Raw genomic sequence first — 72089 nt, 5'->3', positions numbered from 1 at the left:
TGCAAACAGTAATCTAAGTGATACATCGTTGGATTCAGGATCTCATTGCCTGCATCATCCTGGTCTCAGATGAGGCAGCAAAAACCTGCTGACAGATTCCCTTTAAATTTACAATGAAGGGATCACAACATGTTTGGGAAAATACAGAAGTGAGCATCTTCAGTGTTTCTTGGTTTGTAATTAGTCAAACTATTAATGTCTGCAGTGGAATATGAAGGCGCTATATGAGTAAAATAAATTCAGTTCAAAGATTTTCAATAGCTGCAAATTACATTGCAACCACTGGGTGGTGACACAGACACATGCAGCATAAACCTCTAATGATAAAGTATGGTAAAAATCATGGTGGGGGTTTTTTTTAGCTGGGATCATTGAGCTACAACACTAGTGGTCATCTGCAGTCTCGTCTATCAATTCCTGGCAGCAGATTTTGGGATCACAACATGTTTGGGTAAATACAGAAGTGTCCATCTTCAGTGTTTCTTGGTTTGGTCAAACATCTGGAGTCTAGTCTATCGATTCCTCGCAGCAGATTTTCTAAAGCAGTTGAGATAAACAATGGTTGTAAAAGTTTACATATCTTTTATTTAATCAATTACTGTAGCTTGCAGTTATCTTTGAGTTGGGGCAAGGTCTAGAATCAAAACTTAAAGGGAATCGGTCACCAGGTTTTTGACACCTAATCTGAATAAAACATTTTTGTTATTTCTTTTTTAAATTTGCCTTTCTGTTGTGGAGATATTAGCATTTAGAGTATTTAGCATCTAACAAGTTAACATCCACTTGGCTGAAAAATGTTATCAGATAGTTTTCACTGGGGGCGTGTACCTCTTCTCCCTGTAGGGTGCTGACCAATCGTAAGTAGGCAGCAACATACTGGATAAAGAACACGCCTCCACCATAGCTAACAGCAGTAATCCCAAACGTTATTCCTGGAGAGCCACATTCTGCTCCGGATGAGGGTCGCGAGCTACATCCAGACGACCCTCCCCGCAATCCCGCCACCCTCCCAGAATAGTGACATCCTGCTTTCACTCCCCTAAAAGTAATTACAGCCAAAGACCCATTACCACTATGATGACAGCCAAAGCTTTCCAACAGAAATCCTATTTACATCTACGGGTCCCCACCTTACCTTGATTCAGTATTTTCACATCAACCACTCCAATCACACTATCCGATCCAGCTTTAAGCACCTCCTCTGACTAGCAGTAACATCCTACCTCTAGATCACTATACTCATATTATCTCTAAACTCCCAAGGCCAGTATATGCACATCTAGATCTGCTCTTCCATGCGGAGCTACTTAAAAAAGTCACCATCTCTAGACCTGCTCTTCTTAGTTGTTTGATAGATCTTGTGCTAATGCAACAAGTTGACAGACAGCCATAAACCACACATCATATGCCTGCAAGCAACAGGTTGGGGAGCCCTAGCTAAAACCATGAAGTGTAGGGGTCAACGACATTCCCTCTCCCCAATGCTCCTGGTGAATCTACTGTCAGCTACTTGGTCTGCCCCAAAAAAGGGGGGTGGGGGGTTAGAGCACCTGCACCATACTCCTGGGTCAGGGGCAACTATATCTTACAGGGCACAGGACCATTAAATGTAGATGAATGTAGATGAGTGTAAATGTAGATGAATGGATCAAAATTGTATCATTGGTGGATATGAAATTCTATGAGCGAACAGTGACATCACTTTGTAGTAGATGTCTGGTTACAAGATGAGATTCTGCAATAGCCAAGATGTTTACTATGAGGTTCTGCAGCAGCTAAGGTGTAATATGAGGTTCTGCAGCAGCTGACATGTACTATCATGTTCTGCAGCAACTGCAGTGTGTGTTATGAGGTTTGTACACAGATCTAGACAGCTTAGAAGTATTTACTGGTATCTAAAGGAAGACAGAGACAACAGGCTATAGGAAAGGAGGAAAGCATATATGAAAAGGAATTATGTACAAGATAGAAGCTGTGCTGACATATGATTGAAGTCATGTGCAGACATCACATCCAGCCTATATTACAGGCAGAGGCACTCCCACATAAGTTGGAAACCTGGATCAGTCTGCAAGCTGAATATCAAGTGGCTTCAAAATAGAGGATGAAAGATTGCAGACTGAAAATTGGTGCAATTTTATTAACTAAAGGCTGCTTTTCCCGTTACGATATCACATACGATATCGTACACGATGTGACACGCCCCCATCGTATGTGCGGCACGTTCAATTTGTTGACCGTGTCGCACAAACAATTATTTGCTGTCACACGTACTTATCTTCCATACGACCTCGCTGTGGGCGGCGAACATCCACTTCCTGAAGGGGGAGGGACGTACGGCGTCACAGCGACGTCACGCGGCAGCCGGCCAATAGAAGCGGAGGGGCGGAGATGAGCGGGACGTAAACATCCCGCCCACCTCCTTCCTTCCGCATTGCCGGCAGGAGCCGCGGGACGCAGGTAAGATGTGTTCATCGTTCCTGGGGTGTCACACACTGCGATGTGTGATGCCTCACGAACATTGAACAACCCGACGTGCAATTTTAAGGAAATGAACGGCGTGCGTGCGATAAACGGTTTTACGTTCAATCGCAATTGCACGTAGTTGTCACACACTGCAACAACACTAACGATGCCGGATGTGCGTCACTTAGGACGTGACCCCGCCGACACATCGTTAGATTTGTTGTAGCGTGTAAAGCCCGCTTAATAGTAACCAATATTTAAAAATTATATTTTTTCCCATATCAAAGATATCAATAGTTTTTATGTCACACAGTTCTTTAGTCTGTGAATGGTTGTATCAGAGAAGGGCTTTTCAGATGTTTTCTTCCTCCGACATTGACGAGCAAAAGGGTAACAATGTTTTGAACTTTTGACTGTCAAGCCCCATATCTCACCATCCACTATAACATCAAGAGTGAGATTACCTTCATTTTATAGACAATCATTTTGGCTATCTCATACATTAATTTGATTTACAGCTATTTAGCATATGATTAGTTATAAATTATTGTCATGTCACTGCATTGTTACGGTTTTGCTCCTGGTGGTGGAAAAATCTTTTTCTTCCTCTACACTAGAAATTACAACCCGTTTGATAGCTTTCTCTCAACCACGAAATTGCTAAACTGCATCATGTGAGTGCCATGACAATTGGAAGAATACAAACTGAAGTCCATAGATCCATTCTAAAGACAAGTGGACGATGTCCAGGCAAAATATTGGAGTCACCAAGTCGGCTCATCACAAGGTTTATCAATTCTGGAACGACAAACACGGCAGTGAAGTTGGCTCGTAATACTGAGAACACAGACATCCTTGGAAGCACCATGCGATGCACGTGACACAAGTCTGGAATGGTGGCCCGAAAAAAGATGAAGATGCCTCAACTGCAATATTGTGATAAGAAGAGTTGGCTCAAGTTTGCAAAAAAGTATGAAAAGTGGATAGTAGAAGATTGGAAATGGGTGATTTGGAGCGTTGAGACAAAATTCATTAGACTAGGCTCTCATGGGTCCAAATGGGTCTGGAAAAAACAAAGGAAAAAGGGGCTAATGGATTGAGAAATTGAAGGAACTGTTAAGTTCGGTGCAGGAAACCTGATAATATGGGGTTCTTTTACAGCCAAAGGCGTTGCATACTTGACCATAATTGATGGTGGTCTCAATGCTCAGGCATATGAGAGTATCCTTCAAGATGAGTTACTTCGTACACTCGAGTACTATTGGTATGAAAAGTACGAGAGTGTTCCAGAAGGAAGACCCAAAGCATACATAGAGATTGGTGAGGAAATGATTCAATGACAATGTAGTAGAGGTGCTGGATTGTCCCCACAGTCCCCAGACCACAACCCAATTGAACACTTATGGGTAGGGTTGAGGAAAAAGCTGTATACATACCCAGGTGAGTCGACCAGTATGCACCAACATTAGGAATGTGTAGAAGAGACCTGGGATCAGATTTCAGTTGAGACATAATTGAATCAGATCAAGAGCATGCTCAGAAGGATTCAGGCAGAGTTGAAAGCCAAAAGATGGAATTACAAAATACTAACAATAATAAAAATGTAAACTGAAATTTTTAGGAGCAAAACAGTAACAATGTAGTGACATGACAAGAATCTGCATAATTAATCATATGCTACATAGTTCTAAGTCAAATTTATGTATGAGATAGCCAAGATGATTGTCTATAAAATGAAGGTAGTCGCACACTCAAAGCTGTAGTGTATGGGGATATATGGAGCCTGAAAGTCAGCAGTTCAAAACATTGTTACCTTTTTGCTTGTCTGTGTATGTTAGCAATGTGTTGCACTTCCCGGTGGCCAAAAGGGCAAAGGTGAGTTTTGTTAATAGAGAGGTACACAAAAAATTTAAAGGAAAGAATAGCAATTACTTATAACAACCAATTTTTCATTGACCGTCTCCCGTTTGATAAAAGGGTATGATCAGATAGTGATGTTGTAGCTCTGTATTGGCCCTACAGCTTTTCTAATCACATTATGTGTCACCAGTATGGATGGTGCCAGGAACAAATGGGAGAACTGCAGATTAAGTGACCAGAACAGGAGCTTCTTTCTATTTATTGGAACAAATGTATCTAGATTTAGTTTTACATAATGAGACAGAGAATATATGACCGGGGAACGTGCACTTTTAGGGCCAATTAATATTTTGTAAAAAAAGGCTACCAATTACCTATAATGGCACTACCACCTGAAAAACAAACGCATATCTTATCAGACACTGATACATTGTAACTGCCCCAATGATCACAATGTATAATACTGTGCATAACGGCGAGCCGTCCTGTATATGACCATGAGCATCAGCCCAGTTCTGGTGTGTTATGTACTTTAAGCCATAGCAGCCGATTACAATAAAACCTTCTTTCATAATCATGTGGTCTTTGTTTTATCACCGACAGTCGAAAGAAACGGCGAAGAAAAAAGACTTTTCTTTATTAAATACATATTAGAACGAGAAGGAAAACTCGGCATGCGGCAGAAATAAATCTCCGCAGGGCGCCTCTTTTATGAGACATTAAGACTATGAAGTGCGGAGAGTCCGATTTACACGGGAAACAACGTTACTACATTTTATTTAACCCTTAAGTTGCTGAGCCAGTGTCGTATCTTGCAAAGAAGTATATACTAAACCACCAATAATTAAGACTGAAGGAATAGGCTGTAGAGGCCAAAAATCAAACAGCTGCCTCAATAAAACAACAACCGCACGTGTCCTCGAGTGATATAGGATATTGCAGCCCGGATTTATTGAAAATAACGGGGATAGAGTTGAATACCACAACCTGTAGCCTGTTTTTGGATGGCACAAAGCTTTTGTAATCCGCTACAACCGGACAGTTTAACATACGAAAGCTGGCTGTTCTCTCGGCCTCCTTCATTCACAAATATTAAGAAAGCTAAGATCTATATGAACAGTCCGCACACTGTAAAGATGGGACTGTACTGTGTGTACTGTGCCAGTGTAATAGCCATTGTTCTAATAAAAATATAGTGTCTCTATCCATTCTTTTGTATGAAAGGGGTGGCTATTTGTACAAATATTTTCTCTTCTATGCAGGTACTGAATACGCTCAATATTGCACTTATACAGGAGATTTGCTGCGGATTTGTGCATGCGCAAAAAACTATGCAGCCTGGCTGAGGAGAGAAAGCTGTCAAGTTGATAAATCAAGTGGTTGCAGCAACCTTGTGTCTAATGGATGTGGAGACTCCAGCTTCACAACGCTTATAAACATGGTCAACTGGAGGTCTTATACTGAGGAGCCAGGGGACCTTCGACTGAGGAGCCGGGGGACCTTCGACTGAGGAGCCGGGGGACCTTCGACTGAGGAGCCAGGGGAATTCTGAGCAGCTTGAAACCTTCTACTGAGGAGCCATGCACCTTCAACTGAGTAGGCAGAAGTCTTCCAATGAGGAGTTGGGGGCCTTCCACTGAGCAGATGGGGACCCTTCTGCGCTGTCATGACAACCCATTGGTGCCCCGTGAGCGTGTTACATGGCCACCAATGGCGGCAGGGAACAGAACAATCCCCACCGGCGCACAGTACAGTTTGACAGCGTCATCTTAGGGGTTAAAAGCTTCACACAGCTACTAGTCAGATCAGCAGACATGTGCGGGGATTACTGCAGGCTCTCCACAGAAGCCCACGGTGACAGGAGAAAAACGACCTAGGACGTACCAGTCTGTCCTTGATTGTGAAGGGGTTAACACAGGTCATCGAGGGTAAAAATATTTGAATAGAGGTGATATTTATATCCTTTAGATCGCTGAACTCAGTAAAAATATAAAAAAAAATTCCATCAAGTACAGTTTTTTTTCACAAATGCTGACTCCATAAGCTTTTTCTTGCAACATACTTTGACCCCCTTTGTGTTACCTTTGGTGGAGAATCTTGGTATCAATAGACTAGTTAGAAATTAATGGAAAAATTCAACATTGAGTGCAATGTGAGCAAGTGGAAACTCTATATTGATTCATCCAAAAAAAAAGAAGGATTTTTGTGTACTCACCGTAAAATCTCTTTCTCTGAGTCTTCATTGGGGGACATAGGACCATGGGTTATGCTGCTGTCACTAGGAGGCTGACACTAAGTAAACAGAAAAAGTTAGCTCCTCCCCAGCAGTATAACCCCTGAGCCGGACTCAATCAGTTTAGTGCACAAGCAGTAGGAGGAGAACCAAACAATCCTGGATAAAACAAGGTAAGAAACTATGACGAACAGCCGTGTGACCAGTGACCTGGAAATATGGGCACTGGGGTAACAGGCATGTCATATATAACAAAAAACACAAGCAGGGTGGGTGCTGTGTCCCCCAATGAAGACTCAGAGAAAGAGATTTTACGGTGAGTACACAAAAATCCTTCTTTCTCTATCGTTTCATTGGGGGACACAGGACCATGGGACGTCCAAAAGCAGTCCCTGGGTGGGAAGAAACCCATCACCGGAGATAGGAAGGAAGCCGCTTCCCCTTGCCGGGCTTGACCCAGGCCTACAAGCGCCTACGTTGTTACAGGTGTGCCAATGCCACCTGCAAACCTTACGCCCAGACTGGCCTGTGCCGAAGCTTGGGCGTGAACCTGGTAGAAAATAGTCAAGGTATGCCGACTAGAGCGGGTGGCGGACCAGGAGACCTGGTCGATCGACGACTGGAGTCCAATCGTTCAAGGGTGCCCCTTGCTCGATAGACCGCGGCGTAAGTCCGTCCTTCATGCTATGGTCTTCACAGATGGAGGAAAGGCTCCATGTGATATTCTGGCCCTTGGCGCCGGCATACGCTTCTTGGCAAGGGTGGAAGGATGGACTGGCGGTCGGTGTAACCGAAAAATGTTGTCCTGCAGACACGAAAGACTGTGGGCTCGTACCAGCCCTGGAACGAACTATGCCCCTTCTAGGCTGAGAGAGGAGCCTAGAACCGAAAAAACCGAAACCTAAAGTCCTCTGCTGGAAGGAACAGCGAGGTGTCTTGGACAGAAACGCAAGGATCTGGCTGGAGCCCCCCCCTTGTCCTGCTGGCGGAGCCAGAAAAAGGGGGGAAAAACGACAAGAGGGCTGTCCGCCCTGATGTCGTCTGTAACAACCAGATGGCCATGAGGAGCCCACCTATCAAAACAAATGGGAGCAGGAAAAAAAAAAAGGGGTACCTTGAGCGAACCCATCACTGGATGAAGGTCCCACCTTTCTAGTGAACGATGAAATAAATGTTCGGGGAAACTGGATTCCCGGTCCTCTTCAATGTCTGCCATCATTTTGACCACAGACCTGACCGAGCCAGCATCCGGGATCCACTGGTGAGGCCATGTAACTTGGGACTTCTGAGTCCTGGTAGAATAGAGGGGCCCCGACACTGAAGAATTCTGCGGTCTGGAAAGGAGCCACGGGACCTTTGCGAGGAGATGAGTAAATTATGTGAACTATGCTCGCCTGGGCCACTCCCGAGCTATCGCTTGCCATGGTCCATCTTGAGAACCCTCGAGACCATAGGAAGCCGCGGGAAGATGCACGAGAGCCTGAACAGGCTACACGACCTGTCTAGGGCGTCGTCATCTAGTCCAGAGCAGGTGCATACTCGAAGCATCATTGACTGAGATTTGGATCGGCAGGCCAAAAAGGTCCACGACCGGAGGTCTTCCATCGCCAGAGATCTGGCTGGTGATTTCCGTGTGGAGCCCTTTACCTACGCGAGGTCTATCCTACAGCGGAAATCGGCCGTCCAAACGTCCACGCTAGGGATGTGCTGCCGAGATTAGCGAGTGAAGGGACTCGTCCCAGAGCAAGATCTTCTTAGCCTCTCCCTTGCCATGACACTCTCTCTGCGTCTTCCTGGTGGATGATGCACATCACCGCTGTGACATGGTCCGACTGGAACCTGGCTGGATAACCACGACCTTGAGAAAAAATTGTAACTGGCTCTGAAGTCCGGAATGTTGAAGGAGAGACGACGCTGCAGGGGTGTCCCTCGGGACCGTGCCGAGGAATGGTGGGATAGCGTATCCTAGCACGGGAGGCTGGTGACGGTTGATAATAAGCTCCAGAGGAGGAAAGAGAAACTTCCCAGGGATGGTAGCGAAGACTGGTCCGCTAGGAGGAGATTGGCGGGTCACCCGCGAAGACGGAACCATCCTGTCACCGTTCTTCAGTGTGTTCCGTTGGGGAGACCGGGATGAAATCTGGTATGTGCACCGTCGCTATCACCGCCACAGGCTGTCGAGGACTCACATAGCCAAAAACTGAAGGGAAGAAACGGGAGCGAGAGGCAAAGAGCACGCGGGGCTCTGTGGCAGGAGGAAAACTACTCCTGCGTGAGGAGTAGCCACCTGCCTGAGGGATGATGGACCGGACCGGGTCTGGAAGGACTCCTTCCGGTAGCTCAGCTACCCTAGTAGCAAGGAAGGGGAAGCTCCCTAGAGGGTGATGATAGTCTAAACCTCAAGGCGATGGTCCTTGAAGGGATACTCTGGGCCTCCCGGTCGTTTCTGGGCGGAGAAAACCTAGCAGCTCTGCAGAGTAGGATGCGTAGGGACAGTGATCCCTGCAAGCGTTCTTAGAAGGTTGGAAAGGTCCGCAGCCATGCAAGGCGGAGATGGCTGTTGTAGGGATAAAGGCTTCCAGACGGGTCTGCGTGAGGGAACGATCCTGGTGCATCAGGGCCGATGCCGGGAAAGGGATATACCCTTCTCTTACGTAGCCCAGGGGGGAGAGTAGTCTACTCTGACGTAGCCTAGGGATAAACTAGACTCTCCTATCTCCGACCGGGCGTTCCCGAACGTCGGAAAAAAAGTCAGCGACTTTCTAGATGTCGAATCTGCGTTCCTGATCCCGAGTCCGAGGTCTCGATGGTAGGCACACTGATGCTAGAGGTTCAGGCCGAGTAGCGGGCAGACATCAGGTTTGTGAAAAGAGGGTACTCACTCAAGAGGATACCCAGCCCTGGGTCGGCATAGGTGGGACGTGGACCGCTGCGTATGGTGTCCGCGAAGTCCCTGCGGAGCGGCACGATAGTGACGAGAAGCCCGGAGGAACCCAGGCGGGTCGCATAAAGGGTAGCGTGCCGCTTCCTTTCGGAGCCCCCTTCGAGAAGGGGCAAGACAGATAAACGGACTTACCACTGGGAAAAATCACGCCCGGGGATTATCCATGATCACGCAGTCACCGTGCGAACTTGATGTCCACTGAAAAAACCGCAGTGGCCCTCACCTTGTTCCCTGCAAAGAGGCATGCCCCCTCTCTCCAGAGCCCTTTGGGGGGACGAAAATGACAATAACACGACTTACCGCTGGTAAACTCCGTGTCTGGATTGCCGACTGTGATCATCAGCGACTCCAGTTTAGTGTGCCCCTTCTCTCCGAAATTGCCTTGGAGAAGGGAAAAAAGGACAATGACAAGACTTACTGCTGGTCAACTCCGTCTGGTAGTTGTCTGTGAGCCCGTGGTAACTCGGCGAGCTCTGGATGTCCTCTAAGCACATAAGGGTCTGCTTCAAATGTCTTCAGGTAGACCTGCGTGCACGGAGAGAAGAGGGCTGTCCGTAGCCTTACGGCTTGACTCACCATTTGTAGCAGACTATTCGTCATGCGCCAAGACATCTAGGTCCTGCTCGGAAACCAGGAGAGGTGGATGCCTGGGCCATCACCCGAGAGGTCGGAAGACTGCCGGAGGAAGGACAGTCTGGACCTGGGGGATAAGTGGAAACTGGGGAACCACAAGGACGAGACCTGGCGGGTCCGCTTCCAGCATAGGAGAAAAGGTCCCTGGTAGGGTACTCACCTCCCCGAGGGGGTTGCGCCAGTCCTATGGATGGTATGACCGAGCATCGGCCGGAGACGCGGCGCATGCGCACGAACCCGAGGGACGTAGCGAGGGGAGTTATGGCCTGAGATAGGGCGTTACCAGCCGGCAGGGGTGACATCTTCTTGAAAATGACTCACAAAAGAGGGGACCGAGTCTTGGGCTTACCGGCCCAAAATCACTAAAAAGTCGAGCTGGAAACGCTATGTACTAAAAACGTGATAGAAAAAACGAGTGCCCGCATAAGCAATGTAGGAGTCATGTATGAAAAATCATGCACGTATTTCGAATAAAAAATTGACCCAATATAAAAAATATACACTACAAAAAAAGAGTGTGTTCTGATTTTTCCCCGAAAAAGTTGCTGCAGCCTCAGCCATCCGCAGACCGGGAGTCTGCCATAATCTTTGTTTTCTTTTTTTTAAATAAAACGAACACTGAGGGAGCGGGAAAAAAATATCCCCCACCTCCCTGATGATGCCTGGGGCAGAGCGGAGGGCGGAGAAGGAAAAGGCCGGCGGCCAATAGCGCTGCGCAGGAGGCGGGCCTGGGACGCCGAGGACCAGGCCGAAGCCGGGGGCTAAATTTTTACGCTGCCGCGACAGAGGCAGCGCCGGCGGACCCGGCCGCGAGGCGGCGGCGTCGCGGCCTGGGACGCCGAGGACCAGGCCGAAGCCAGGGGCTAAATTTTAACGCTGCCGCGAGGGCAGAGGCAGCGGCGGCGGACCCGGCCGCAAGGCGGCGGCGTCGCAGCCTGGGACGCCGAGGACCAGGCCCTCAATTTTTACGGTGCCGCGCGAGGCAGAAGCAGCGCCGGCGGACACGGTCGCAAGGCGGCGCCGGCGGATCCGGCCGCAAGGCAGCGGCGCCGCAGCCTGTGACGCCGAGGACCAGGCCGAAGCCGGGGGCTAAATTTTAACGCTGTCGCGTGGGCAGAGGCAGCGGCGGCGGACCCGGCCGCAAGGCGGCGTCGTCGCAGCCTGGGATGCAGAGGACCAGGCCGAAAACCGGGGCCTAAACTTTTTACGGTGCCGCGCGGGCAGAAGCTGCGCCGGCGGACCCGGTCGCAAGGCGGCGGCGTCGCAGCCGCGAATCGAATCCGCCCGACCTAGTCGTCTGCAGGGAGCTCCGCGGACGTAGCGGGGATGGCCGGCGACTAGGCCCAGACCGGGGCCTAAATTACTGCAGCCGCCCGAGGGGAAAAGGTAGGTGTCCTACCTGATCCGCGGCGCGCTCCGGAGTGCAGGCTGGGACTCTGCACATGCTCCTGTGTGCTCCGCTCGCAGAAGGGATGGCTGTGGGCACCAGGGAGCCGGCTGAAGAAGGCAGGGAGGTGGACGCTGGTGGGGGGGAAGCCCCTAAATGTAGCAGCGCTGCGGGCCCCATCCTCGAGACGCGCTGTGGTCCAGTCCCTATTTGCCGAGCCCCTTGCGCCCTTTGGGGTGATACCGCAGAGCGGATAGGGGGTGCCCAGGAAGACTCTGCCCCACACGAACACACCAGGGATTGGTACCGCGGGAATGGACGGGGGCGAGGGCCCGAAGACTCAAACCTCTGCGACCCTAGGGAGTGGTACCCACCGGGCTGCGAGAGCTGAGGAAGAGAAGTACGATACCTGAAGAAACAGAGAAGTACCACAGATGAGAGCGACGAGCGTCGCCGAGAAAAAATGAAAAAAAAAAAATACGCAAAAAATCAAGTGGCTGAAGGGGGCCCAGTCGGCCCACATCAGCCTCCTACGACACTAAGCAAAAAACTGATTGAGCCCGCCTCCGGTTCAGGGGTTATACTGCTGGGGAGGAGCTAACTTTTTCTGTTTACTTAGTGTCAGCCTCCTAGTGACAGCAGCATAACCCATGGTCCTGTGTCCCCCAATGAAACGATAGAGAAAGTCTGAAAGCTGCTACCGCCCAGTAACAGCAAGTATGCTTCAGTGCCTGTAGTACATTCAGTGCACTTAAGGGAAAGCTATAGGAATTTAGGCTCCATCACACACAGAGATGAATCTTTGGCAGATCTGTGGTTGGAATGAAATCATGGACATATTGTTCCATTTGTACACAGCCACAAACCTGGCACTGATTGTCCACAATTTCACTGCAACCACAGATCTGCCGCACATTTATCTGTTTGACAGGGCCTTTAGTCGCAAGAAACTTATCGCATTTTTCACTTTATAAGACGCACTTTTGTTCCCCCAAATTTTGGGGGAAAGTTGGGGGTGCATCTTATAATCCGAATATACGGGGGGGGGGGGGTGTATATACACACACACACACACACACACACACACACACACACACACACACACACACACACACACACACACACACACACACACACACAGAGTCCAGTGGAGGTGGGGGCAGCTCTGGAGCGGTGCTGGGGGCTGGTGGGGGCAGGTGAAGCTGGCGGCGGCAGCGTTAGATCTCCTGCTCCCGCTCATATAATATGCACAGCCACTGTCCATCAGCAGCGTGGTGCTGAAACTGCATCGCGCTGATTGGCTGGGGCAGCGGGGCATATTATATGTGCCTGTGCTCCCCTTTGATCGCACATGGCCATTCCCCCTGTATTAGATATGGCCCCGTGCTGCTGCCCATAGTAAAATAATAAACTCTTTACTCACCTCCTCCTGCATGTCTCCCCGGTCTCGCTCCTGCCGCTGTGATCAGGCACGCAGAGATATCTCTCTGCTGTCCCGATCACATGACCGGCACTAGATCCAGGAAGTAGGGGAGGGAGACATGAGACAGGACAGTGCTGCAGAAGGTAAAGAGTTTATTTTACTAAAAGCAGCAACATGGGGGCGATATCTAACAGAGGGTGATGTGTGCCTGCCACAGTGGGCCTGTGTGCCAGCCACAGTGGGCCTGTGTGCCAGCCACAAGGGGCCGTGTGCAGCAATAGGGGGCCTGTGTGCCAGCCAGAGTGGGCCTGTGTGCCAGCCATAGAGGATGTGTGCCAGCCATAGAGGATGTGTGCCAGCCATAGGGGAAATGTGGCATCACTGGGGGACGTGTTCAATATAAGGTGGCCATATCCAGATTAAGGGGGCTAATTTTAGGATGAGTTGGCTATGAGACATATACCCTATATTATTTGTTAGACGGACACTGACATTATAAGACGGACCCCATTTATTAAAAAATTCTCTATTCCTTCACCAAATTTGGGGGTGCATCTTATAATCAGTTGCGTCTCATAAAGCGAAAAATACGATAACTATGAGGATCAATTATAGACAATATGTGGTTATCTGAAAGTTCTCTCTTTGCCGCAAGGAGGATACTTGAATTATCCATGCTATTTGTGTGATTGGGATAGTCGGGAAAGGACTCATCACTGGAGCCAAAAAACGTTGGACAATGAGAACATCTTTGCAACCTGGACTCAAGAACATACAGTATTTATGTAAAGTTTAGATGATCCCACTAAAGTTCTCCTGCCACCACTCCACATTAAGTTTGGACTGATTAAGCAGTTTGTAAAAGCCCTACCGAATGAAGGAGAGACGTTTAAGTATCTGTGTAACACGTTTCCATTACTATCTGAAGCAAAACTGAAGGAAGTCATTTTTGTGGATCTGGATAATCAGAAACCCATGAAGGACGAAGTGTTCGGGTCAAAAATAAAAGCTGTTGAGAAAAGGGCTTGGAATTATTTTGAAAGAAGTTGTGAAGACATTTGTAGGAAACAAAAATGATCCAAAATTTAAAACCATCATGGGGAACATGCGGAAACGTTTCAAACTCTTGGGTTGTTGAAGGAATCTGAAGTTACGTTTTTTAGACTACTTTCCTGAAAACCTTGGTGCTGTTACCAAAGAGCAAGAATACAGATTTCATCAGGATGTCAAGGAGATGGAAAGATGATAACAAGGGAGATAGAACGTGAACATGATGACAGATGACTGCTGGATGCGTCACAGAGAAGATCTCCAGCCTTCTACAGTATAAGAGAAGTGGTATCAAGAGAAAAGAAATAGGCACAAGAATTTATAATACAGTTGCAGAATGAATGTTCAATATACCTTATTTTACAGCGATAAGACGACTTTTTAACCCCTGAAAAATCTTCTCAAAAGTCGGAGTTCATCTTATACGCCAGGGGTCGTCTTATACGGCGGCGCACAGTGCTGCATGAGCCCATTGTTTAGTAATGCCCTCCTACTGGTCCCCTTCTTACACACAAACATTATTCTCGCCTGTCCTCCATTCCCGCGGTGCCTTCAGCTTCATCTGGCAGACCACAGGCCCATTGACCCCTCTGCTATAGTGTCCTGTACACGGGGTCGCTGCAGTCATGGCTTTACTGCAGTTGAATGCTTTGTGGTGCCGTAAAGCATTTAACTGCAGTAAAGCCCTGACAGCAGCGGCGGTGGCCCCGTGTACAGCACGCGATCATGGAGGGGTCTATGGGCCTGCAGTCTGCCAGAAGCACTCCTCCATAATTACATCCCATTCATGGGGCAGCTGCTGTCAGCACTTTACTGCAGTTGAATGCATTACAGCACCGCAAAGCATTCAACGGCAGTAAAGCTATAACTGCAGACAGCAGCCCCGTGCATCGGATGCTATCATGTTGGGGTCTTTGAGTCTTGCGGTCTACAAAAAGCAGCTAAGGTCACCGCGGGAATGGAGAAGAAGTGAGAATAATGTTTATTGTGTGTAAACAACGGCATAATAGGGGACAAGAAGGGGATCGGTGGGAGGGCATTACTAAACAATGGGCTCATTACTACATGGGGGGACAAGGATGGGCACATTACTAAACAATGGGCACATTACTGCAGGGGACATTACTAAACAATGGGCACATTACTCGGGTTTGCTTATACTCAATTATATATTCCCTAGGCAATGTACAGCTGCAGTTCCATCTTTGCTGTAAGTAATGATATTTATTCCTCTTTTTTGTTGCTTTTTTTGTAAAATCAGGGCAAAAGAAAATATAAGACTCAGTCATTGGATTTGAAAACATTTTGATAAACCCAAATTTTGCATATCTGTGTAATTAATAATGATGATTTCCAGTAATTATATAAATACGTGGATTTACTTAACACAAAAACACTTGGATTCTTTTGGAAACTATTAAGGCAGACACTTTTATAACTTTATAGCCACAGCTTCACGGTGATGATAATACTGTGACGATGCCTCATTCTTCGGAGGTGCAAGAAATTCCGGAGGATGAACTGTACCTTAGACACAATCACAAGACATCTTTTAGGGAAAATACTGGGTTTAAGGTGATATAAAATCATTTTGCACATGGGATCACCCGAGGATTACAGCCTGAGTATATGCGGGGTTTAGTCATTGAAAGGAGAAGAGAAGGTTGATTTGGTCCATCTGACATTAGTCCTGTATCCAGGGCACAGCAGCCTTAAAGAAATGCATAATGGAAACCGCAGAATGCTGTCATCTTCCTGTAGCAAATTTGTAGCAAAATGCTATAACGGTATGATTTCGGGGGGGGGGGGGACTTTTGATACAACAGCGCTACCATGTGCAGGTACCCAAAATGAATCATGAATATCTAGAATATATTTTCTACTATTGCTGAATTGGGTTGTCCAGGACTTTGAAGAGGAGAGCTGTGCTGTCGTACCTGAGAAAAGTCACGAAACAGTGCAATTCCAGCTCCGCACCGGCGAAGCTGCCCACAAATGATCCGTGGGGGTACTGGCTGTCCGACCAATATTAATCTGGGCTAAGATTATCAAAATCCTATATATAATCAGGTTGACCTTGAAGTAAATGTACATTTGGTTTAACACTAAGGTAAAATCATCAACGATGGGTTTTCGCCATCAATCTACAACACTATAATGGATTGATACAGGTAATTACTATCAGTCGCATTGGCTAACATATAGTATGTTTAAAGGGGAAACGTAACGACATCCAGATCTGCACAAATCCACATTAAATATGAGTAGTGCCGATGACATTACTACCCAAACACCAGCAGAGATGCATGCATGATCGGCAGGTATTGTCCTCATGACACATATTAAAGAACAGGACCATGCACGATATCCTTCTGATCATGCACTTATCTTAGCAGGCATTAGGTAATGTCATCTGCATGGCTTACTTCTGATGCAAGTAAGAGTGATGAATATGTAAATGTAAATATATTTTTTACTACCACTTAACACCTCCAGATGAAGCATTTGTGGTGAAACACACATACAGAATGCATCGGCTTCTGTGTGCACACTTGTACATTATTGATTTAGTTTCAAACCATAAATTGGTGGTGTATCAAGAGTATCTACAGTGCTGGCCAAAAGTATTGGCACCCCTGCAATTCTGTCAGAGAATACTCAGTTTCGTCATGAAAATGATTGCAATCACAATTTTTTTGGTATTATTATCTTCATTTAGTTTGTCTTCAACAAAAAAAAAAAAAAAAAAAAATTGTCATAAAGCCAAATTGGATATAATTCCACACCAAACATAAAAAAAAAGGGGGTGGACAAAAGTATTGGCACAGTTTGAAAAATCATGTGATACTTCTCTAATTTGTATAATTAACAGCACCTGTAACTTACCTGTGGCACCTAACAGGTGTTGTCAATAACTAAATCACACTTGCAGCCAGTTGACATGGATTAAAGTTGATTCAACCTCTGCCCTGTGTCCGTGTGTGTACCACATTGAGCATGGAGAAAAGAAAGAAGACCAAAGAACTGTCTGAGGACTTGAGAATCCAAATTGTGAGGAAGCATGAGCAATCTCAAGGCTACAAGTCCAAAGACCTGAAAGTTCCTGTGTCTACGGTGCGCAGTGTCAAGAAGTTTAAGGCTATGTGCCCACGCTACAGGATTTATCGCGGATTTGACGCGGATTTTGACGCGGATTTAGCGCGGATTTGCCGAAAATCTGCAGCACAGCTACTCCCCAGCCATTTCAATGGCATTTTGGAAATGCTGTGCCCATGCTGCGGATTTTTCCGCTGCGGATTTTGCCGCGGATTTTGATGCGGAACAAACTGCAGCATGTCAATTGTTTGGTGCGGATTTGGTGCGGATTTTCTGTTTTGAATGGGGAAAAAAAAAAAAATAAAATCCGCATCAAAATCCGCGGCAAATCCGCGGTAAATCCGCGGTAAATCCGCGGCAAATCCGCGGGTGCGGATTTGCCGCGAAAGTTGCGGATTTTCAGGCAAAAAAATCCGCAGGGACCTTTTACTGTGGACACATAGCCTTAAGCCCATGGCACTGTGGCTAACCTCCCTAGATGTGGAAGGAAAAAAAAAAAATTGACGAGAGATTTCAACGCAAGATTGTGCGGATGGTGGATGAAGAACCTCGACTAACATCCAAACAAGTTCAAGCTGCCATGCAGTCCGAGGGTACAACAGTGTCAACCCGTACTATCCGTCGGCAACTGAATGAAAAGGGACTGTATGGTAGGATACCCAGGAAGACCCCACTTCTTACCCCGAGACATAAAAAAGCCAGGCTGGAGTTTGCCAAAACTTACCTGAGGAAGCCTAAAACGTTTTGGAAGAATGTTCTCTGGTCAGATGAGACAAAAGTAGAGCTTTTTTGGGAAAAGCCATCAACATAGAGTTTACAGGAAAAAAGAAAGAGGCATTCAAAGAAAAGAACACGGTCCCTACAGTCAAACATGGCGGAGGTTCCCTGATGTCTTGGGGTTGCTTTGCTGCCTCTGGCACTGGACTGCTTGACCGTGTGCATGGCATTATGAAGTCTGAAGACTACCAACAAATTTTGCAGCATAATGTAGGGCCCAGTGTGAGAAAGCTGGGTCTTCCTCAGAGGTCATGGGTCTTCCAGCAGAACAATAACCCAAAACACACTTCAAAAAGCACTAGAAAATGGTTTGAGAGAAAGCACTGGAGACTACTAAAGTGGCCAGCAATGAGTCCAGACCTGAACCCCATAGAACACCTGTGGAGAGATCTCAAAATGGCAGTTTGGAGAAGGCCCCTTCAAATCTCAGGGACCTGGAGCAGTTTTCCAAAGAAGAATGGTCTAAAATTCCAGCAGAGCATTGTAAGAAACTCATTGATGGTTACCGGAAGCGGTTGTTCGCAGTTATTTTGGCTAAAGGTTGTGCAACCAAGTATTAGGCTAAGGGTGCCAATACTTTTGTCTGGCCCATTTTTGCAGCTTTATGTGAAAAGATCAATGATTTGATTTTTATTTCATTCTCTTTTGTGCTTTTTCATTGCAAGCAAAATAAATGAAGATGATAATACCAAAGAATTTGTGATTGCAATCATTTTCAAGAAGAAACTGAGTATTATCTGACAGAATTGCAGGGGTGCCAATACTTTTGGCCAGCACTGTATCCCTAGCCATATTTCCCATGTTTTAGTGTTTCATGTCTCTATCCATTACTTTATGGCTCACACATGCTCCAGCTAAGTTGTAAGCCAAGATGTAATTACATACCACAAGATGCCCTATAACACCATGGTGTGGTATGCGACCACCTTGCAGGGTGAACACATTACTTGCACCCATTTGTCCCCTCTAGCCTATATCTGATTCCAGATGTCATTTAAGGTCTTGTCCTGTATATTTTATTACATTGTTATGGTAACCTTTTTTTTATAATGATGCTTCAATAAAGTAAGTTTTCATTGATATATATGAAATGTCCAGGGAGAAGTCGGGATTGTGGCCGATATCCAGCCATCAGCTGTATATAGAGCAGTAGGTCGGTATTTTAGATTTGATTATTCCAAGGCTTTCCTGCACATGGGGAAACAAAGAAATCCTAAAATTAATATCACATTTCAATCAAATTATTAAAGTAAAAACAGTATTCTACATTACACGTTGCGATATCCATGAGGCCTCATCTCAGAGCAGAGTCGTGAGGAAGGCACCTGTACAGGGCACTCAGTTTTACCTTTATAGGCCTGTAGGCGCTCCACATGGTGCACCACTATTGGGCCCCCCATAGGGAAACCTCTGTAATACAGCATTCAAAGAAAAAGCAACAATTTTTTCCCCCACAGACTTCATATGAATGATGTACTCCCTCTATTACTTGTATGCAAATCAAAAAGGCCAAGGAGCTGCCTCTGTTAGGAGTCTCGACATGGAAAATAGCCAGATATCCCTCCGGGAAGGACCTTGCCAAGGATTGGCTCTTTTTAGGAGACCACCATAACCACCATATGAAGTGGCCCTTTTACTCAATATCCATCTCTTGATGAGTTTAAAGATATGACAAGGGAAATACCAAGCCAGGTATCCATCCACAGACAGCTGTTTCGGGGTATTGCCCCTTATCAGTCAGAAAGATATCTGGCTATCTTTCTGTGTCAAGACTCCTAACAGAGGCTCCACGGACCTTTATGATTTGCATACTCCCCAGGGTACAATGCACCTAGGATTTCACTGTGTTGAGCGCCTTCGCTGGCTGCCGGCAGTGTTTTCTCTGGCTGATCTCCCCGAGATCAGTGATTATTTTGTCTATTACTTGTATGGGAGGTGTCTGTGGCGATTGCACTTTATGGGTACAATACCCGGCTCAAGAGCACAACCTACTTCCGATAAGCTGCAAGGACATAAGACACATGAGCCGAGTGTCTGCCTGGGGTAAACAGAACACCCTGTGCATTTACTCACATTACCATATTTTCCGGTGTATAAGACAACTTTTAACCCCTGAAAATCTTGTCGAAAGTCGGGGGTCCTCTTATACGCCAGGTGTCGTCTAATACGGTGGTGCAAGGTGCCGTCATGGCTTTACACACATTAAAAGATATTCTCACCTGTCCTCCGTTCCCGCGCTGCCTCCAGCTGTGTCTTGCAGTCCGCAGGAACAAAGGCCCCTCGGTGGTAGCATCCGATGTACAGAGCAGCCGATGCAGGATGTCGTCATGGCTTTACTACAGTTGAATGCTTTACTGAACCACAAACCATTCAACTACTGCAGTAAAGCGCTGACAGTAGTGGCGGCCCTGTATATTGGACACGCTTTACTGCAGTTGAATGCTTTGTGGAGCCGTAAAGTATTCAACTGTAGTAAAGCCATGACGACAATCTGCAGCGGTCACGGTGGGGTCTGTGTTCCTGTGGACTGCAAGAAGCAGCTGGATGCACTGCGGGCACAGAAGAGAGGTGAGAATATCTTTTATTTGTGTAAACAATGGCACATATGGGACAGAAGGGAACCAGCAGGAGGACATTATTAAAACAATGGTTTCATTACTGCATGGGATGGGATATCACTAAACAATGGGGGCATTACTGGTTGGCTTACACTCGAGTATATATGATATATCCCAAACTCTATATTTTAACTGAAAAAGTTGGGGGTAGTCTTATACGCCCAGTCGTCTTATACGCTGGAAAATACAGTACCTATAAGTAAGCCATGGTTGAGGACGAGACTACAATGGGTCTCTTAAGGTCTGACTGCCGTGTTCAAATTATAATGTCATGTGTGCACACGAGACTAAAATAACGGACTACGAGTCAGTTATAACTATCTCCATGACAGACGCTAGAGCTTCTGGCTCTCTTTACTGTTTGACACTTTTTGTAGCTCTAGAGAAGTGAAGGGTGTAGACAAAATACAGTCCAATCAAGTATCGCAGGCTGGACTCAGGATGTATAGGAATTTGCATAGTCTGTGCTGGATTGGTTGTTCCGAACTTTAGGAATTCCTTTGCTCCTCAACTTCTTTGGGAGTTGTCCAGGATGTAGGAGCCATGTTAAGTTACATGTGCTGGTATATTGTATTAAGGAAAATCACTGAATATGCAATATATATATATTATATATATATATATATATATATATATATATATATTTATATATATTATATATATATTAGATGTTGTTGTGTGTAGTTACCAAGTGTTTGTGTAGGGCGCTGTACATGTTCTGGGTGTTGTCTGGGTGTGGCGGGGGGTGAGAGCGGTGTTGTATGTGTGTTGCGTTGTTTGTGGAGCGCTGTGTGTCTGTAGCGTTGCGTGTGTGTGTTGCGCGGTTTGTGTGTGTGTGGTGTGTTTTGGGGTGAGGTATGTTTTGTGCAATGTGTGTGTGTGTTGCGTGGTATGTGCGTATATTTATGTATGCCGCGGTGTTTGTGTGTTGGGTGTTGTGTGTGTGCAGCGTTGTCTGTGTGTGTGGGTGTCTGTGTAGGGCGGTGTTTGTGGTTCCCAGTGTGTGTGTGGTGTGTTGTGTGTGTGTGTGTTGGGGGGAGGTGTGCACCTCCCATCGTGCTCCATCCCCCATGCTGCGCACCCCCCATCGTGCTCCATCCGCCATGCTGCGCACTCCCAAACGTGCTCCATCCGCCATGCTGCGCACTCCCAAACGTGCTCCATCCGCCATGCTGCGCACTCCCAAACGTGCTCCATCCGCCATGCTGCGCACTCCCAAACGTGCTCCATCCGCCATGCTGCGCACTCCCAAACGTGCTCCATCCGCCATGCTGCGCACTCCCAAACGTGCTCCATCCGCCATGCTGCGCACTCCCAAACGTGCTCCATCCGCCATGCTGCGCACTCCAAAACGTGCTCCATCCGCCATGCTGCACCAGCATCAGCCTCTCTGCCCCCAGCATCAGCCTCTCTCCTCCCAGCATCAGCCTCTCTCCTCCCAGCATCAGCCTCTCTCCTCCCAGCATCAGCCTCTCTCCTCCCAGCATCAGCCTCTCTCCTCCCAGCCTCAGCCTCCCCCAGCATCAGCCTCTCTTCTCTCAGCCTTCCCCCTCCCAGCCTCCCTCCTCCCAGCCTCCCCCAGCATCAGCCTCTCTCCTCCCAGCCTCCCCCTCCCAGCCTCCCCCAGCATCAGCCTCTCTACTTCCAGCCTCCCCCAGCATCAGCCTCCCCCAGCATCAGCCTCTCTCCTCCCAGCCTTCCCCAGGATCAGCCTCTCTCCTCCCAGCCTCCCTCTTCTCAGCCTTCCCCAGCATCAGCCTCCACCTCCCAGCCTCCCTCAGCATCAGCCTCCCCCAGCATCAGCCTCTCTCCTCCCAGCCTCCCCCTCCCAGCCTCCCCCAGCATCAGCCTCTCTCCTTCCAGCCTCCCCCAGCATCAGCCTCCCCCAGCATCAGCCTCTCTCCTCCCAGCCTCCCTCCTCCCAGCCTCCCCCAGCATCAGCCTCCCCCTCCCAGCCTCCCCCAGCATCAGCCTCCCCCTCCCAGCCTCCCCCAGCATCAGCCTCCCCCTCCCAGCCTCCCCCAGCATCAGCCTCTCTCCTTCCAGCCTCCCCCAGCATCAGCCTCCCCCATTATCAGCCTCCGCCTCCCAGCCTCCCCCAGCATCAGCCTCCGCCTCCCGGCCTCCCCCAGCATCAGCCTCTTTCCTCCCAGCCTTCCCCAGCATCAGCCTCTCTCCTCCCAGCCTCCCCCAGCATCAGCCTCTCTCCTCCCAGCCTCCTCCAGCATCAGCCTCTCTCCTGCCAGCCTCCTCCAGCATCAGCCTCCCCCAGCATCAGCCTCCCCCAGCATCAGCCTCTCTCCTTCCAGCCTCCCCCAGCATCAGCCTCCCCCAGCATCAGCCTCTTTCCTCCCAGCCTCCCCCAGCATCAGCCTCTCTCCTTCCAGCATCAGCCTCTCTCCTTCCAGCCTCCCCCAGCATCAGCCTCCCCCAGCATCAGCCTACACCCTCCCAGCCTCCCCCAACATCAGCCTCCCCCAGCATCAGCCTCTCTCCTTCCAGCCTCCCCCAGCATCAGCCTCCCCCAACATCAGCCTCTCGCCTTCCAGCCTCCCCCAGCATCAGCCTCCCCCAGCATCAGCCTACACCCTCCCAGCCTCCCCCAACATCAGCCTCTCTCCTTCCAGCAGCCTCTCTCCTTCCAGCCTCCCCCAGCATCAGCCTACACCCTCCCAGCCTCCCCCTCCCAGCCTTACCCAGGATCAGCCTCTCTCCTCCCAGCCTCCTCCAGCACGCCGTGCTCCTCTGCCGACACTCACAGATCCAATCGCATACACTCACACACCCACCCACCCGATCGCATACACTCACACGCACCCGATCGCATACACTCACACACACATTGACGATATTGCACATACGCGCTCATTCACAACATCCGGAGATACCACATGCTTCTGGCCATGTGATCCTCCGGCAGGTCCTGGAAACTCACTGCAGCACAGTATCGCGGCCGAGAAGCAAGCGATATCTCCGGATGCTGTGAGTGTGTGGATGCGATCTGATGTGTGTGTGAGGTGTGTGTGAGAGTGAGTGTGATCTGGTGTGTGTGTGTGTCTGTTGTTATGTGTGTGCGTGTGGATGTTCCGCCACTGCAGGACCTTGATGCGCTGGTAACTATGCTACCATGGTTACCAGCGCATCCCGTCCCCCACTCGCACGGGAGCCCACACCAGCATACGGCGGCAAACCCCAGCAATGCGAGGGTTTGTGTCGGCTGGGTTGGCGGTGTATGCTGGTGTGGGCTCCCGGGGGTACAGTACTCACCTGGGAGTCGTGTCTCCGTGTCAGTTCGGGGGATGCGTGCGGGGGGCGGGGCCAGAGCAAGCGTGCATTGCGTGAGGGGGGCGGGGCGTGGCCGAGTTGCCAATACGTGCAGGGTGCCGGGGCGAGAGGCCAATCCGTGTGGGGGGCGGAGCCTGTGCGAGCGGCCGGCCAATCCGTGTGGGGGGGAGCCAGGGCGCGCGACCAATCCGTGCGGGGGGGCGGGGCCATGGCGAGGCCAGCGGCCAATCCGCTTTGTGTCACCGTAAGGACACAATTTTGGAGCAAGACAGACAGAATAAGGCAATTATAGATAGAGATATATATATATATATATATATATATATATATATATATATATATATATATATATATATATATATACATACATACATACATACATACATATATATACACACATATACATATACATGTGGTAGGTTACATCAACTCATCAACTATACTATATATTTGAATCTATGAAATGGCTAAATTAAGTATTTTTGGTTATTTAATTCCTATCTTCAACACCATTAATATTTAGCCATTAATATTTACCTTTCCTCCGTACTGTTCAAGGTTCTGTAGTGCAGACGTGACTCCATCCTTGTATTTCTTCTCCATTAATCTTTTGGAAAGCTAATGTGAAAAAAAGCAGGAAACCATGACATAAGCACACTGCCCAATGATATGCATTAAATACTTTACCGTAAAGGTAGAGCTACAAGCAGAGTTGCAATGTTTCCGCACTTGGATTATATGAAGCTTCTGTTGGCCGCACGGTCTTATCAGCGCTTTCTGTATGAGGTCGCTGCCTCTACAATCACTGAAAGTTACGTCATTTGTGACTGCATCATGTGTGACTCACACAAAAGAAAAGGCGCGTGCAGAGATTCGTTTTTTTGTGGTTTGAGGGTTCGTCTGGTGTCAATATTTATTGAAGACTTTATGCAATGTGTATGGTTGGAGAGAGAAGATCAAGGAAAGTCGCACAACTGGCAGCCAAGAAGAAAGATAAAGTTAAATCATCCGCCATATAGTCCTGGTCGTGCCCCATCAGACAATCACTTCTTTGGTCCCCTGAAAGAAGCCCTACGGGGACAAAGATTCATGTCTGATGAGGAGGTGATGACAGGGGTGAATTCATGGCTTAAAAATTTTAAATTAATGAACGAATACGAAATCTTGTTGACAGAAAAAAAAAAAAAAAAAAAGTGTTTTTCCCTTTCTGATAAGAGTACAATAAATTCTACAGCCAGAGTGAGTATAATTTTTGACTAAAGGGTGCTTTACACGCTGCGACATCGCTACCGATATATATTGTCGGGGTCACGTCATTAGTGACGCACATCCGGCGCCGGTAGCTACATCGCAGCGTGTGACACCAAGGAGCGACGATCAATGATCGCAAAATCGTCCAAAAATGGTGATCGCTGACACGTCGCTCCTTTCCTTAATATTGCTGCTGCCACAGGTACGATGTTGTTCGTCGTTCCTGCGGCAGCACACATCACTATGTGTGACACCGCAGGAACGATGAACATCTCCTTACCTGTGTCCACCGGCAATGAGGAAGGAAGGAGGTGGGCGGGATGTTACGGCCCGCTCATCTCCGCCCCTCCGCTTCTATTGGACGGCCGCTTAGTGACGTCACAGTGATGCCGAACGCACCTCCCCCTTGAAGGAGATATTGTTCGGCGGTCACAGCAACGTCGCTGCACAGGTAAGTGCGTGTGACGCTGCCGTAGCGATAATGTTCGAAACGGCAGCGATCACCAAATGTCGCACGAATGACGGGGCGGGTGCTATCGCGCTCGACATAGTTAGCGATAACTCGCAGCGTGTAAAACCCCTTTATCCTCAAATAATAATTGGCATATGTGTCTATATGCATACTGAATTTGTATTGTAGCTGTGAAGACTACCTGGAGCCACAGACTACACGATACACAGTGGCCATTTACAATATAGGTGGTCGCCACCTCCTAATCGTCAGACACAGACATTACACAGTACATATTGCATAAACAATTACAACACTATCTCAGCATATTTTTGTGACACATCCAATTGTGGTACTTATTATTATTCAAATATGTACTGATTAAAATGTACTTTGCTTGTTGGGAAAACCCCTTTAATTCTTTTATTTAATGCAATGGATAGACAGAGAAGATTTTGTGCCTTTTGCTTTAAATATCTGATTACATAAAATCACCATGATCAATTAGATGAGAAAATCTCTTTAAAGTGAACTTTGTTGAGTCTGCCCAGGATATAAAAGCTTGTTAAATCACTCACATCAGTGGTCCTTTAAGTGTCAAAGACATCAACACCAGCGTAAATGATTTATAAGACTGAATAAACAAACCAACCGGGATCTTTCTAATCAACACAGAAAAAGTGTTTAGTCTCCAAAATTTCTCACATAATGACACATTGTTATCAATTATTTATATTCAACCAAACCGCAGGAAACTCAAAGAACTGCCATCGGAAGAACAAACTTTGTCTTTTCCCAAAAAAACAGTCAGAGAAGACGTCCAGTGAGCCTGTAAATGGGAACGGAGGATCTGCCATAGAGCAATAGGTGAAAGAACTAATGATGACATACGTGACCGCTCTGCGGACATGAAGACCCCATTGTCAGTATCATCTACAGCTTTTTCATACTCACGCTGGTTAATAGATTCTTCAGATGAATATTAAGAGCCGGCCCCACGACCGCGCTCAACTGCACCAGACCATTCAGTCCTCGCTCAAAAACTCCTCCATCAGCGTGTACCTGAGGATCAATCACAGAAAATTGTGAATTAAAATAATGCACTGTATTTTCTATACTAATCCCTCAAGATAGTTATTCAGTGCTTGCATCACAAGTTCTATGTTCTATATAATGAGATTGCAAAAAAACTGTCTTTTTTTGCTGCCCCTATCTTGGTGATGGACGGACTCAGTCTCCTTCCCCCCCCTCTTGCAGCAGACAGTGGAGTCCCTTCCCACCCCTGGCAGCAGACAGTGGAGTTCCTTCCCACCCCTGGCAGCAGACAGTGGAGTCCCATCCCCCTCTGGCAGCAGACAGTGGAGTCCCATCCCCCTCTGGCAGCAGACAGTGGAGTCCCATCCCCCTCTGGCAGCAGACAGTGGAGTCCCATCCCCCTCTGGCAGCAGACAGTGGAGTCCCATCCCCTCTGGCAGCAGACAGTGGAGTCCCTTCCCACCCCTGGCAGCAGACAGCGAAGTCCCTTCCCACCCCTGGCAGCAGACAGCGAAGTCCCTTCCCACCCCTGGCAGCAGACAGCGAAGTCCCTTCCCATCCTGGCAGCAGACAGCGAAGTCCCTTCCCACCCTGGCAGCAGACAGCGAAGTCCCTTCCCACCCTGGCAGCAGACAGCGAAGTCCCGTCCCACCCTGGCAGCAGACAGCGAAGTCCCGTCCCACCCTGGCAGCAGACAGCGGAGTCCCTTCCCACCCTGGCAGCAGACAGCAAAGTCCCTTCCCACCCTGGCAGCAGACAGCGGAGTCCCTTCCCACTCCTGGCAGCAGACAGTGGAGTCCTTTCCCACCCCTGCAGCAGACAGCGGAGTCCCTCCCCCTCTGGCAGCAGACAGCGGAGTCCCTTCCCACTCCTGGTAGCAGACAGTGAAGTCCCTTCCCACCCTTGGCAACAGACAGTGGAGATCCTTCCCAACCCTGGCAACAGACAGTGGAGTCCCTTCCCAACCCTGGCAGCAGACAGTGGAGTCCTTTCCCACCCCTGCAGAAGACAGCGGAGTCCCTCCCCCTCTGGCAGCAGATAGCGGAGTCCCGTCCCCCTCTGGCAGCAGACAGCGGAGTCCCTTCCCCCTCTGGCAGCAGACAGCGAAGTCTCTTCCCACCCTGGCAGCAGACAGCGAAGTCCCTTCCCACCCTGGCAGCAGACAGCGGAGTCCCTTCCCACTCCTGGCAGCAGACAGTGAAGTCCCTTCCCACCCTTGGCAGCAGACAGTGAAGTCCCTTCCCACCCTTGGCAGCAGACAGCGGAGTCCCTTCCCACCCTTGGCAGCAGACAGCGGAGTCCCTTCCCACTCCTGGCAGCAGACAGTGAAGTCCCTTCCCACCCTTGGCAGCAGACAGTGGAGTCCTTTCCCACCCCTGCAGCAGACAGCGGAGTCCCTCCCCCTCTGGCAGCAGACAGCGGAGTCCCTCCTCCTCTGGCAGCAGACAGCGGAGTCCCTCCCCCTCTGGCAGCAGACAGCGGAGTCCCTCCCCCTCTGGCAGCAGACAGCGGAGTCCCTCCCCCTCTGGCAGCAGACAGCGGAGTCCCTCCCCCTCTGGCAGCAGACAGCGGAGTCCCTCCCCCTCTGGCAGCAGACAGCGGAGTCCCGTCCCCCTCTGGCAGCAGACAGCGGAGTCCCTTCCCCCTCTGGCAGCAGACAGCGGAGTCCCTTCCCCCTCTGGCAGCAGACAGCGGAGTCCCTTCCCCCTCTGGCAGCAGACAGCGGAGTCCCTTCCCCCTCTGGCAGCAGACAGCGGAGTCCCTTCCCCCTCTGGCAGCAGACAGCGGAGTCCCTTCCCCCTCTGGCAGCAGACAGCGGAGTCCCTTCCCCCTCTGGCAGCAGACAGCGGAGTCCCTTGCTATTTGCTCAGTGTACACTGTTTTTTTCCTGAACAATTAGAGCAGGAAGCTATTTCACTGGTTGCTCTGCAGTGAACAGACGATCTCTACAATGAATGTGATATTTCATGATAGAAAAGAGACCACTTATTCAACTTCTTTATAAACGAGAAGAGGCAAAAATGAATGTAGAATATTATAATTTTCCCTCAACTACAGTGCCTTGTGAAAGTATTCAGCCTTGGATTTTTCAACCTTTTCCCACATTTCAGGCTTCAAACAAAGATAAAAATGTTAATGTTCTGGTGAAGAATCAACAACAAGTGGGACACAATTGTGAAGTTGAACGAAATTTATTGCTTATTTTAAACTTTTTTAAAAAATAAATAACTGAAAATTGGGGCGTGCAATATTATTCATGCCCATTAAGTTAATACTTTGTAGCGCCACCTTTTCCTGCGATTACAGCTGCAAGTCGCTTGGGGTATGTGTCTTTCAGTTTTGCACATCGAGAGACTGAAATTCTTGCCCATTCTTCCTTTGTAAACAGCTGGAGCTGAATGAGGTTGGATGGAGAGCGTTTGTGAACAGCAGTTTTCAGCTCTTTCCACAGATTCTTGATGGGATTCAGGTCTGGACTGTGACTTGGCCATTCTAACACCTGGATACGTTTATTTGTGAACCATTCCATTGTAGATTTTGCTTTATGTTTTGGATCATTGTCTTGTTGGAAGACAAATCTCCGTCCCAGTCTCAGGTCTTTTGCAGACTCCAACAGGTTTTCTTCAAGAACGATCCTGTATTTGGCTCCATCCATCTTCCCATCAATTTTAACCATCTTCCCTGTCCCTGCTGAAGAAAAGCAGGCCCAAACCATGATGCTGCCACCACCATGTTTGACAGTGGGGATGGTGTGTTCAGGGTGATGAGCTGTGTTGCTTTTATGCCAAACATATCGTTTGGCATTGTGCCAAAAAAGGTTCGATTTTGGTTTCATCTGACCAGAGCACCTTCTTCCACATGTTTGGTGTGTCTCCCAGGTGGCTTGTGGCAAACTTTAAACAACACTTTTTATGGATATCTTTGAGAAATGGCTTTCTTTTTGCCACTCTTCCATAAAGGCCAGATTTGTGCAGTAAATGACTGCTTGTTGTCCTATGGACAGACTCTCCCACCTCAGCTGTAGATCTCTGCCGTTCATCCAGAGTGATCATGGGCCTCTTGGCTGCATCTCTGATCAGTCTTCTCCTTGTTTGAGATGAAAGTTTGGATGGACGGCCGGGTCTTGGTAAATTTGCAGTGGTATGATACTGCTTCCATTTCAATATTATCGCTTGCACAGTGCTCCTTGGGATGCTTAAAGTTTTGGAAATCTTTTTGTAACCAAATCTGGCTTTAAACTTCTCCACAACAGTATCACAGACCTGCCTGTTGTGTTCCTTGGTCTTTATGAAGCTATCTCCTTTTTAAACAGAACACTGATACTATCACAGAGCAGGTGCATTTATGCGGAGACTTGATTACACACAGGGGCTTATATTTATCATCATCAGTTATTTAGGACAACATTGGATCATTCAGAGATCCTCAATCAACTTCTGGAGTGAGCTTGCTGCACTGAAAGTAAAGGGGACGACTGATATTGCACATCACAATTTTCAGTTATTAATTTTTTAAAAAAAATTTAAAATAAGCAATAAATTTCGTTCAACTTCACAATTGTGTCCCACTTGTTGTTGATTCTTCACCATAAAATGAACATTTTTATCTTTATGTTTGAAGCCTGAAATGTGGGAAGAGGTTGAAAAATACTTTCGCAAGGCACTATAAGTCTCCGTTGACACCTATATATCGGAAGTATATGTCAGAAGTTATCAGTGACCTATCTCCGATGTATAGCTATGACGTATGTGATGGTATAGACATACGATGGCATACTTTGGCATGGTATTAAAAAAATTAATACCATGCAGTATATGTTATTGTCCATGGTGGTGGTGGTGGTGGTGGTGGCTGTGGGGGCAGAGGTCCCGTATAGCAAGGCACAGTCCTATATAACAAATCTGTTTGGGATTCCGCCACGTTCAAAAGAGAATGGAGAAGGCTCGGCACCACAAACGTCTATTACAGAAAAGCCTTATTAATAGGTAAGAACATTCAATGGGGTTTATCTCATCGAGAGAAGACTTATCAATCCAGATGGAAAGTGTTGTACTCAGATGTTTCCTATTACAATCCATGTGACATACAGACACGGCAGAGATTAATTTTTCATCTGGCAGAAGTAATAAAACATTATCTATGCGTTCATCGAAGGGGAATACATACGAGGGCACCTTTCAAAGCAGCTGCAACTTTGGGTAAGATGGGTAGAGCTTTGTCAGCAGCACCAGGAACCATCAGTAATTCCTTGAAGCCTTCTTGGGATACAAACGTGTACGGGTGTTTGGTTTCCTTGAGACCCTGAGCAGGAAAAGTAAAGGAGAGAATATTGGTAACTTTTAAGGATTAATAAACAGCAGAGCGGTTTTAATGCCCGGACAGACTAATAATACATAGAACTGCGGGGAGAGCGATGGCCGGGCTTCAGCCCAAACACGATCTACAGGCGCCTGATAAAGTTCCCAAAACCCAGAGACTCGTGTTTCCTGGAATTGGATTTTTGCTGAACAAAAGTCATAATATAATCGTCGCCATCCACTTTTACCTGACCAGTGTCACCTGCATTAGATTTATAGGATGCACAGAGCCTGGAGGTCATTATAGAGTCCTATGTGACATCAGGGTGCCCCCCGTCTGCCTGTGGGGTGCAGCGTCCTGTGTGACCACACACTATTCCTTTCCTTTATAAAGTAATTTCTGCTCTCGTCTGTCCATGTGAATGAGGTATGAAAACACAGGACTGTCTCCTATCTCTCCCTCTAAACGATGTAGGCACAGATGGTGTAAATGTAACCAGATATGGCATTGACCCGCTGCAATCTATTTAGGCACAGATAGTGCTGCCTCCCCAACTCTCCCTGTAAATACATACCGTGTTTCCACGAAAATAAGCCCTAGTAGAATTTTTCAATTTTTTTTTTTTAGAATGCTTAAAATATAAGCCCTAATCCAAAAATAAGCCCTATTTGAGGATCCTCATACTAATAGTATCTTGAAACAGGGTCCTTTCAGTATACAGTGGAACCTTGGTTAACGAGAACAATCCGTTCTGGGAGTGTGCTTGTTAACCAAGTTACTCGTTCAGCAAAGCAAGATTTCTCATAGGAAATCATTGCAATGCAGACAATTCCTTCCACAACTTAATTGTCCCATTGAGGTCCCCTATTGTGCCATTCCACACATGCACAAACACACATAAGCACACACAAACACACACAAGCACACACAAACAAATACACGCACATATTATGCTCACCTTACCTTCCGTTCAATCGCCGGTCTCCTGGGACTTGCTGTTCTCCAGCACGGGCTGTGTATTGGGTTACCATAACGACGAGGGAGGAATTTCCGATCCCAGCGCACTGATGGCCAATCAGAGTCAAGCGGCTCCTGCCTTTGACAGCGCGCTGCCTTTGAGTAGCGGCGACAGGGGAACTTCCTGTTTCGTTGCTATGGTTGCCGATGCACAGCCTGGATTAGAGCGGCGAACTACAGGACCCAGGAGGCCGGCGATGGAACTGAAGGTACACAGATTATGTTCACCTTACCTTCCGTTCCACCGCTGGCCTCATGGTACTTGTAGTTCACCGCGAGGACGTTGTGATGTACCCGGGAACTACAAGAACCATGAGGCCGACGGTGGAACGGAAGGTAAGGTGAGCATAATACTGTATGTGCGTGTGTGTTTGTGCGTACATGTGTGTGTTTGTGTGGACTGCAAGTGCGGGTCAGAGCACGGTGGATGTACGGAACCGGAAGTGTGTGCGGTGAGGATTTTGCTCGCACAGCAAAGCTTTCTCGTAAACTGGGTTACAAATTTACAGAAAACTTTGCTTGTTAAGCGAAATTCTCGTTAAGTGGGTTACTCGTTAAGCGAAGTTCCACTGTATGTAACTTTTATTGATGTACATTTCTGTAAGCCCCGGTAGTTTATAGTCACATGTCGGCTAGTTAATGGAATGAATATTCACCCCTCTGCTGGCGTCAGTAATTGGAACTTGTATTAATGAAATAATAAACATTCACTCCCTTCCCCTCCACTCTGTGTGCCGGGTATCAGTAATTCACTGATGGTCGCATTACTGCCAGAGGATCGCAGCACAATGTGCGCACTGGCTGGCGAGTCTCCTCACCGGAGTGACAGCTGCATAAAAATACACACTGACACGCTCGGATCAGGAGAGCCCCCGGCCAGTGCGAGCACTGCAATTCTTGGTCAGCAATATGACCGTCAGTGGATCACAAGGGTGGGTTGAGGAAGGGGATTAGTAATCAATATCTCATTAACTATTGCTCCAATCAATAACGCGAGCAGAGGGGTTGATGGGGGTGTATCTTCATTATTTCATGAACACAAATTCCAATCACTGATACTGGCAGAGTGGTGGGCGGGATTATGGGCGGGGGGAGGGGTAAAATTTATTTTTCATTAATGGGAGCTCCAATCACTGACACCAACACAAAATATAAGAAATCTCCTGTAAAAAAAAGCCGTAGCACATCTTTTGGAGCCAAAAATAATACAAAACATTGTCTTATTTTCGGAGAAACATGGTATATAGTACTGCATACCTGTAAATTATATCAGCACACATAGTGCTGCCTCCCCGACTCTCCTGGTACATTATTTACATACATACATACATACAATATATAGTTCTGCCTCCCTGTTCCCAGTATTTTATTATTATTTATTTTATAACCTCTCTATATGCAATAGACACAAATAGTGGTCTCCCTAAAGTTATGTAGCCATAAGTAGTGCTGCCTCTGTTAATGATGTGGATACATATTACACTGCTTCCCTATAAATTTTGTAGACACAGATAGTGCTGCCTTACTATCTAACCCTGTAAATAATATAGATACATACAGCACTGCCACCTTGTCTCTCAATGTAAATAACAGATACATAAAGTGTGTTACCTCCTTGTAAACTATATAATTTACAGATAGTACTGCCTCCCTCTCTCCGGGTGGAAACTATGCAGATAGATAGTACGGCCTTCTTTTCATTTATGTAGTCATAGTAACTACTTGCTTGTAAAATACGTAGGCACAGCTAGTGCTTCCTCCCCATCTCTGCCTGTAAATTATGTAGAAAGACACAGTGCTAGCTCTCTGTAAATTATAGATTTATAGATAGTGCTGCCTCCTTATCTGTAAATAGATCCACAGAGTGCTGCCTCCCAGTAAATAAGGCCCCTTGAGACTGAATTGTGACCTCTGTTCAGTGGTCCATTGGGGCTTCCATCCACACCCAAAATCCCCCCCCCCCTCCCCCGCAAAGCAGGTTTCGGACGCATGCGCCGACGGGACCATTGACTATAATGGTGCAGATGGAGTCACTATTTTCGGGCATATACGCTTTCTGCAAGCGGACACCCAGACATAGTAGACTTTGTTCGGGTGTCCACCTGCAGAAAACGTATATGCCTGAAAATGGTGCACGGTAGAGCACACGGTAACTCCACCTACACCATTATAGTCAATAGCCCCGTCGGAGCATGCGCCGAAGCCCATTTTGTGAAAAGGGGGGTGGGGGGGGTTCAGACGGAAGCCCCGATAGGACCACTGAACGGAGGTCATAACGCAGTGTGAAAGCGGCCATATAAGAAGATATATATAGCCATAAATAGTACTGCCTACCTGTAAAACATGTAGGCACAGATAGTGCTGTCTCCGTGTCTATACTGTAGATACATGTATATCACTGCCTCCCTGTAAATTATATAGTGCTGCCTCCCTAAATAACGCTCCGTCCCTGTCCCTCCCTGGCCCAGTAATAACACTGTTCCTCAGAGACATGACAAACAACAGACATTACTTAATATAACAAAACAAGCCCTGAAAAAGGAATATTCAATAAAGCAGGAGAGTGATACCTGACAGCCGCTGTATGAGCCACAAAACAGATCAGGTTATGAAATGCGGGAATTAAAACACACGCCGCTTACATGACGCCATTTACATCTTACATTGAGAATAGAAAAGCATTAATGCGCTTCTCCTGGGAGATAACATGGACACACGGGGTGCAGGCCCCCGCCAGATACAGCAGCCTGACAGATAGGGAAAATGGTTGTGATGGGACATGATTAATCCCTGCAATGGCTGACACCTCACAATAATTACTCCGCCGCCGCGTCCCTGCCACTAAACCGCGCTGACAGATGTGGGGACGGATTTCTGATGGTATATGGCAATCAATCACTGGTGCTCTTTAGATATGAGACTAATGTGATGTCTCTGCTTTCCAGACGCTCAAAAACTGCTGCGAAAAATGATAATGTACCGAGCTATAAATATAGGACTACTAGATCAAGGCTGGTGTGTTATATAGTGAGGTAATGGGACTGCTTAAAGGGACTGGCCTGGACTTAGGGGTACTTTGCACGCTGCAACATCGCTACTGCGATATCGTCGGGGTCAAATCGAAAGTGACGCACATCCGGCACCGATAACGACGTCGCAACGTGTAAAGCCTAGATGCGCCGATAAACGATCGCAAAAGCGTCGTAAATCGGTGATCTGTGTAGTGTCGGACATTTTCATAATGTCGCACCAATAGGAGATACGATGATGTTCCTCGTTCCTGCGGCAGCACACATCATTGTGTGTGAAGCCTCAGGAGCGAGAAACATCTCCTTACCTGCCTCCACCGGCACTGCGGAAGGAAGGAGGTGGGCGGGATGTTACGTCCCACTCATCTCCGCCCCTCCGCTTCTATTGGCCGCCTGCCGTGTGACGTCGCTGCGACGCCGCACGACCCGCCCCCTTAGGAAGGAAGCGGGTCGCCGGCCAAAGCAACGTCGCAGGGCAGGTAAGTGCATGTGAAGCTGCCGTAGCGATAATGTCCGCTACGGCAGCTATCACGAGATATCACATGTGCGACGGGGGGGGGGGGGGGGTGGTACTATTGCGTTCGGCATCGCAAGCATCGGCTAGCGATGTCGAAGCGTGCAAAGGGTCCCTTAGCCTTATCCCAAGGATAGGTCAATACCAGATCAGTGTGGTTGGACACCTGGGACCCCCCCCCCCCCATGATGGGCTCCGGAGCCCATTACGGAGGAGACCGGCACCTGCTGGGCAAACAGCGAGTAAAGACCTGGAACTGCAACTACTGTGTACGCCAGTTCATTGCCGGCGCTGTTGCCCCACGCTTCGGCGCCAACGGCCACTACTACCTCCATCATCCTCCCTGGGGCCTAACTTCACCTGTGGGAAGCTGAACTATCCTAGCTGCGACACCACCGGCCTCAGAGGACAGCGACCATAGTGGCGGCTAATCCCTGTCTGCATACCGCAGGTGGCGTCACGAGACAACCACTACTCCCAACATCCTCAACCCCTTCATCCCATTCCTCCTTTCCTTTTATTGTACACCTCGGGGCCACAAAGCTGGGCAGGGCAACCCGTTACATCCCGGACCCGATATCATCAGCCCAGCGACAAGTACAGTTAACCTCTGCCCCATGGGTGCTACATTTGCACCAAAGCAGATGACTGCAACAGGTATCTGCCTGGAGCACTCCATAAAATAGGAATGAATGATGTGTGAACCAGGGCTGTGGAGTCGGAATCGTGGCGTCGGTGTTCATTTTGGTGGAGTCAGTATAATATGGACCGACTAAAGACTCCTAAAATATATAATAAATTGGGGACAGTAGTTAAATGCTGAATGTGATGAATATTTTTTCATAGGAATTTGGGAAAGTTATGAAATGTCCTATAAATGGCTGTTCTATTCCTGATCTAAGGCTACATTCACACACAGCGTTTTTGCTGCGTTTTTTTGAGGATACGTTTTTCAGCTGAAAAAGCAGATCAGCTTTTTAAAAAACCGCATCACCTGAAAGATTTCTGAGCTCATAGATAATGTTTTCAATAGCAAAAGCAGATTAGAAAAATAACGAACAATGCTTCAAACATGATAAGTACAATTAAACTGATGAATGAGAGTAATGAACAACAGCTAGAAGAAAATTTAGGATTCAGTGTGTGAGATGGAGCCACAGCGCTGTTCATGTAACTGAGGAACAAGCAGATATTACAACAGAAGGACAGCAAAATGATACTTTAGGATTAGGTGATCTTGTTGAAGCTGCATCAAAACACTTTCATATTCATCACATGCGCTGTGTTGTGCACACGCTGCAGCTGGCAATAAGAGATATTCTGCAAAAGGGACATGCTGGAAATCTGATTGGAAAAGTGAGGAAATTGGTTATTGCCACCAGAACCCCTAAAATTGATTCCATCTTGAAGAGATGTGCTGAGAAAGGGGCAATTGTCGATCAAGCCACTCGGTGAGGCAGCACTTATTTAATGATTGAGCGATTGCTTGAACTGAAACAGTTTCTTATAGATATGGCGAACCCTCAGGTAACCCTAAAAGAAGGTCAATAGACACAGGTGGCTGAATTGAAGGAATTGCTTAATCACCCATTTACCGTGACTAAAAAATTACAAGCTGAGGATTTAACTCCTGGCATTTTCATAAGGGAGTGGAAAAACTTGCTATTTTGTCTGTCCAAAAGAGGAAGTTTAATCGCAGATGGCATTTCTGCTTCAATGAAACGCAGAGAGACACAGCTATTGGAAAATAAAATTCTTCTGGCAGCTGTTTATGTGGACCCAAGTCATCATATACTGCTTGATGATCAACAGCTTACTAAAGGAAAAGAAGCTCTGACTGAGGTAGCAGTTAGGATGAGCAGCTACAGGACTGCCAGGCGGAAGAGGACTTGGGTGCTGACAGTGCTACTGCTGCCATATCTTCATCCTCATCAGATGAGGAGTTTAACTTGGACAAGTATTTGGATGACATGGAGCAGCAAAGCGTTGCTGCAAGGAAAAAGATTTCACTCTGTCTCCTATAGCAGCAGATTGACCAGATTTCAGTAAAATGTTTCACTTGCTTTCAAAGAAATATAAAACTTCAACCGTTCATCAAAACTGACTGTGCATGAGGCAATTCCTTTATACCCGGAAATTGTTAGAGATGTTCCCATGTGGTTACGGCTTTGCCTCCAACCCAAGTTAGTGTAGAGAGGTTGTTCTCTAGCCTTAAAATTATTAGGTCAGATTTGAGGTCATCTGCGAAGGAGGATCTGATGGAGGCAATTCTATTTCTTACAACAAAAACATACACTGCACAAATGTTATTTACTATGTTTTGGTTGAAAACTGTTTATTGCCACTGATAGTGTATTGCATAGTATATATATATATATATATATATATATATATATATATATATATATATATATATATATATATATATATATATATATATATATATATAAGTTATTACAGTTTTTTGTGTTCTAAAGTTGTATCCAATAAATATATTTTATGTTCTATCTAAATATCTTGATTATTGTATCATAAAAATGATTAAATGTCTGAAGCTCACATTATACTACAATAAATTTTTCACTTAAATACAAGCAATATATGTGGGAGTTGGAGTCGGAGTCGGTGCAAGGGAAATTGAGGAGTCGGAGTCGCAAGTTTGACTTCCCGACTCCACAGCCCTGGTGTGAACTGTGCAATTCAATTAAAGAGGTAGGCCACATTCAGGGACTTTTTTCTTATTTAAATGCATGCCAATGAGGCTAAAATATTTTTTGCAGCTAAATTCCATCAAAAATGGTGCACCATTTACTTTCTTTAGCATTTGTGTTAAAAGACCGATTGCTGCTGTCAGAATTAATTTAAAAGGTATTCCCAAGATGTCTCCTGAGCAGCACTCAGCTCTGCAGTCACTTCACTTCCTGTTTGCTGAGGGGGCGGGGACTTCTCCTTGAGTGACAGTTCTGCTCCAGAGGTTCTTCCTACTACAACACATTATAGGGAACCTGTTGTGATAAAACTTACAGATATGGGGTTAATCTGCAGGTTAATGGCGCTCTGAACCTGCCCGACGCCCACACTCCGCTGCCAGGACAAAGAAGGGAATTTTGTTTACTTACCGTAAATTCCTTTTCTTCTAGCTCCTATTGGGAGACCCAGACAATTGGGTGTATAGCTTCTGCCTCCGGAGGCCACACAAAGTATTACACTTTAAAAAGTGTAACCCCTCCCCTCTGCCTATACACCCTCCTGTGCATCACGGGCTCCTCAGTTTTGGTGCAAAAGCAGGAAGGAGGAAACTTATAAATTGGTCTAAGGTAAATTCAATCCGAAGGATGTTCGGAGAACTGAAAACCATGAACCAAAAGAACAATTCAACATGAACAACATGTGTACACAAAAGAACAAACAGCCCGAAGGGAACAGGGGCGGGTGCTGGGTCTCCCAATAGGAGCTAGAAGAAAAGGAATTTACGGTAAGTAAACAAAATTCCCTTCTTCTTTGTCGCTTCATTGGGAGACCCAGACAATTGGGACGTCCAAAAGCAGTCCCTGGGTGGGTAAAAGAATACCTCAATAACAGAGAGCCGAAAAACGACCCCTTCCTACAGGTGGGCAACCGCCGCCTGAAGGACTCGCCTACCTAGACTGGCATCTGCCGAAGCATAGGTATGCACTTGATAGTGTTTTGTGAAGGTGTGCAGACTAGACCAGGTAGCTGCCTGACACACCTGCTGAGCCGTAGCCCGGTGTCGCAATGCCCAGGACGCACCCACGGCTCTGGTAGAATGGGCTTTCAGCCCCGAAGGAAGAGGAAGCCCCGAAGAACGGTAGGCTTCAAGAATCGGTTCCTCGATCCACCGAGCCAAAGTTGACTTGGAAGCCTGCGAACCCTTACGCTGGCCAGCGACCAGGACAAAGAGCGCATCTGAACGGCGCAGGGGCGCCGCGCGAGACACGTAGAGCCGGAGTGCTCTCACTAGATCTAATGAATGCAAATCCTTTTCACACTGGTGAACTGGATGAGGGCAAAATGACGGTAAGGAGATATCCTGATTGAGATGAAAAGGACATACCACCTTAGGGAGAAACTCCGGGATAGGACGCAGAACCACCTTATCCTGGTGAAAAACCAGGAAAGGGGATTTGCATGACAGCGCTGCAAGCTCCGACACTCTTCGGAGTGAGGTAATTGCCACAAGAAAGGCCACCTTCTGCGAAAGACGTGATAAAGAGACATCCCCCAGCGGCTCGAAAGGTGGTTTTTGAAGAGCCATTAACACCCTGTTAAGATCCCAGGGTTCCAGCGGACGCTTGTAGGGTGGAACTATGTGGCAAACTCCCTGCAGGAACGTGCGGACCTGCGGAAGCCTTGCCAGGCGCTTTTGAAAAAATACTGAGAGCGCCGATACTTGTCCCTTGAGAGAGCCGAGTGACAAACCCTTGTCCATTCTGGATTGAAGGAATGAAAGAAAAATGGGTAAGGCAAAAGGCCAGGGAGTATAACCCTTATCAGAGCACCAGGACAAGAAGATCCGCCACGACCTGTAATAGATCTTGGCGGACGTTGGTTTCCTGGCCTGTCTCATAGTGGCAATGACATCCTGAGATAAACCCGACGACGCTAGGAGCCAGGACTCAATGGCCACACAGTCAGGTTGAGGGCCGCAGAATTCAGATGGAAAAACGGCCCTTGTGACAGCAGGTCTGTGCGGTCTGGAAGCGCCCACGGCTGACCCACCGTGAGATGCCACAGATCCGGGTACCACGACCGCCTCGGCCAATCTGGAGCGACGAGAATGGCGCGACGACAGTCGGATCTGATCTTGCGTAACACTCTGGGCAACATCGCCAGAGGAGGAAACACATAAGGGAGTCGAAACTGCGACCAATCCTGAACTAACGCGTCCGCCGCCAGAGCTCTGATCTTGAGACCGTGCCATGAAGGCCGGGACCTTGTTGTTGTGCCGTGACGCCATGAGATCGACGTCCGGCGTTCCCCAGCGGCGACAGATCTCTCGAAACACGTCTGGGTGAAGAGACCATTCCCCCGCATCCATGCCCTGACGACTGAGAAAGTCTGCTTCCCAGTTTTCTACGCCCAGGATGTGAACTGCGGAGATGGTGGAGGCTGTGGCCTCCGCCCACAGCAGAATCCGCCGGACTTCCTGGAAGGCTTGACGGCTGCGCGTGCCGCCCTGGTGGTTGATGTATGCGACCGCCGTGGCGTTGTCCGACTGTATGCGGATCTGCCTGCCCTCCAGCCACCGATGGAACGCCTTTAGGGCTAGATACACTGCCCTTATCTCCAGAACATTGATCTGAAGGGAAGACTCTATCGGAGTCCAGGTTCCCTGAGCCCTGTGGTGGAGAAAAACCGCTCCCCACCCTGACAGGCTCGCGTCCGTCGTGACCACAGCCCAGGATGGGGGCAGGAAGGATTTTCCCTGCGATAGAGAAGTGGGAAGAAGCCACCACTGAAGAGAGGTTTTGGCTGCAAGGGAAAGAGAGACGTTCCTGTCGAGGGACGTCGACCTCCTGTCCCATTTGCGGAGAATGTCCCATTGGAGTGGGCGCAGATGGAACTGCGCGAAGGGCACTGCCTCCATTGCTGCCACCATCTTCCCCAGGAAGTGCATGAGGCGCCTCAAGGGGTGTGACTGACCCCGAAGAAGAGATTGCACCCCTGTCTGCAGTGAAAGCTGTTTGTCCAGCGGTAGCTTGACTACCGCTGAGTGAGTATGAAACTCCATCCCGAGGTAAGTCAGTGATTGGGTCGGTGTCAACTTGGACTTTGGGAAGTTGATGATCCACCCGAACTGCTGGAGAGTCTCCAGAGCGACGGTCAGGCTGTGTTGACACGCCACCCGGGAGGGTGCCCTGACTAGGAGATCGTCTAAGTAAGGGATCACCGAGTGGCCCTGAGAGTGTAGGACCGCCACAACGGATGCCATGACCTTGGTGAAGACCCGTGGGGCTGTCGCCAGGCCGAAAGGCAGTGCCACGAACTGAAGGTGTTCGTCCCCGATGGCGAAACGCAGGAAGCGTTGATGCTCGGGTGCGATCGGCACATGGAGATAAGCATCCTTGATGTCGATTGATGCTAGGAAGTCTCCTTGTGACATCGAAGCGATGACCGAGCGGAGAGATTCCATCCGAAACCTTCTGGTGCTCACATGCCTGTTGAGCAGTTTGAGGTCCAGAACGGGACGGAATGATCCGTCCTTCTTTGGCACCACGAACAAGTTGGAGTAGAAGCCGTGACCATGTTCCTGAGGGGGAACGGGAATCACCACTCCTTCTGACTTCAGAACGCCCACAGCCTGAAAAAGTGCGCCGGCCCGAGATGGGGGCGGAGATGTTCTGAAGAAACGAGTCGGAGGACGAGAGCTGAACTCTATCCTGTAACCGTGAGACAGAATGTCTCTCACCCATCGGTCTTGGACATGTGGCCACCAGGCGTCGCAAAAGCGGGAGAGCCTGCCACCGACCGAGGATGCGGTTCGGGGAGGCCGAAAGTCATGAGGAGGCCGCCTTGGAGGCAGTGCCTCCGGCGGTTTTTTGGGGGCGTGACTTAGACCACCACGCATAAGAGTTCCTCTGGCCCTTCTCTGGCCTGTTGGACGAGGAGGATTGGGACTTGGCTGAGGGCCGAAAGGACCGAAACCTCGGTTGTATTTTCCGTTGCTGAGGTCTCTTTGGTTTGGACTGGGGTAAGGACGAGTCCTTTCCCTTGGATTCCTTAATAATTTCATCCAATCGTTCGCCAAACAATCGTTCGCCAGAAAACGGCAAACCGGTTAAGAACTTCTTGGAAGCAGAGTCTGCCTTCCATTCGCGTAGCCACATGGCCCTGCAGACTGCCACCGAATTAGCGGATGCTACCGCTGTACGGCTAGCAGAGTCCAGGACGGCGTTCATGGCGTAGGACGAAAAAGCCGACGCCTGAGAAGTCAAAGACACAACTTGCGGAGCGGAGGTACGTGTGACCGCATTAATCTCAGACAGACAAGCTGAGATAGCTTGGAGTGCCCACACGGCTGCAAAGGCCGGGGCAAAAGACGCGCCTGTGGCTTCATAGATGGATTTCACCAGGAGCTCTATCTGCCTGTCAGTGGCATCCTTGAGCGATGAGCCATCTGCAACTGATACTACAGATCTAGCCGCCAGTCTAGAGACTGGAGGATCCACCTTGGGACATTGAGCCCAACCCTTAACTACGTCAGAGGGGAAGGGGTAACGTGTGTCATTAAGGCGCTTAGTAAAGCGCTTGTCCGGAAATGCTCTGTGCTTCTGGACAGCATCTCTGAAGTTAGAGTGATCGAAAAACGCACTCGTGTACGTTTGGGAAACCTAAACTGGTGTTTCTCCTGCTGCGAAGCCGACTCCTCTATAGGTGGAGTTGGGGGAGAAAGATCTAGCACCTGGTTGATGGACGCTATCAGGTCATTTACTATGGCGTCCCCTTCAGGTGTATCAAGATTGAGAGCAACGTCAGGGTCAGAGCCCTGAGCTGCTACGTCCGCCTCATCCTCCAGAGAGTCCTCAAGCTGAGACCCCGAGCAGCGTGAGGAAGTCGGGGAAGATTCCCAGCGAGCCCGCTTAGCCGGTCTGGGACTGTGGTCCGTGCCGGAGTCCTCCACTTGAGACCTAGGGGCCACCCCGGGAGCACGCTGCGGCGCAGACCGAGAGGGGCCTGGAGGCGATGATCCAACAGTGCCCGGGGCCTGTGTAAGGACTGGTCTGGACTGCAAGGCTTCTAGTAGCTTGGCAGACCATTTGTCCATAGACTGAGCCATGGATTGTGAAAGCGACTCAGAGTTTCTCAGCAAAAACTGCAAACTCTGTCCCTGCCGCCTGGACAGGGGAAGCAGGAGGGTCTGCCTGAGCCGAGGGGCCCACTAGTGACCGAGGCTCCGGCTGAGCAAGTGCAACAGGGGTCGAGCATTGCTCACAGTGAGGGTAGGTGGAACCCGCAGGTAACATAGCCCCACAAGAGGTACAGGTTGCAAAAAAACCCTTTGCCTTAGCGCCCTTGCTCCTTGTGGACGACATGCTGTTGTCTCCTAGGAGAGTGATCACTGAGGGTATATAGCCAAAAGCAAAACAACCCGGCCGAACAGAGAAAATATATATATATATATATATATATATATATATATATATATATATATATATATATATATATATATATATATATATATACATACATACATACTCCGCCACCCTAGGGGGACCATCACCGGGTGACCGGTGTGGCTTACCGACCGCCCAAAGCGGTGTGTGTCCACCAGATTCCCTGCCTTAGGTCTCCCAGAGCTGTAGAGCTTGTTCCTGAAATCCTCCACCGGCAGAATGTGTGTAAAAATGGCTGCCGGAGCTCTCAGGGGAGGAGGGAGCCGTGGGCGGCGACTAGTAAAGTGCGGGAATCTGGGGCCCCACAGTGATCAGTGAGGGGGGGGGGAGGAAACCTAAAGTATGCTCCAGCCCTCACTGCCGACGTCAGGTCGACCGTCCCGCCCTTACCCCTGACTGGCAGGCCCGGGGGCGGGAGTTATGGTACTAGGCCGCAATGAAGCCGGGGACTAAATTTAATACCGCGGCCGACAAACAGGCGCGGTCGGCGCGGAAGTCCCGGTCTTCACAAACCAGCAGCTGCTGCAGCGTCTGTGAAACAAGCGCTCCATGCACCGTCCCCATGGGGACACAGAGTACCTTTAGATGCAGGGCCCTGTCCCTGAGGATACATAGACTCCTGTCCGGCAGATTCCCACAGGGGCTGCGGAGGGAGCCCGGTCCCAGTGAATGGATGACCGGTTAGGGTCCCACTTCTCCCAGAGCCTCTAAGGGATGGTGAAGGAAAACGGCATGTGGCTCCAGCCTCTGTACCCGCAATGGGTACCTCAACCTTAACAGCACCGCCGACTTAGTGGGGTGAGAAGGGAGCATGCCGGGGACCCTGTGGGGGCCCTCTTTTCTTCCAACCGATAAAATCAGCAGCTGCTGCTGACTAAAATGGGATGCATGAGTGGATGTGTGCCTCCTTCCACACAAAGCATAAAACTGAGGAGCCCGTGATGCACGGGAGGGTGTATAGGCAGAGGGGAGGGGTTACACTTTTTAAAGTGTAATACTTTGTGTGGCCTCCGGAGGCAGAAGCTATACACCCAATTGTCTGGGTCTCCCAATGGAGCGACAAAGAAATGAACTTTATACGCCACAGTTCCGCTCCGAGTCATGAGGGCGGTGCCCGCATGGGTTCAGTCACCGCTTAGTGTATATTGAGAGGCAGCTGTAACTGTGCCCCCGTACTGACTGACAGCTGCTCCGCATTAGAGCCTGCTGTCAGTCTGTGCTGACGGTGGAGCCAGTGCAGTCAAAGCTTTGTGTATAGTGAGCTGCGCCTGTAACTGTGCCCCCGTACTGACTGATAGCCACTCAGCATTAGAGCCGGCTGTCAGTCAGTGCTGAAGGTGGAGCCGGTGCAGTCACCGCTCTGTGTATATTAAGAGGCGGCTGTAACTGTGTCCCCCCACACTGACTGACAGCCACTTAGCATTAGAGCGAGCTTTCAGTCAGCGCAGGGGGGTGGTTATAGCTACTACTCACTATACAGAGAGCGGTGAGCCGAAGCCGCCTCTATTACTTTTTCAAGCTTTCATGACACTTTTCTGGAGTAAAAGGTTTGCCGAATCGGCCCCAAAGAGCCAATAAAGAAGGGAATTTTGTTTACTTACCGTAAATTCCTTTTCTTCTAGCTCCAATTGGGAGACCCAGACAATTGGGTGTATAGCTACTGCCTCCGGAGGCCACACAAAGTATTACACTTAAAAGTGTAAAGCCCCTCCCCTTCTGCCTATACACCCCCCGTGGGATCACGGGCTCCTCTGTTTTAGTGCAAAAGCAAGAAGGAGGAAAGCCAATAACTGGTTTAAAAACAAATTCAATCCGAAGAAACATCGGAGAACTGAAACCATTCAACATGAACAACATGTGTACCCGAAAAAACAAAAATCCCTAAGAAAACAGGGCGGGTGCTGGGTCTCCCAATTGGAGCTAGAAGAAAAGGAATTTACGGTAAGTAAACAAAATTCCCTTCTTCTTTGTCGCTCCTAATTGGGAGACCCAGACAATTGGGACGTCCAAAAGCAGTCCCTGGGTGGGTAAAATAACACCTCGTGATAGGACCGTAAAACAGCCCTTTCCTACAGGTGGGCCACCGCCGCCTGAAGGACCTGTCGACCTAGGCTGGCGTCCGCCGAAGCGTAGGTATGCACCTGATAATGCTTGGTAAAAGTGTGCAGACTCGACCAGGTAGCCGCCTGGCACACCTGCTGAGCCGTAGCCTGGTGCCGCAATGCCCAGGACGCACCCACGGCTCTGGTAGAATGGGCCTTCAGCCCTGAGGGAACCGGAAGCCCAGCAGAACGGTAGGCTTCAAGAATTGGTTCCTTGATCCACCGAGCCAAGGTGGATTTGGAAGCTTGCGACCCTTTACGCTGACCAGCGACAAGGACAAAGAGTGCATCCGAGCGGCGCAGGGGCGCCGTGCGGGAAATGTAGATTCTGAGTGCTCTCACCAGATCCAACAAATGCAAATCCTTTTCACATTGATGAACTGAATGAGGACACAAAGAAGGTAAGGAGATATCCTGATTGAGATGAAAGGGGGATACCACCTTAGGGAGAAACTCCGGAATCGGGCGCAGAACCACCTTGTCCTGGTGAATCACCAGGAAGGGAGATTTGCATGACAGCGCTGCTAGCTCGGACACTCTCCGAAGAGACGTGACCGCTACTAGAAAAGTCACTTTCTGTGAAAGGCGAGAAAGGGAAACATCCCTCATAGGCTCGAACGGCGGCTTCTGGAGAGCAATTAGAACCCTGTTCAGATCCCAGGGCTCTAACGGCCGCTTGTAAGGAGGGACGATATGACAAACCCCTTGCAGGAACGTGCGTACCTGAGGAAGTCGTGCTAGGCGCTTCTGAAAAAATACAGATAGCGCTGAGACTTGTCCTTTAAGGGAGCCGAGCGACAAACCTTTTTCCAAACCGGATTGTAGGAAGGAAAGAAAAGTAGGCAATGCAAATGGCCAGGGAGAAACTCCCTGAGCAGAACACCAAGATAAGAATATCTTCCACGTCCTGTGGTAGATCTTGGCGGAGGTTGGTTTTCTAGCCTGTCTCATGGTGGCAATGACCTCTTGAGATAATCCTGAATACGCTAGGATCCAGGACTCAATGGCCACACAGTCAGGTTCAGGGCCGCAGAATTCCGATGGAAAAACGGCCCTTGAGATAGCAAGTCTGGTCGGTCTGGTAGCGCCCACGGTTGGCCTACCGTGAGGTGCCACAGATCCGGGTACCACGACCTCCTCGGCCAGTCTGGAGCGACGAGGATGGCGCGGCGGCAGTCGGACCTGATCTTGCGCAGCACTCTGGGCAACAGTGCCAGAGGTGGGAAGACATAAGGTAGCCGGAACTGCGACCAATCTTGAACTAAGGCGTCCGCCGCCAGAGCTCGGTGATCGTGAGACCGCGCCATGAAAGCTGGGACCTTGTTGTTGTGCCGGGACGCCATTAGGTCAACGTCCGGCATCCCCCAGCGGCGACAGATCTCCTGAAACACGTCCGGGTGAAGAGACCATTCCCCTGCGTCCATACCCTGGCGACTGAGAAAGTCTGCTTCCCAGTTGTCCACGCCTGGGATGTGAACTGCGGATATGGTGGATGCCGTGTCTTCCACCCACGTCAGAATCCGCCGGACTTCCTGGAAGGCTTGCCGACTGCGTGTTCCTCCTTGGTGGTTGATGTATGCCACCGCTGTGGAGTTGTCCGACTGAATTCGGATCTGCTTGCCTTCCAGCCACTGCTGGAAGGCTTGTAGGGCAAGATACACTGCTCTGATTTCCAGAACATTGATCTGAAGGGTGGACTCTTGCTGAGTCCACGTACCCTGAGCCCTGTGGTGGAGAAAAACCGCTCCCCACCCTGACAGACTCGCGTCCGTCGTGACCACCGCCCAGGATGGGGGTAGGAAGGACTTTCCCTTTGACAATGAGGTGGGAAGAAGCCACCACCGAAGAGATTCCTTGGCCACCTGAGAAAGGGAGACGTTCCTGTCGAGGGACGTCGACTTCCCGTCCCATTGGCGGAGAATGTCCCATTGTAGTGGACGCAGATGAAACTGCGCGAAAGGGACTGCCTCCATTGCTGCTACCATCTTCCCTAGGAAGTGCATGAGGCGTCTCAAGGGGTGTGACTGGTGTTGAAGGAGAGATTGCACCCCTGTCTGTAGTGAACGCTGTTTGTCCAGTGGAAGCTTCACTATCGCTGAGAGAGTATGAAACTCCATGCCAAGATATGTTAGCGATTGGGTCGGGGTTAGATTTGACTTGGAAAAGTTGATGATCCACCCGAAACTCTGGAGAGTCTCCAGCGCAACGTTCAGGCTGTGTTGGCATGCCTCTTGAGAGGGAGCCTTGACAAGCAGATCGTCTAAGTAAGGGATCACAGAGTGTCCCTGAGAGTGCAGGACTGCTACTACTGCTGCCATGACCTTGGTGAAGGCCCGTGGGGCTGTCGCCAGACCGAAAGGCAGAGCTACGAACTGAAGGTGTTCGTCTCCTATAACGAAGCGTAGAAAACGCTGATGCTCTGGGGCAATCGGCACGTGGAGATAAGCATCCTTGATGTCTATTGATGCTAGGAAATCTCCTTGAGACATTGCGGCGATGACGGAGCGGAGGGATTCCATACGGAACCGTCTGGTTTTCACGTACTTGTTGAGAAGTTTTAGGTCCAGAACGGGACGGAAAGACCCGTCCTTTTTTGGTACCACAAACAAATTGGAGTAAAAACCGTGACCTTGCTCCTGAAGAGGAACAGGGATCACCACTCCTTCTGCCTTTAGAGTGCACACCGCCTGCAGAAGAGCATCGGCTCGGTCGGGAGGCGGAGACGTTCTGAAGAATCGAGTTGGAGGACGAGAACTGAACTCTATCCTGTACCCGTGGGACAGAATGTCTCTCACCCAACGGTCTTGGACCTGTGGCAGCCAAATGTCGCCAAAGCGGGAGAGCCTGCCACCGACCGAGGATGCGGAGAGAGGAGGCCGAAAGTCATGAGGAAGCCGCCTTGGTAGCGGGTCTTCCGGCTGTCTTTTTTGGGCGTGACTGAGCCCGCCAAGAATCTGAGTTCCTCTGATCCTTTTGAGTCCTTTTGGACGAGGAGAATTGGGACCTGCCCGAGCCTCGAAAGGACCGAAACCCCGACTGTCCTCTCCTCTGTTGGGGTTTGGTTTGTCTGGGCTGAGGTAAGGATGAATCCTTACCCTTGGACTGTTTAATGATTTCATCCAAACGCTCACCAAACAGTCGATCACCAGAAAATGGCAGACTGGTTAAGCACTTTTTGGACGCAGAATCTGCCTTCCATTCCCTTAACCACAAGGCTCTGCGTAAAACCACGGAGTTGGCGGACGCCACTGCCGTACGGCTCGTAGAGTCCAGAACAGCATTAATCGCGTAAGACGCAAATGCAGACATTTGAGAGGTTAAGGCTGCCACCTGCGGAACAGATGTACGTGTGACCGTGTCAATCTGTGTAAGACCAGCTGAAATAGCTTGGAGTGCCCATACGGCTGCGAATGCTGGTGCAAACGACGCGCCGATAGCTTCATAGATGGATTTCAACCAGAGCTCCATCTGTCTGTCAGTGGCATCTTTAAGTGCAGCCCCATCCTCCACTGCAACTATGGATCTAGCCGCAAGCCTGGAGATTGGGGGATCCACCTTGGGACACTGGGTCCAGCCTTTGACCACGTCAGGGGGAAAGGGATAACGTGTATCCTTAAGCCGTTTGGAGAAACGCTTATCTGGATAAGCGTGGTGTTTCTGGACTGCCTCTCTGAAGTCAGAGTGGTCCAGAAAAGTACTTAATTTACGCTTGGGATACCTGAAATGGAATTTCTCCTGCTGTGAAGCTGACTCCTCCACCGGAGGAGCAGGGGGAGAAATGTCCAACATTTTATTGATGGACGCTATAAGATCATTCACTATGGCGTCACCATCAGGTGTATCCAAATTGAGAGCGGTCTCAGGATCAGAATCCTGATCAGCTACCTCCGCCTCATCACACAGAGAGTCCTCCTGCTGGGACCCTGACCAGTGTGATGAAGTCGAGGGCCGCTCATAGCGAGCTCGCTTAGGCTGTCTGGGACTGTCGTCCGTGTCCGAGCCGTCACCCTGGGATGCATGGGACACCCCCGGAGCCCGGAGCTGTTCCAACTGAGGGGGACCAGGGAGCAATGATTCAACAGTGCCCATGGTCTGAGTTACTGGTCTAGACTGCAAAGTTTCTAGAATTTTAGTCATAGTCACAGACAATCTATCAGCAAAAACTGCAAACTCTGTCCCCGTCACCTGGACAGTATTCACAGGTGGATCTCCCTGGGTCACCTCTAGCAGAGGCCCCGGCCGAGCAGTTGCCACAGGGGCCGAGCACTGCACACAGTGGGGGTCAGTGGAACCTGCCGGTAGAATAGCCTCACATGCGGTGCAAGCAGCATAGAAAGCCTGTGCCTTGGCACTCTTGCTTTTTGCGGACGACATGCTGCTGTCTCCTCTGAGCAATCTAGGAGGGTATATAGCCAAGAATCACAAGCGACCGTACAGTGCAATGTATAGCATGCAAGCATAAAAATACAAATGTACACTTCGGCACTAGTGGGGTCAGCACCAGAGGTGCCGCTTACCGCCCGCTCAAACGCGGGTGTGTGGTCGCCAGAATCCCGTGTCTGGGTCTCCCAGAACTTGTCTCCCCTCTCCAGCTCAGACTGCACACAGGAATGGCTGCCGGCGTTCAGTGAAGAGGGGCGGACCGTGGGCGTGCCTCAGACAAAGTGCGGGAAACTGGCGTCCCACTGTGCCCAGTGTGAGGGCTGGAGTATGTAAAGTAGACTCCAGCCCTCTGCGCTGACATTCTGTACAGCGTCCCGCCCTTCCCCTGACTGGCAGGCCTGGGGGCGGGAACGAAACGAAACTAGGCCGCAAAAGCCGGGGACTCGAGTAATAAGCGCGGCCGTCATACATGCACGGCCAGCGCGGAAGTCCCCGGCGCACCACAAGTCCCAGCCGCGCCGCAGCGTAAACTGACAGCAGCGGCCGGCACGGCAGTTCCCAATACATAGACTCACTCAGCAGAGCTGTAGTGAGTAGTGGCACAAGCGCGCGGCGCTATTGTCCCCGGCGCACTAACACACCCAGCAATGCTGCAGTGTGTCTGCGTCTGTATGGGGACACAGAGTACCTTGATGTAGCAGGGCCATGTCCCTGATGATACTCAGCTCCATATCCAGCAGATTCCCCAGGGGCTGTGGATGGAGCACGGTCTCAGTGCCTGGAGACCGGTAAAATCCCACTTCACCCAGAGCCCTAAGGGGGATGGGGAAGGATGCAGCATGTGGGCTCCAGCCTCCGTACCCGCAATGGGTACCTCAACCTTAACAAACACCGCCGACAAAAGTGGGGTGAGAAGGGAGCATGCTGGGGGCCCTAGTATGGGCCCTCTTTTCTTCCATCCGACATAGTCAGCAGCTGCTGCTGACTAAACAGTGGAGCTATGCGTGGATGTCTGACCTCCTTCGCACAAAGCATGAAAACTGAGGAGCCCGTGATCCCACGGGGGGTGTATAGGCAGAAGGGGAGGGGCTTTACACTTTTAAGTGTAATACTTTGTGTGGCCTCCGGAGGCAGTAGCTATACACCCAATTGTCTGGGTCTCCCAATTAGGAGCGACAAAGAAATAACAAAAGTTCCAAAAATCTTAATAATACTCAATTCTAAAGATTATTTTTAGCCTCCAATACATACATTTAAAGGATAAAAATAATGTCCCCAGTGGGGAGAAGACCTGCCGGCTGCTGGGCTCCAACAAAGGAGAAATACCAAGTCCATACAATGGAAGGGCAGCTCACCTCAGCTAAAGTGATGAGCAGAGGGTCGAATGGAATGGATTCTGGAGGACGCTCCCATTGTAACCGATGCTTCACAGAACCATGGACCAACCTGTGAGGAAGAAACCGTACAACTTGTCAGAAGATTTGATGAGTGAGGAATGGGGGCTGGGACCCCTACTGATTGCTAAAATGAAGGGCAGAGGTTACAGTATGATGTCTACAGATTCATGACTCTCATCCCAGCTCTCTTACATTTTTCTTTTCATCTGTTCACATCAGTGGGTTTCAATTCTGTCCTCTGGCCCTGTGCGCACACGGGTTTTTTTTTTTTGTCCCTGCGGGTTTTGCTGTGGAATTAATGAGCATGTCACTTAATTTCCGCAGGTCCCTGCGTTTTCGAGGGCTGGTAGATCAATCACCTGCTGACTCTGGGTCGGCGGAGGATTGATCCCCGGTATCTGGCCAGATGCTGCTCCCCATATAAAGTTTATGGGGAACAAAATCTGGCGCAAAGGGGTAGGCGCTTCATACTCACCGATGACCGGGCGGGGCGGCTGTCACACGGCTGCCGCTGCAGTTCTTTCATTTTCCGAAGCCGGCTACCCATTAGGCTCATAACATATTCACACCATCCCTGCTCACCGATGGCTGTGATTGGTTGCAGGCAGATATGCCCCCACGCTGAGTGACAACTGTCTCACTGCATCCAATCACAGCCGCCGGTGGGCAGGTCTATAGCGTACAGTAAAATAAATGAAAAAAAAAACAAAAATAAATTAAAAAAACGGCGTGCGCTCCCCCCAATTTTCATAATCAGCCAGGATAAAGACTCACAGCTGGGGGCTGGTATTCTCAGGCTGGGGAGCCCCCAGCCTAAAAATATAAGCCAGCAGCCGCCCGGAAATGTCACATCCATTAGATGCGACAGTCCTGGGACTTTTCCCGCCTCTTCCCGTTGCCCTGGTGGCATTTGGGGTAATAAGGAGTTAATGGCAGCAGCCTATAGCTACCACTAAGTCCTAGTTTAGTGATGGCAGGCGTCTATGAGACACCTCCTCATCACTAAACTGTAAGTAACAGTAGAACACAAACACCCCAAAAATCCTTTATTTGGAATAAAAGACAAAAAAGCCCCCACTTTCATTACTTTATTAACCCCTAAAACACCCAGATCCGATGTAATCCACACGATGTCCCACGACGCATCCAGCTCTGCTACATCTGACAATCACAGAGAGCAGCCATATAACACGACCGCTCTATGTGAGGGTAAGGCCGCAAGTGAAGTGAGCCGCCGGGATCAGCGGTGACTCCAGCTGTCACTGCACATCACCTGACTGAAGTCACCACGGATCTCGCGGTCACTTCAGCCACGGCCAGATTTGCGGTAACAGCTGGAGGACTCCCGCTGTATACTCACCTCTCCTCACACCACGCAGCATTGCTCGCTTCCTGTCTGCCGGCCAGTCGACCTGTGTGGAGCCGTGTGTACAGCGATGACGTCATCCCTGTGCTCACCGCTCTCTACACAGATCAGCTGGCCGGCAGACAGGAGGACACCGCGATGCTGCAGGGGAACAGTGTGTATACCATACTTATGCACTGCCCCTTGCGGTGATGATGGTGCACTGGGGAGGGCAGTAATCACAGCCGCACAGGATCACTCCAGGCTGTAGTTGCCAGGGGTGATCACGCGGGCCGGCTCTTTAGTATGTGCGCATCCCCCGCCCATCATCCCACCCACCGGTGAGCAGGGAAGACGTGAATATGTTATGAGCCTAATGAGCGGCCAGTTTCGGAAGATGAAAGACCTGGCGCAGCAGCAGTGTGACAGCCGCCCGATCATCGGTGAGTATGAAGCTCCTACCCCCTTGCGCCAGCTGGATGATATTTTTAGGCTTGGGGGGGATCCCAATAATATGAGTCTCCCTAGCCTGAGAATACCAGCCCCCAAGTATGAGACTTTATCTTGGCTGGTTATCAAAATTGGGGGAACCGCACGCCGTTTTTTTTTTGTTTTTTTTAAATTACCCTCATACAGTGTCAGCAGCAGATCCTCGCCCCATAACCATGTGTCATGACCACATTTTTTGCTTAATTTTATTTTCCTATTTTCCTCCTCTAAAACCAGGGTGCGTCTTATGGTCCGGTGCGTCTTATAGTCCGAAAAATACGGTAGCTTTTAAATCCTGACAAGCATACTGGAGCAGCGGAAACAGGAAGGAAATGAAGGTTTTATTTTCCCTGCAGCCGCTCGCTTGCTGTCATCAGTGCAGTGCAGGAAGCAGTTACAGTCACCAATCACTATACTGTGAACTCACTGTAATCACATCCCAACACACTGACAGCCTGCTGTGTCCGTGCAGCGTGTGTCAATCAATGTGCGATGTATAGCCAGCACTGACTGTTAGCCTATGTGCCCACGGGAGATCGTACCTGCGGACTTTTCTGCAGGTATTTCAGCAGGTTCACGCAGCAACTCCCCGGAATCCGCAGCTATCCATTGCTGCGGTATATCTGCGGAGTTATTGCAGTAAACCTGTGCGGAATTCCTGCCCTGTATCTCCATAGTGGAGGGGCGGGAATTCCGCAGGTATTACCGCATGAATAATGGACATGCAGTTACGTGCGGCTGCGGGAAATCCACAGCATATTCTGCATACGCAAATACCACAGCATTGATACAACACTCCCCAAATCCCATAGGATAACATGGGGAGTGTCTGTACTTGCATAAACCCGCAGATCTATCTGGAAAATCTAGAAAATCCGCGGTTACTTTCTCCCGTGGGCACATGGCCTTACAGCCCCCTGCACACCCCATGACTGGAAGAAAGCGGCTGCAGGGAGAATACAATTTCTTCCTGTAGTGAGAGCTATGTCTAGGCTAGGTCTTTTGCGGCAGTGACTGGTGGAGGGGGGATCTCAGCATTCAGAGGCCACTGATAGAAACTTCTCACATGTTCCTACCACATAACGAAAGATGACGGGAACTATGATGACCATTGAAAACAAGTTACATATTTCACAATTCTAAAAAGTGGAAAATTGGTCAATCCTGACCATTGAGAGGACAGGAGTAACGACAAATTATCGATGGAAGGAATTCCCTATACAGGAGAACCAAAAACAGGTCACTTATAACTCTGGGGAACTCCGACAACGTCCAGCAAATGTGTGTCTGTGTATTCACCTGCATGGAATGCCTCCTTTAGAATAGATCGCTGCAAACGGAGAGGACGAGCGCGGAGTGTCCGCAAACTGCCAGGAAAAAGACACAAATTAATACCGCAAATAAATAATAGACGGGAATACATTATTGTGATTGTTGCTTAATTCCCACATAAGAAACGTTATCGGGGCACGGACAGAACCATCAAAGGGGAACAGTCACTGAGAATATTATTTAAAAAAAAAAATCTCATAAGGCATCCCCCTCTTCTCCATTTTATAAAAATAACCTCACTACAAGAAAGTCCCCCGCCCGCTAGAAAAGAGGGTCCGGGTTCCCTGCTCCTTCGCGCACTGTGCAGGCAGCACCACCGCTCCGCTCTGTGGTCTCCTCACTGAGCTCGTAAGGAGGAATTGAGATTTGTGATCTCCTAATTGAGGAGGACCAAGAGGACAAGGAGACCCCAGTGACCACATTAATCATCTATTCTGTGGACAGGCGATAATCGTCCATGATTCAGCCTAGCAGTGAGTAATGTGGCAGTGGCTGAAGAGTGGGGACTCATCACTACAGCAGAGGTACAAGCCCCCTGGATCTACTCACTGCAGGACCCGAGTGAGGAAAGCTGGAAAGGAGCAGCGAAGGACAGTGATTGGCTATAGGAGTCAGTCCTATAGAAACTGAATGCTCCACCGCCGCCGAATGCTCCACCAACACCCAATACTCACCCCCCCGAGTGCTCCACCTCCACCCAAGGCTCACCCCAACTGAATGCTCTACCTCCGCCCAATGCTCCACCACAGAATGCTCCACCACTGCCCAATGCTCGAAGTCCACCAAATGCTCCACCTCCACCCAAAACTCGCCCCCACTGAATGCTCTACCTCCGCCCAATGCTCCACCACTGCCCAATACTCCACCACCATCCAATGCTCGAACTCCACCGAATGCTCCACTACTGCCCAATTCTAGCCCCCACCAAATGCTCTACCTCTGCCCAATGCTCCACCACCGCCCAATGCTTGAACTGCACTGAATGCTCCACTACTGCCCAATGCTTGCCCTCACCGAATGCTCCACCTCCACACAGGGCTCGCCCCACTGAATGCTCCACCACGGCCCAATGCTCCACCACCGCCCAAGGCTACACCCCCGCCCAAGGCTTGCCCCCACTGAATGCTCTTCCTCCGCCCAATGCTCCATCACCGAATGCTCCACCACTGCACAATGCTTCACCACAGCCCAATGCTCGAACTCCACCGAATTCTCCACTACTGCCCAATGCTTGCCCCCACCGAATGCTCTACCTCTGCCCAATTCTCCACCACCGAATGCTGCACCTCCACACACTGTTCCACCTCTGCCAACCCAATGCTTTACCACCGAATGCTCCACTGCCCAATTCTGCACCACTGCTCCATACAACCTGCTCCTGAGGAGGGACAGGAGGCAGTGAAGCTTTGTTCTAATGACCGCAGTGGTCCCAGAGGTCAGACCTATCACTTCCTGTGGAAAAGGTCAGAGACTTTATGAAAACCCCATTAACACCTTCCCACTGCTGACAATTACTATTTTTTCCCCTCTTTCTTCCCCTTTGAGACTTGCTTGTTGCAGGATGTGCTCTAGTTTTGAATGCCGCCATTCATTGTATCAAATAATGAAAAGCAGGAAAAAAATATTCCAAGTTGGGGGAAAATGGTGAAAAAAAAATGCAGTTTTGCCATTGTTTTGGGGTATTTTACTTGTATTGCATTCATTCACAGCAGGCATACCTCGCTGATTGTGAGGTGTGACCGCTGGGACCCACACAGACTGGCAAAAAGGGAGTTTTTAACACTTTTATCCCAGTTAGCGGTGAGTTGCATGTCAGGCTACTGCGCCATCCATTCTCTATGGGGCTGGCGGAAAAAGCTGAGTGCAGCACTTGGCCCCATAGGGATTGAATGGATCGGCTGCCGGGCATCTGAGCCACTGCTCTATTTTAACAAGGATTAAAGTTCCCCGGCTACGATCAACAAATCTTGATCAAATCCTGTCGTTAGGACATAACGTCCCTGGACATTCTCTGTAAGCATCAGCGAATGCAGCCGGCCAAATAACCCAGCCAGCACTCACTGATTGTGGAGAGTTCAGCTCCTGAGCACACTCTATACCCTCCCCGCGGTGTGCCGCTCATCAACATAGGTGTACTCTATTACCATGCATCTGTAGTGGAGGTCAGGCAGCTCACCGGGTCTATGGTCTTGGGGTTCAGCTTGTCGCTTGGCTTCGCACGACTTGCTCCAACCGGGGCTGCAGACGCTGAGGGCGCTGGGGTCGTCTTACCTCTCGTCAATGCACTTCTGGACTGGGCTCTGGAGGATGCCGACATTTTTTGACCATAATTCTCTATGAAGAAGAAATGGGGTGAGGTTCACACACAGCTGACATCTGCACAGGACGCATCAGTCCATCCCACTGACTGCGCACACTGGGGCCTTCCCCAGGACCCATCACCGACAGCCTTCACCGGTACCTAGAAGACACCAGGGCCTCCACCAGGACCTACAAGACGCCGGGGCCTCCACCAGAAGCCTTGATTAGGACCTAGAAGACACCGGAGCCTTCACCAGGACCTAGAAGACGCCGGGGCCTCCACCAGAAGCCTTGATTAGGACCTAGAAGACACCGGGGTCTTCACCAGGACCTAGAAGACGCCGGGGCCTCCACCAGAAGCCTTGATTAGGACCTAGAAGACACCGGGGCCTTCACCAGGACCTAGAAGACGCCGGGGCCTCCACCAGAAGCCTTGATTAGGACCTAGAAGACACCGGGGCCTTCACCAGGACCTAGAAGACGCCGGGGCCTCCACCAGAAGCCTTGATTAGGACCTAGAAGACACCGGGGCCTCCACCAGTACCTAGAAGACACCGGGGCCTCCACCAGGATCTAGAAGACGCCGGGGCCTCCACCAGGATCTAGAAGACGCCGGGGCCTCCACCAGGATCTAGAAGACGCCGGGGCCTCCACCAGGATCTAGAAGACGCCGGGGCCTCCACCAGAAGACTTGATTAGGACCTAGAAAACATCGGGGCCTCCGCAGGGAGCCTCCACCGCGACCCAGAAGACGCAGGGAGCCTCCACCGCGACCCAGAAGACGCAGGGAGCCTCCACCGCGACCCAGAAGACGCAGGGAGCCTCCACCGCGACCCAGAAGACGCAGGGAGCCTCCACCGCGACCCAGAAGACGCAGGGAGCCTCCACCGCGACCCAGAAGACGCAGGGAGCCTCCACCGCGACCCAGAAGACGCAGGGAGCCTCCACCGCGACCCAGAAGACGCAGGGAGCCTCCACTGGGACCCTATTCCAGGACCTAGAAGACGCCGGGAGCCTTTACCATGACCAAGAAGACACTGAGCTTCCACTAGGACCCTCCACTGAGACCTAGAAGACATCGGGCCTCCACCGAGAGAGCCTCCACCAGGACCCTCCACTGAGAAGACAATGGCACCGCGACGACCCTAAATATACTGCATTTATACACGGTGTATCCACCAAATCCCAAGAGGGGCCCCACCATCTATAGGGCACAAATGTCGCCATCCTGGTCACCAAAAAGTGACTGAACAGAAGCAAGAAGCACCAAACTGAGCCAAAACTGGACACATGGACAGCACTTACCAGCACACAGCCTAACTCACACGAGTCCCCATAATCTGCCAAAACTCACATTCCGGGCTCTGGGAAAGCTGGAGCCGATCATAAGGAGCTGTAATGGCGGCCATATTGGTTATCACCGCGATACTCAGGCGACATATCACTCTGATCAGACGGCAATGAACGTACGCAGCGAAAACACCGATCTCCGCAGCCCCAAGCTCCCGGCACCGACCAGCCGATATCTCCAGTACTTACAGGGCCTGTGTCTGTCAGGATCTGCACTCTGCAGCCACAGCGCAAACCTCCCAAGTTACCATAGAAACCACAGCCGCGCTACGGACGCCCGAGAAGGACAAAACTCTACTGGTGGCGCTGCTCATGTGTATTGTACTTCCCTCTCATGATCCAGCGGCATATGAATGTCCGTACGTCCACAGAGGACGCAAAGACTGCAGGTGCCAGGAGTCCTCAGCTTCATACAGCGCAATTTATCACTTTCTTGGTGTATTTTTATGTACTGATAATATTTTCCTGCTTTTGTTGTTTTTGTAGCCAAATATATATATATTCATTCCTGTACTCATATTACATAAAGTATTAACGTGGACTATACACAGCTCCTGACGCCCATCACACCCCACATACAGCTCCTGCCGCCCATCACACCCCACATACAGCTCCTGCCGCCCATCACACACCACCTACAGCTCCTGATGCCCATCACACCCCACATACAGCTCCTGCCACCCATCACACCCCACATACAGCTCCTGCCACCCATCACACCCCACCTACAGCTCCTGCCGTCCATCACACCCCACATACAGCGCCTGCCGCCCATCACACCCCACATACAGCTCCTGCCGCCCATCACACCCCACATACAGCTCCTGCCGCCCATCACACACCACATACAGCTCCTGCCGCCCATCACACACCACATACAGCTCCTGCCGCCCATCACACACCACATACAGCTCCTGCCGCCCATCACAACCCATATACAGCGCCTGCCGCCCATCACACCCCACCTACAGCTCTTGCCGCCCATCACACCCCACATACAGCTCCTGCCACCCATCACACCCCACATACAGCTCCTGCCGCCCATCACACCCCACATACAGCTCCTGCCGCCCATCACACCCCACCTACAGCTCCTGCCGCCCATCACACCCCACCTACAGCTCCTGCCGCCCATCACACCCCACATACAGCTCCTGCCGCCCATCACACCCCACATACAGCTCCTGCCGCCCATCACACCCCACCTACAGCTCTTGCCGCCCATCACACCCCACATACAGCTCCTGCCACCCATCACACCCCACATACAGCTCCTGCCGCCCATCACACCCCACCTACAGCTCCTGATGCCCATCACACCCCACATCCAGCTCTTGCCACCCATCACACACCACATACAGCTCCTGCCACCCATCACACACCACATACAGCTCCTGCCGCCCATCACACCCCACCTACAGCTCCTGATGCCCATCACACCCCACATCCAGCTCTTGCCACCCATCACACACCACATACAGCTCCTGCCACCCATCACACACCACATACAGCTCCTGCCGCCCATCACACCCCACCTACAGCTCCTGATGCCCATCACACCCCACATACAGCTCCTGCCACCCATCACACCCCACCTACAGCTCCTGCCACCCATCACACCCCACATACAGCTCCTGATGCCCATCACACCCCACGTACAGCTCCTAACGCCCATCACACCCCACCTACAGCTCCTGCCGCCCATCACACCCCACATACAGCTCCTGCCGCCCATCACACCCCACCTACAGCTCCTGCCGCCCATCACACCCCACCTACAGCTCCTGCCGCCCATCACACCCCACCTACAGCTCCTGCCGCCCATCACACCCCACTTACAGCTCCTGCCGCCAATCACACCCCACCTACAGCTCCTGCCGCCCATCACACCCCACCTACAGCTCCTGCCGCCCATCACACCCCACCTACAGCTCCTGCCGCCAATCACACCCCACCTACAGCTCCTGCCGCCCATCACACCCCACCTACAGCTCCTGCCGCCAATCACACCCCACATACAGCGCATGCCGCCCATCACACCCCACCTACAGCTCCTGCCGTCCATCACACCCCACATACAGCTCCTGCCGCCCATCACAACCCATATACAGCGCCTGCCGCCCATCACACCCCACCTACAGCTCCTGCCGCCCATCACAACCCACATACAGCTTCTGCCGCCCATCACACACCACATACAGCTCCTGCCACCCATCACACCCCACATACAGCTCCTGCCGCCCATCACACCCCACATACAGCTCCTGCCGCCCATCACACCCCACCTACAGCTCCTGCCGCCCATCACACCCCACCTACAGCTCCTGCCGCCCATCACACCCCACATACAGCTCCTGCCGTCCATCACACCCCACATACAGCGCCTGCCGCCCATCACACCCCACATACAGCTCCTGCCGCCCATCACACACCACATACAGCTCCTGCCGCCCATCACACACCACATACAGCTCCTGCCGCCCATCACAACCCATATACAGCGCCTGCCGCCCATCACACCCCACCTACAGCTCTTGCCGCCCATCACACCCCACATACAGCTCCTGCCACCCATCACACCCCACATACAGCTCCTGCCGCCCATCACACCCCACATACAGCTCCTGCCGCCCATCACACCCCACCTACAGCTCCTGCCGCCCATCACACCCCACCTACAGCTCCTGCCGCCCATCACACCCCACATACAGCTCCTGCCGCCCATCACACCCCACATACAGCTCCTGCCGCCCATCACACCCCACCTACAGCTCTTGCCGCCCATCACACCCCACATACAGCTCCTGCCACCCATCACACCCCACATACAGCTCCTGCCGCCCATCACACCCCACCTACAGCTCCTGATGCCCATCACACCCCACATCCAGCTCTTGCCACCCATCACACACCACATACAGCTCCTGCCACCCATCACACACCACATACAGCTCCTGCCGCCCATCACACCCCACCTACAGCTCCTGATGCCCATCACACCCCACATCCAGCTCTTGCCACCCATCACACACCACATACAGCTCCTGCCACCCATCACACACCACATACAGCTCCTGCCGCCCATCACACCCCACCTACAGCTCCTGCCACCCATCACACCCCACCTACAGCTCCTGCCACCCATCACACCCCACATACAGCTCCTGATGCCCATCACACCCCACGTACAGCTCCTAACGCCCATCACACCCCACCTACAGCTCCTGCCGCCCATCACACCCAACATACAGCTCCTGCCGCCCATCACACCCCACCTACAGCTCCTGCCGCCCATCACACCCCACCTACAGCTCCTGCCGCCCATCACACCCCACCTACAGCTCCTGCCGCCCATCACACCCCACTTACAGCTCCTGCCGCCAATCACACCCCACCTACAGCTCCTGCCGCCCATCACACCCCACCTACAGCTCCTGCCGCCCATCACACCCCACCTACAGCTCCTGCCGCCAATCACACCCCACCTACAGCTCCTGCCGCCCATCACACCCCACCTACAGCTCCTGCCGCCAATCACACCCCACATACAGCGCATGCCGCCCATCACACCCCACCTACAGCTCCTGCCGTCCATCACACCCCACATACAGCTCCTGCCGCCCATCACAACCCATATACAGCGCCTGCCGCCCATCACACCCCACCTACAGCTCCTGCCGCCCATCACAACCCACATACAGCTTCTGCCGCCCATCACACACCACATACAGCTCCTGCCACCCATCACAACCCACATACAGCTCCTGCCGCCCATCACACCCCACCTACAGCTCCTGCCGCCAATCACACCCCACCTACAGCTCCTGCCGCCCATCACACCCCACCTACAGCTCCTGCCGCCCATCACACCCCACATACAGCTCCTGCCGCCCATCACACCCCATATACAGCGCCTGCCGCCCATCACACCCCATATACAGCTCCTGCCACCAATCACACCCCACCTACAGCTCCTGCCGCCCATCACACCCCACCTACAGCTCCTGCCGCCCATCACACCCCACCTACAGCTCCTGCCACCAATCACACCCCATATACAGCGCCTGCCACCCATCACACCCCACCTACAGCTCCTGCCGCCCATCACACCCCACCTACAGCTCCTGCCGCCTATCACACCCCACCTACAGATCCTGCCGCCCATCACACCCCATATACAGCTCCTGCCGCCAATCACACCCAATATACAGCGCCTGCCGCCCATCACACCCCACCTACAGCTCCTGCCGCCCATCACACCGCATATACAGCTCCTGCCACCAATCACACCCCATATACAGCGCCTGCCGCCAATCACACCCCATATACAGCGCCTACCGCCCATCACACCTCATATACAGCTCCTGCCACCAATCACACCCCATATACAGCTCCTGCCACCAATCACACCCCATATACAGCGCCTGCCGCCCATCACACCCCATATACAGCGCCTGCCGCCCATCACACCCCATATACAGCTCCTGCCACCAATCACACCCCATTTACAGCACCTGCCACCAATCACACCCCATTTACAGCACCTGCCGCCCATCACACCCCACATACAGCTCCTGCCACCCATCACACCCCACCTACAGCTCCTGCCGCCCATCACACCCCACATACAGCTCCTGCCGCCAATCACACCCCATATACAGCGCCTGCCGCCCATCACACCCCATATACAGCTCCTGCCACCAATCACACCCCATATACAGCTCCTGCCACCAATCACACCCCATATACAGCGCCTGCCGCCCATCACACCCCATATACAGCTCCTGCCACCAATCACACCCCATTTACAGCACCTGCCACCAATCACACCCCATATACAGCTCCTGCCACCAATCACACCCCATATACAGCGCCTGCCGCCCATCACACCCCATATACAGCTCCTGCCACCAATCACACCCCATATACAGCTCCTGCCACCAATCACACCCCATATACAGCGCCTGCCACCCGTCACACCCCACATACAGCTCCTGCCATGCATCACACCCCATATACAGCGCCTGCCGCCCATCACACCCCACACACAGCTCCTGCCGCCCATCACACCCCACACACAGCTCCTGCCGCCCATCACACCCCATATACAGCTCCTGCCACCAATCACAGCCCATATACAGCGCCTGCCGCCCATCACACCCCACCTACAGCTCCTGCCGCCCATCACACCCCACACACAGCTCCTGCCGCCCATCACACCCCACACACAGCTCCTGCCGCCCATCACACCCCATATACAGCTCCTGCCACCAATCACAGCCCATATACAGCTCCTGCCACCCATCACACACCACATACAGCTCCTGCCGCCCATCACACCCCACCTACAGCTCCTGCCGCCCATCACACCCCACCTACAGCTCCTGCCGCCCATCACACACCACATACAGCTCCTGCCGCCCATCACACCTTACCTACAGCTCCTGCCGTCCATCACACCCCATATACAGCTCCTGCCGCCCATCACACCCCACCTACAGCTCCTGCCACCAATCACACCCCATATACAGCTCCTGCCGCCCATCACACCCCACCTACAGATCCTGCAGCCCATCACACCCCATATACATCTCCTGCCACCCATCACACCCTACATACAGCTCCTGCCGCCCATCACACCCCACATACAGCTCCTGCCGCCCATCACACCCCATATACAGCTCCTGCTGCTAATCACACCTCACATATGTATATGTATGTATGTATATATGTATCCCACCCCACCATAGCAGTTTAAGCCATGCTCCCCTATATTCTCTTTAGAAAACCTTTACTATAAAGGCGTATGTAATCCTATCTGAAGTACTTATTGGTATTGATGAGTGGACCCGGACTGTAAAAGTCTGGATCCGTGCGGTTTCAAATTTACCCGAGTGCCGGATCCGGGTGCAGATCCCAATCCGGAACTGTGGAAATAAAAAAAAAAAATAGAAAATAAGAATGAAGCAAGCGCATCATACTTTCCGAGGCTCTGGAGCGCCTGTGCACTGGTCTCGCGGCCACTCATTCAATTCAGGGGCCGCTCATTACCTTCATTGCATATGCACTGCTTTCCCCGCCCACCAGCCGTCCTGGTGTCTATGATTGGTTGCAGTCAGATGCGCCCCCAGCCTGTGTGACAGCATCTGCCTGCAACCAATCAAAGGCGCTGTCTGCAGGTCTATATCGTACAGTGAAAATAAATAAAAATATTTGGCGTAGTTGTGTGTACAGTCATATGAAAACGTTTAGGCACCCCTATTAATCTTAACCTTTTTTCTTTAGAACAATTTGGGTTTTTGCAACAGCTATTTCAGTTTCATATATCTAATAACTGATGGACTGAGTAATATTTCTGGATTGAAATGAGGTTTATTGTACTAACAGAAAATGTGCAATCCGCATTTAAAACAAAATTTGACCAGTGCAAAAGTATGGGCACCTCAACATAAAAGTGACATTAATATTTTGTAGATCCTCCTTTTGCTAAAATCACAGCCTCTAGTTGCTTCCTGTAGCTTTTAAGGAGTTCCTGGATCCTGGATGAAGGTATATTTGACCATTCCTGTTTACAAAACAATTCCAGTTCAGTTAAGTTTGATGGTCGCCGAGCATGGACAGCACGCTGCAAATCATCCCACAGATTTTCAATGATATTCAGGTCTGGGGACTGGGATGGTCATTCCAGAACATTGTAATTGTTCCTCTGCATGAATGCCTGAGTAGATTTGGAGCGGTGTTTTGGATCATTGTCTTGCTGAAATATCCTTCCCTGTGTAACTCAACTTCGTCACTGATTCTTGCACATTATTGTCAAGAATCTGCTGATACTGAGTTGAATCCATGTGACCCTCAACTTCAACAAGATTCCCGGTGCCGGCATTGGCCACACAGCCCCAAAGCATGATGGAACCTCCACCAAATTTTACTGTGGGTAGCAAGTGCTTTTCTTGGAATGCCGTGTTTTTTTGCCCCCATGCATAACGCCTTTTTGTATGACCAAACAACTCAATCTTTGTTTCATCAGTCCACAGGACCTTTTTCCAAAATGTAACTGGCTTGTCCAAATGTGCTTTTGCATACCTCAGGCGACTCTGTTTGTGGCGTGCTTGCAGAAACGGCTTCTTTCGCATCACTCTCCCATACAGCTTCTCCTTGTGCAACCTGCGCTGTATTGTTGACCGATGCACATTGACACCATCTGCAGCAAGATGATGCTGCAGGTCTTTGGAGGTGGTCTGGGGATTGTCCTTGACTGTTCTCACCATTCTTCTTCTCTGCCTTTCTGATATTTTTCTTGGCCTGCCACCTCTGGGCTTAACAAGAACTGTACCTGTGTTCTTCCATTTCCTTACTATGTTCTTCACAGTGGAAACTGATAGTTTAAATCTCTGAGACAACTTTTTGTATCATTCCCCTGAACAACTATGTTGAATAATCTTTGTTTTCAGATCATTTGAGAGTTGTTTTGAGGAGCCCATGATGCCACTCTTCATAGGAGATTCAAATAGGAGAACAACTTGCAAGTGGCCACCTTTAATACCTTTTCTCATGATTGGATACACCTGCCTATGAAGTTCAAAGCTCAATGAGGTTACAAAACCAATTTAGTGCTTTAGTAAGTCAGTAAAAATAGTTAGGAGTGTTCAAATCAAGAAATTGATAAGGGTGCCCATACTTTTGCACCGGGCAAATTTTGTTTAAATGCGTATTGCACATTTTCTGTTAGTACAATAAACCTCATTTCAATCCAGAAATATTACTCAGTCCATCAGTTATTAGATATATGAAACTGAAATAGCTGTTGCAAAAACCCAAATTGTTATAAAGAAAAAAGGTTAACATTAATAGGGGTGCCCAAACTTTTTCATATGACTGTATCTTTGCTGTGTATCAAAATAAGAGGAACCGCATGCAGATTTTTTGTATTTTTTTTTTATTTAAATAAATTAAAAAAACAGTGCACGGTACCAGCAAATTTTGATACCCAGCCATAATAAAGTTTGACAGCTGGGGGCTAGTATTCTCAGGTTGGGTAGACCCATGGGTATTGGGAGCCCCCCCAGCCTGCAGCTGCACTGAAATTGTCACACCCATCCTTGCAGATGTTGTCCTTTGCGGGATCTGAACCCAGGGTCCCAGCGCTGCAAGACTGCAGTACTAACCACTGAGCCACCTCACCCTATTATAATCAAATGAGCCAACCAATTATTATATATATTATTATTTATATTAATAATAATTATATATTTTATTAATAATAATTTTAATAATAAATTATTATAATTAATTAAATTAATAATTAAATTAATTAAATTATAATTAACAATAATAATTATTATTATATATATTATTTCATATATATATATATATATATATATATATATATATATATATATACCAATATTATAATAAAATTACCCCATTCGTACCATAGATGCAGTTCCCATCGGTGCTGCCTGCCTCTACTCTATATTTATGGCATGTCCGATGGATATGCAGTAAATATACTTAGTGGAAAAAGCTCATTTAGGCCCAGTTCACACTTTGAGTATTTAGGGAGTTTTTGATGTTCCAGAATTTTCTTAACTTATTATGTAAATTAAGTTTCATTTGTTATTATCGCATTTTTGACCCCGCAGTTTTTTCTATTTTTAGTCTGTTGTGTTTTAAATAAAGCTGTGTTGCTTTTGATACTTCCTGCCCGCACTTGTCTAGTGATCTGATCAGCCGACATGTGCAGCTACCGTATTTTCCGGCGTATAAGACGACTGGGCATATAAACTGACCCCCAACTTTTCCAGTTAAAATATAGAGTTTGGGATATATCATATATACTCCAGTGTAAGCCGACCCGAGTAATGTCCCCATTGTTTAATGATGTCCCCTGCAGTAATGTCCCCATTGTTTAATGATGTCCCCTGCGGTAATGTCCCCATTGTTTAATGATGTCCCCTGCTGTAATGTCCCCATTGTTTAATGATGTCCCCTGCAGTAATGTCCCCATAGTTTAATGATGTCCCCTGCAGTAATGTCCCCATTGTTTAATGATGTCCCCTGCAGTAATGTCCCCATTGTTTAATGATGTCCTCTGCAGTAATGTCCCCATTGTTTAATGATGTCCCCTGCAGTAATGTCCCCATTGTTTAATGATGTCCCCTGCGGTAATGTCCCCATTGTTTAATGATGTCCCCTGCGGTAATGTCCCCATTGTTTAATGATTTCCCCTGCTGTAATGTCCCCACTGTTTAATGATGTCCCCTGCGGTAATGTCCCCATTGTTTAATGATGTCCCCTGCGGTAATGTCCCCATTGTTTAATGATGTCCCCTGCTGTAATGTCCCCACTGTTTAATGATGTCCCCTGCTGTAATGTCCCCATTGTTTAATGATGTCCCCTGCAGTAATGTCCCCATTGTTTAATGATGTCCACTGCGGTAATGTCCCCATTGTTTAATGATGTCCCCTGCTGTAATGTCCCCATTGTTTAATGATGTCCCCTGCTGTAATGTCCCTATTGTTTAATGATGTCCCCTGCTGTAATGTCCCCATTGTTTAATGATGTCCCCTGCTGTAATGTCCCCATTGTTTAATGATGTCCCCTGCAGTAATGTCCCCATTGTTTAATGATGTCCCCTGCAGTAATGTCCCCATTGTTTAATGATGTCCCCTGCAGTAATGTCCCCATTGTTTAATGATGTCTCCTGTTGTAATGTCCCCATTGTTTAATGATGTCCCCTGCAGTAATGTCCCCATTGTTTAATGATGTCCCCTGCAGTAATGTCCCCATTGTTTAATGATGTCCCCTGCAGTAATGTCCCCATTGTTTAATGATGTCCCCTGCAGTAATGTCCCCATTGTTTAATGATGTCCCCTGCAGTAATGTCCCCATTGTTTAATGATGTCCCCTGCAGTAATGTCCCCATTGTTTAATGATGTCCCCTGCTGTAATGTCCCCATTGTTTAATGATGTCCCCTGCAGTAATGTCCCCATTGTTTAATGATGTCCCCTGCAGTAATGTCCCCATTGTTTAATGATGTCCCCTGCAGTAATGTCCCCATTGTTTAATGATGTCCCCTGCTGTAATGTCCCCATTGTTTAATGATGTCCCCTGCAGTAATGTCCCCATTGTTTAATGATGTCTCCTGTTGTAATGTCCCCATTGTTTAATAATGCCCTCCTGCTGGTTCCCTTATTATGCAGTTGTTTACACACAATAAAAGATATTCTCACCTCTCCTCGGAGCCTGATCTGCATCCAGCTGCATCTTGCAGGACACAGACTCCTCCGTGATAACGTGAATGGAGCAACTGAAGCACGATGTCGTCATGGCTTTACAGCAGTTGAATGCTTTGTGGCGCCGTAAAGCATTCAACTGTAGTAAAGCCATGACGACATCCTGCAGCAACTGCTGCATACACCGGACACTATCACGAGGAGCCTGTGTACCTGCGGACTGCAAGAAGCAGCTGGAGGCAGCGCGGGCTCGGAGGAGAGGTGAGAATATCTTTTATTGTTTGTACTGCAGTAAAGCCATGACCGCACCGTGCACAGCCGTAGACACCTGGCATATAAGATGACCCCCGACTTTTGAGAAGATTTTCAGGAGTTAAAAAGTCGTCTTATACGCCGGAAAATATGGTAACTAGTTAGATTGCGCTGTCAAACTCTCATGTAACGTGCTCTGGCGGGGATTGTGCTGTTCCCCACTGCCATCGGCGGTCCTGTGACACGATCACAGGGTGCCAATGGGGTGTCATGGCAGCTCAGGGTCAGATGATGATACCTGTCGCTGTGATGACTCGCTTCCTGTGAGTGGCTGCAGAGCACCAGCAGTCACAGGAGAGCAGCATTTCTGCTGATCAGAGTGATGCTGGTGTTGCTCTGATCAGCAGAAGCGATCGGACAGTGCAGGCATAAATACCCCTAGGGGGACTAGTAAAATTAATAAAACATTTAAATAAAATGTTTTTAAAAATATGGAAAAATAAAAAATAACCTAAAAGTTCAAATCACCCCACTTTCGCTCCTTTGAAAATAAAATTATACACATATTTGGTATCACCGCTTTCAGAAATGCCTGATCTATGAACATATAAAATAAATTAATCTGATTGGTAAAGGGGGTAATGAGAAAAAAAATCAAAGCACCAGAATTACGTATTTTTGGTCACCGCAATAATGCATTAAAATGCAATAACAGGCGATCAAAATGTCGCATCTGCCATAAAATGGTATAATGAAAAATATCAGTCCAAGACACAACAGATAAGCCATCACTGAACACAAGATGCTGAAAGATGAGCACACTACGGGTCTCGGAAAATGGCGACAATAGCGCAATTCTTTTTTCATAAGACTAAAAGTATACATGTTTGGTATCTATGAACTCGTACCAACCTGTGGAATCATACTGACACATCGGTTTTACCGTATAGTGATTGTGGTAAATAAAAAAGCCCAAAAACAATTGTGTAATTGCACTTTTCTGCAATATCACCGCACTTGGAATTTTTTTTCCTGTTTTCCAGTACAATATGGGGCAGAATGAATGGTGTCATTCAAAAGTACAACTCGTTCCGCAAAACATAAGCTTCATACGGCAATATTGATGGAAAAATAAAAAAAGTTATGGCTCTGGGAAGAAGGGGAGGAAAAAACTAAAACAAAATCTCCGGGTGGTAAAGGGGTTAAAGAAGGTGTGGAGCAGGATATATCCTGCATAGTGCACTTTCATGAGCAAAAACCACTTGGAAAGGCTTGTGGCAGCAGAGTTTTGCTTTGAAAATGTTGGGTTTGTGACGAGAACTTCTGATTTCTATAAGTTCGCAAATAGTCTTATGAAACAAATGTCTGTATCAGTTTCAGCGACAGCTGACAAATTAAAACCCAGGACACTATCAATGTAAAAGAGAGGACAAATACGTCCACATGTACTGTACATTCTGTGCTGATCCACACACAGTGTCTGTGCCTTCTGCTCTGCATTATCATTGTGCCAGTGCAGTAATGCTGTCTGCCACTAGATGGCGCTGTGTGACCGTGCTCTGCAGCCTCTGCTCTTCTGGTCATTTGTCACCAAATCCTAAGCAGCACTATAAATTCTCTTATGTACTAAATAAAGGAAAATGGATCTTCATCAGACGAAACAGATTTTATGAAGTGTTAGTGCCATTATAATCAGAATCTGTGGGTTTTCTTTTTATTAAAATCAAACGATGTCTGCGGCTGCAGCTTGTACCTGTGGATTGTCAGCTCCTGGGGAGACACATAAACACAAAGCATGATAACATGATCTGAGGATGTGCCAGGTACAGTGCTGGCCAAAACTATTGGCACCCCTGCAATTCTGTCAGATAATACTCAGTTTCTTCCTGACAATGATTGCAATCACAAATTCTTTGGTATTATGTTCATTTATTTTGCTTGCAATAAAAAAACACAAAAGAGAATGAAACAAAAATCAAATCATTGATCATTTCACACAAAACTCCAAAAATGGGCCGGACAAAAGTATTGGCACCCTTAGCCTAATACTTGGTTGCACAACCTTTAGCCAAAATAACTGCGAACAACCGCTTCCGGTAACCATCAATGAGTTTCTTACAATGCTTTGCTGGAATTTTAGACCATTCTTCTTTGGCAAACTGCTCCAGGTCCCTGAGATTTGAAGGGTGCCTTCTCCAACTGCCATTTCCAGATCTCTCCACAGGTGTTCTATGGGATTCAGGTCTGGACTCATTGCTGGCCACTTTAGTAGTCTCGAGTGCTTTCTCTCAAACCATTTTCTAGTACTTTTTGAAGTGTGTTTTGGGTCATTGTCCTGCTGGAAGACCCATGACCTCTGAGGGAGACCCAGCTGTCTCACACTGGGCCCTACATAATGCTGCAAAATTTGTTGGTAGTCTTCAGACTTCATAATGCCATGCACACGGTCAAGCAGTCCAGTGCCAGAGGCAGCAAAGCAACCCCAAAACATCAGGGAACCTCCGCCATGTTTGACTGTAGGGACCATGTTCTTTTCTTTGAATGCCTCTTTTTTTTTCCTGTAAACTCTATGTTGATTGATTTTCCCAAAAAGCTCTACTTTTGTCTCATCTGACCAGAGAACATTCTTCCAAAACGTTTTAGGCTTTCTCAGGTAAGTTTTGGCAAACTCCAGCCTGGCTTTTTTATGTCTCGGGGTAGAAGTGGGGTCTTCCTGGGTATCCTACCATACAGTCCCTTTTCATTCAGATGCTGATGGATAGTATGGGTTGACACTGTTGTACCCTCGGACTGCAGGGCAGCTTGAACTTGTTTGGATGTTAGTCGAGGTTCCTTATCCACCATCCGCACAATCTTGCATTGAAATCTCTCGTCAATTTTTCTTTTCCTTCCACATCTAGAGAGGTTAGCCACAGTGCCATGGGCTTTAAACTTCTTGGTGACACTGCGCACCGTAGACACAGGAACCTTCCGGACTTTGGAGATGGACTTGTAGCCTTGAGATTGCTCATGCTTCCTCACAATTTGGATTCTCAAGTCCTCAGACAGTTCTTTAGGCCGGTTTCACACATCCGGCTTTTCGCCGGTTTGCCGGATCCGGTGCTCTCCCGTACAGACAATACAGTACAGTGACAGCGCTGTAACTTCCGGGTCACATGCGCCGGTCACATGACAGCACGTGACCGGCGCTTGTTGCGCTGTCACTGTACTGTAGTCACTGTATGGGAGAGCGCCGGATCCGGCAAACCGTTAAAAAGCCGGATGTGTGAAACCGGCCTTAGTCTTCTTTCTTTTCTCCATGCTCAATGTGGTACACACAAGGACACAGGACAGAGGTTGAGTCAACTTTAATCCATGTATGCAAGTGTGATTTAGTTATTGAGAACACCTGTTAGGTGC

General features: G+C 49.4%; 1 protein-coding gene across 3 annotated transcripts; it reads right to left on the bottom strand.

Moving 5' to 3' along the window:
- Positions 1–18862: 18862 nt before the first annotated feature.
- Positions 18863–68474, bottom strand: PACRGL (parkin coregulated like). Of its 3 annotated transcripts, XM_075333634.1 has the most exons (9): positions 68436–68474; positions 64093–64129; positions 56728–56885; positions 54519–54586; positions 51344–51434; positions 30677–30811; positions 26429–26536; positions 24310–24390; positions 18863–19057 (listed from the first exon to the last, which is right to left on the bottom strand). In XM_075333634.1, the coding sequence occupies exons 1-9, from the start codon at positions 68457–68459 to the stop codon at positions 19001–19003; spliced, it is 759 nt and encodes a 252-aa protein (XP_075189749.1). In that variant the 5' UTR covers positions 68460–68474; the 3' UTR covers positions 18863–19000. The 3 variants fall into 3 exon arrangements, with proteins under 3 accessions (XP_075189749.1, XP_075189753.1, XP_075189761.1); XM_075333638.1 differs by lacking the exons at positions 64093–64129; positions 68436–68474 and adding an exon at positions 58392–58474; XM_075333646.1 differs by lacking the exons at positions 64093–64129; positions 68436–68474 and adding an exon at positions 58207–58372.
- Between the last annotated feature and the right edge of the window lie 3615 nt (positions 68475–72089).

Source organism: Anomaloglossus baeobatrachus, chromosome 1 (genome assembly GCF_048569485.1).
Source record: "Anomaloglossus baeobatrachus isolate aAnoBae1 chromosome 1, aAnoBae1.hap1, whole genome shotgun sequence".
Taxonomy (NCBI): Eukaryota; Metazoa; Chordata; class Amphibia; order Anura; family Aromobatidae; genus Anomaloglossus; species Anomaloglossus baeobatrachus.
This window is presented reverse-complemented; position numbering and strand designations above follow the sequence as displayed.

What these genes read in the sequence shown, in the direction of transcription:
- PACRGL (XM_075333634.1), bottom strand. Translation starts at nt 68,459, where the DNA reads ATGCAGATCAGGCTCCGAGGAGAG. An exon ending in CACCCGGATCCGGCACTCGG is followed by an intron (nt 56,886 to 64,092) that starts GTAAATTTGAAA and finishes TCTTCTTCATAG; the next exon opens with AGAATTATGGTCAAAAAATG. An exon ending in CTGCTTTGAAAGGTGCCCTC is followed by an intron (nt 26,537 to 30,676) that starts GTATGTATTCCC and finishes ATTGATCCTCAG; the next exon opens with GTACACGCTGATGGAGGAGT.